This window comes from Spea bombifrons, chromosome 6, assembly GCF_027358695.1.
Source record: "Spea bombifrons isolate aSpeBom1 chromosome 6, aSpeBom1.2.pri, whole genome shotgun sequence".
Taxonomy (NCBI): domain Eukaryota; kingdom Metazoa; phylum Chordata; class Amphibia; order Anura; family Pelobatidae; genus Spea; species Spea bombifrons.
The window spans coordinates 18,817,013-18,887,500 of record NC_071092.1 but is presented as its reverse complement, the minus strand read 5'-3'; the positions used below and the strand labels follow the sequence as shown (position 1 = coordinate 18,887,500).

Sequence of the window (70,488 nt, the reverse complement as noted above, 5' to 3'; positions counted from 1 at the left end):
TACTGGGAGGCAGGGATATAAAGCCTGTTCATTAGGTCAGGTATGAATGGCATAGGCTTCAGGTGAGGGAGGCAGGATAATAAAGCCTATTGGTTAGGTCAGGTGTGGTAATGGCATAGGCTTCAGACGAGGGAGTCATAGATATAGCATAACCAAACACAGCTGAACATAAATACACAGAACATGGATTATATACATAGCCAGACAAGGCATACATGGTATGTAAGCCAGTCCATAGCCTGCCTGGCCAATGTGGCTATATTAGTAGTAGTAGTCCCTAATGGTCAGGAGATTCAGGCACCCCTCGGCAGGGAGTTGTTGCAGTTTGACCAAGCTGATTTTGGGGTTTACTTGACCAAATAAAGGAAGACACGGCAGACTTAAGGCCTCTAAAATTATATTGATATAGCGTGAGACGTTCCAACTCTGCTTGGATGTTCCCACTGAGGGAGGAAAAGTTAAGATGCTATAGATTTGTATCATTTTTTCGGCAAGGTGGAAGAACGGGCCCATTGTAATTGAATGTTGGGCATGTCCAGAGGTGCCACTCTGTTATGTAAGTATAGCGCTTTTGATTTATCATAATTAACCTTAAAACTGCTAAAATGACCAAAATAATCAATAATTTTTGTTATGATAAGCCAATCATGTTTAGGGTCAGAGAGGTATAAAAGCACATCATCTGCCAAAGCCATAACCTTCAGATTGATAGAGCCGACCACAATGCCCCTAACTGTCAGTAAGACTTCCCGTATACACATTAGGGGGTCTAATGCTATGTTAAAAATAATTTGTTAACGTCAGACGGAATGTGGGCCATTTCAAAGTCAGCCCTGCTTGTATGTGATACTTATAATAACCTAAACTCTAGTGCAATGTATCTCTCTGCTTGCACCCACACCCATTTCACCGATGGAGGAATTTGTGATTAAGCCCCAAAGAAAGCAATCATTACCAAGGGGACCTGGCGAGATGGCAGCCTAACTCCACAGCTGCAGAAGAGCCTGCAATTAATCCAAAGACATCAGTAAACGGACCTGAACTGTAGTCACAACACATAAGTGGGAGCATTGCACAAGGTATGGGGAACACAAGAAGGCTATTAGTGAGCACAGAGGTGTGGGGTGCCCAGCGGAGACGACTAGATGGGAGCAATCAGAGACGAATCGTGTCACCGTCTATTCCAGGTAGCCCAGGATGAATTGGTGAGCCGACCGCCAATATCTGCGGCATACCCATGTGGCGCAGACTCCCGGCCACAAACCACATATGCAGGTGCTAGGTCATCGGGGTGAGAGCAGTCGCCTGCGCAAATCCGGGTGAGAGAGATTAATGTCACCAGAGGAGTTCTAAGGCCCATGATTTCACATTACCCAGACACCACCTGGGTAACCGGGGAGCAGGGGTAGAAAGGATATGCATATCACAGCCAGCTGCACACTTGGTGGCCCAGTATATCGAATCAAAGCCTTTATGTTCAGATGCAAGTTTGCAATAAAACAACAGAAACAGCTGAAACAAATAAAATAACTGCCTGAGAGAACAAAAGCAAACACAGCCATCAACTACCCCCCTACAATTAGGACAAGAAATACCTGCATTTTCTCCTACCATACTCAGCATTTGTTGCCGACTGACTCCCTCTCTTGCAGAGTTAGAGAATGCAAATAACCTCAAAGACAGACAGGGAAAAACACCTATATGCTCACAAAGCAGAATCATGGTCCCTACAGAAGTGGAACAATCAAAATAAACCAGTTACCTACAACATGAGTGTATTTTACAGTGTGATTTCAACCCACTAAGGCAAATATCCCACCTGTAAAGCTTGTTCTACACCAGCAACTCTGCATCCTTCTACCTTCTCTTATTTATCCTATGGAATAATACTATGCCCAAAGCAACATGTTTGCTAAATCCCAAAGGCAGAAAACTAATAAAAAGACAAGTTTCAGAGGAAAGACACTTTTGCTGAAAAGGTAGTGGATCTGTTAACCTCCAAAAATCAATCCTAAACATGACAAAATGCAAAAATCGGTGAACTCAGTTCTGGATGAATTGAAAACACACTCTAATCGTCTGTAAGAGGAGGCGCAAATGGGCGCCTATGAAGCAGATATCGACAAACATCGTCAAACAATCCTGACACTTCAGGATAAAAATTACCTTTTGGAACAGAGGTTGGAGGACTTGGAGAACAGGAGCCGTATAAATAACCTCCACCTACTGGGACTTCCGGAATTAATCTCCGGCAATGTCAGGTCCTCACCTCTGTCCCGTGCCGCCTTATCATAGTTTCATTGGATATTGACCCTTCGCTTGCCTTATCGTGTCTGAACCTTCGCTGCCTGAACCGACCTCTGCTAACCCTGCCTTCGTCTACGTCTCATCCCTATCGGTACCTCGCTTTTGATTCACCCACGTCTCCAGCCTTGCATACTGGGCTCCGACTACTAAACCCGACAGGCAAACACCTCTGGGATGTTCTTCAAAACTGGCTTACTGGCCCACCAGGTAGGTCCACCACAAACAAAGGAGAATGCTAAGCCCAGAATGGTCATTTTCTGACACAGACAATCGGAAGCTGCACACAGAATATCAAAAGAAAGAGAAATCTCATACATCAACGCCACACACTTTTGTTGTTACAGGGCTATTCAACCTTTGTTACATCAAAATGCAGAAGTTCTGATCTATCTGCACAGCACTGTACAATAAAAAAAATAATACTGTCACGGTCCCGGGTCCCGGTTTGCAGAGGTCCGCCTGCGGTTCACAGAAGCCCAAGGTTAAGATCTCATGCTCCGTTTCTGGCAGGTGAGCATCTGCGTACATTCTCCAGGTTACCAAATCCGCTTCCCGATATTCCTCCACTGACGTACGGAGGGCCGATAGTCGGTGCAGGAAGCAGGAGGTCAGATCTGAGGATTCTGTGATGAGCAGAATAAAGGCTGTTCGTCGCCATAGGGTTGACTGATAATTGTATTCGAGAGAGACACTCACAAAAGGCTAAAAGATATGAATATAGTAATCTCTATTACTAATCCACAGTCCTCTTTAACTTATTTACTAGAGGAATTTGAAATATACAGTTTGGCTTCAAATTATAAGATGAATATAAATAAAACTTCAATATTAGAAGTTAAGATGGACAGTAGAGAAAAAGAACAAATACAAAGCAATTTCGACTTTGTCTGGGTAAAATCAGATTTTATTTATTTAGGTGTTTATATAACAAAAACAATGACAACAATTTTAGAAACCAATTTTATTTGTCTTTTGAAGCAAACTAACTCTTGGTTAAAAGAATGGAGGAATAAGGAATTTTCTTGGTGGGGCAGAATTAATATCTTAAATTCGTATATAGTTCCGAAATGGTCTTATTTGTTTTCAATGCTACCGCTGAATGTGTCTGAATCATGGTTAAGCCTAGTACAGAGGAGTTTTGAGTGTTTTGTTTGGAAGGCAAAGAAACCAAGATTGAAGGCTATTATAATGGCCCAAAAACCTAAATATGGCGGTCTGGGCCTTCCTTTAATTAAAAATATATTTTTGGCAAATATGAATGTACATATTTACAGATTACAACTAGAAGAATCTAGTAATGAAGGATGGTATGGCATAATATCAGAAGTTAGCAGTGGTAAGGAACTAGCAGCTATTATTTGGTACCCCTTAACCACAGAAAATATTGTAAACATAAGAAAACAAAATATGATATTGGGCCAATTACTTCCGATTTGGGAAACCATTAAGAAATCTTTAAACATATATAAAGGAGTTCCGACTTTCTCCAAACTTAAATCAGCAGAATATTATATTCCAAATATAAATTTGGATGATTGGAGAGATAAAGGTATAGAGTCTTTAGATCAAATTATAACTATAGCAGGTCCCAAAACATTTCCACAATTAGTACAAGAATTCAATTTGAATAGCTCCAATATCTTCAAATACCTGAGGATTAAAAACTTCTTAATGAAAGAGACAATAAAAGAAAATCAGGACACAATGTTATGAATTAAAAAAAAATTTTCAGGAAAAACCGTTGACAGTGTTATCTAAAAGTCGAGATTTAATTAATTCTGTTTCTATTCTTGTAGCAAGAAATATACCGACAATAGCTATTTGGGAAAGAGAATTAAATATAGAGATTGACTTGACTAATTGGCAAAAATCTCTATATGATGCTACTCTGTCTATTCATTCTTTATCTTTGGTAGAAACTCAGTTTAAAATCTTGAACAGGTGGTATTTGGTTCCCTCGAGGTTACATAAGATGTATTCCAACTGTTCCGACTTGTGTTGGCGATGTAGATTGGAAAAGGGGAGTTTTCTTCATATATGGTGGAATTGCCAGGGAGTGAAAGAAATTTGGTCTAGAATATTTGATCTTGTAAATATCTTAACACAAAAGACCATAAATAGATCTCCTGCATCTGCGTTACTACACCTAGGATGGCCGAACCATAGTGTGAAAGAAAAACAATTAATCATTCACTGCTTTATTGCCGTAAAAATATCGATTGCTAGATTATGGAAACAAGAAATTGATATTTGTTGGAACCTGGTGACCACACAATTGAAATTCCAAATAAAAATGGAAAAACAACTATATAAATCCTATTTCTACTCTACAAAGAAATCTAGTACATGGGGTTTTTGGTTAGAAAAACTGGAAAAAGCCTTGGAGTAATCAACCTAATGAGTTTCTTAGATAAGATGGTTTTTCTTCCTTCCTTCTTTCTATGAGCAATTAGAGCCTTGATAGTGTTGGCCGGATCACATTCTCGATAGATAACATAGATATATATATATCTAAAGATGGGAACACTTGTCCATATAACCCAAGTTTGCAGCTTAAATATTGTATTGTGTATTTTTTGTTTGTTTGTATTACTCAGATATCGATGTGTATATTTTGCATCTGTTATCTATAATAATACAGAGATTCTAATATAGATATATTTATTATGAGATGCATATGAATAATAATACGGGAAGATACTGATGTAATAATATTTGTTTGTCATATGTATGTTTGACATGTTTTATTTTTTTCTTTGTTTAACTTATTCATTTTGATATAAATAAAAAGAGAATTGCAAAAAAAAAAAAAAAGATATGAATATAGCTACTACCATCCGCTCCCCTCCAGCCCATCCCCCAGACCTTCTTCGCCTGTCTTGTCTCCAGAAGAACCTATGCAACTGGGTGCTACCAAACTGTCTTATACTTAGAAAACTCGTCGGCGGGCTGAAGGTTTATGTCTATATTGCGGAAAAAAAAGGTAATTTTGTTCGTACATGCCCTAACAAGCCGGGAAACTTCCACGACAAGTCCAGACCAGCCTTGCCTGGATGAGCATACTTCACCTCCTAATTTTAAAGACTGTTTTCATGTTCCCATTTCCCTGGAATGGGGTGGGATGAAGATTTCTTCATCAGCAATGATAGACTCTGGAGCTGCTGGTTCATTCATCGATAATCATTTTGCTCTCCTTCATAAAATTCCTATCATCAATATATTTCCTCCCATTGCCATTGATGGCCGACCTTTACAATCTTCGTTCATCACACAACAAACTTCTACTATATTACTCTCTGTTGGAATATTTCATCTAGAGTCCATGTCTTTCCACGTCATTTCAGTGTAAGAACTGGTCTGACAAGGCCCTTCTGGCCTTTGCCCACCTTAAAAGGGCTTTCGCGTCTGCTCCTGTATTAAGACATCTTGATGTCACCAAGCCTTTTGTCATTGAAGTGGATGCCTTTGAAATCGGTGTGGGGGCCATGCTCTCTCAAAGGAGAGAATTTAATGATAAACTCCATCCGTGTGCTTATTTCTCTAAGAAATTTTCTTCTGCAGAAATAAACTATAATGTGGGCAACCGTGAACTCTTGGGTATCGTTTTGGCCCTCCAAGAGTGGAGGCACCTTTTGGAAGGGGCAAGGAATCTCATAACCATCTTAACGGATCATAAAAATTTTGAATACCTTAGCCATGCCAAAAGGCTTAATCACAGGCAAGCCTAGATTACATTTTCTCATCTCCTACCGTCCCGGGTCTAAGAATATTAAGGCTGATGCCTTGTCTAGGCAGTTCGTGTCAGATACAGACGTTAAATCTGAGCCTGAACCTATTATTTCCTCATCTCAGATTATTGCGTCGGTTTCCACTCATGTATACTCACCAATGTACGCGCATATTCTTAAAGCTCAAATTAAGGTACCCATTCATAGTAAATGGCCTATGGATACTCTGTGTGTTCCGGCTTCAGAAAGACATAGAGTTCTGTCCTGGGCTCATATGGCCCTACCTGCTGGACAACCTAGTGCCCGGCGTACCTTGGGCATTTTGGGCAGACGGTTTTGGTGGCCTAATATGAAAGCTTCACATTCTAGACCCTCCGGTTTACTTCTGCCTTTACCTGTTCTCTTTTGTCCTTGGACACATCTGGTCATGGATTTTATCGTTGACCTCCCACCGTCCGAAGGCAATACTGTTAAATGGGTCATGGTGGATTGTTTCTCCAAAATGGCACATTTTGTTCCACTCCCTAAATTGCCTTCAGCTCCTGCTTTAGTTCCTATATTTGTCAACAACATTGTACGTTTACATGGCATTCCGATGCAAATAGTGTCACATAGGGGGGTACAATTTACGGCATTGTTCTGGAAAACCTTTTGTTCCTCGTTAGGGATATCCCTGGTTTATTCCTTGGCATATCATCCCCAGACCAATGTCATTAAAGAACGAATCAGACTTTAGAACAGTTTTTACGTTTATTTATAAATGAGTATCAGGACAATTGGACCCGGCTTTTACCCTGGGCCGAATTTGCTAGGAATAACACCATTCATGAATCATCGACAATTACTCCTTTTTTTGTAGTTATGGTTACCATCCCTGTTCTCTTCCCAACTCCTTTAGTGATTCTCAGGTTCCAGCGGTAGATTTTTATGTTAAACAATTACGGTCTGTATGGAACAAAGTTCACCACTCTATCCAAAGCAGGCCCTCAAATACAAACAGCATGACCCTTGCACTGCCCATACCCAGGAGGTTCCCCATTTCCCAAACCCGAAATAAAAGACAGACACCAGCAGGATTGGATTTAGAAAAGGCCAAGACATTTATTTAACAAATGTCTCGACATAACTTTATTTAACATCTTATAAATTATTGTAAAAAACACTTTAATAATAACTTCTGTATAAATACTATACAGTCTTCTGTACACCTGTGTACAAACAATCAGCTGAGGGTTCCCAACCTAAACAAAGACAATGGCACACTACCCCTTCCGCCGGATACCACAATCGTCCAAACGACCGCGGGTCGGATAGGGGAGCTCCACCTTAAGTTTTTGCTTAATCCTGTACAGGGAGGGCATTAACTCTAACCTCTAACCAAAACAACAACTCGCCACTCCCATTATCCTTCAAACTTCTCCAGGGAACTCCTCCGCCATCAGCAAAGAAAACGTATCCTGCAAAAAAAAAAAAGCAGAAAAAAGAGGGGAAGGGGGAAAGAAAAACACTGCCAACATGGAAACACACAGCCAAAAAACAAAAGGGGAGGGCGGGTGGGAAACTGCTCCTGTGGTGTTTAGTAATTGGCCCTGCTTAGAGGGGCTTTATAGCCCTGTCCCCTTCCCCCTACAGTCACGTTCCTTGTGACTTCCTCCCTCGTTCCCTGTGCATTCTCTCCTCGTGCTAACCCTTGCTGGGTTAACCCTTCCCTGCCCTAATACCATGTGCACCATCCTGTAGTGCTGGCAGGGTCATGTTCCCCTTACGCCTATGACTCCAGGGTTTCTTTCTAATTGTCGTCATTGTTTGGGTCCATCCTATATGACAAATGATCGGGTATGGTTATCCACCAGAAACATAAGTTCCCTCAATGAAACTTGCCCCTCGGTACATTGGTCCTTTTTGAATCCTGCAAAAAATTAATCGAGTTGCCTATGAACTTAGCCTTCCCTCCTCCCTCAAAATGCCTTGTGTCTTTCATGTTTCCTTGCTTAACCCCTTCAGGATCGGAATTTTGATACTAATGTGTCGCTAAAGGACCGGAGCCATTTTTGTGCTTTTGCTATGTCTTTCTTCAACTGTAATTTCTCTCATCAATTAGTGCACCCACACAAATCATGCATTGGTTTTTTTTCAGCACAAGTAGGGCTATCATTTGAAACCATATTAAGCTGGGTAGTACATTGTTTTGTTTGAAATAAACAGGAAAAAGTGGGGAAAAAATTAAAAAAACACAATTTTTTTATAGTTTTGTATACATACAAATTGGACAAACATTGAACCAATGGGAAAAAAATTATTCATTAAGCAGGGCATTACCTTTTTTTTTTTTAGAATACCGTATTTGCTCGATTATAAGACGACCCCTCAAAATCTGAATATTAATTTATGAAAAAAAGAAAAAGCCTGAATATAAGACGACCCTATAGGAAAAAAGTTTTACCAGTAAATGTTAATTCATGTAAACTACGTTTTTTTTTTTTTAATAAAAGCTATGATTGAGAAAAATATTTTGTTTTTATTTCCTTTTTTTTCAACATGCCCCCCCAGTTATGCACATCTGCCCCCTGGCTTGCCACTCTTCCCCAGAAATGCCTTATACCCCCTTTATGCCACTGTGCCCCATGATATGCCTTTTAAACCCTCTAAATGCCACTGTGCCCCATGATATGCCTTTTGACCCCCTATGTGCCACTCTGCCTCCAGAATTGCCTTATACCCCTATATGCCACTCTGGTAAGTTGGGGTGGGGGGGTTAGTCAGGAGGATCCAGGTCCCCTGCATCGCTGCGGGGATCTGGATCTTAGTCTCACTGATTATAAGACGACCCCGATTATAAGACGAGGGGTATTTTTCAGAGCATTTGCTCGGGGAAAAAACCTTGTCTTATAATCGAGCAAATACGGTATTTAAAACAATTCCACTCCAAGGACAACACTCCCTCTCTGGATCAAGACTCTTTTTCTGGATCAAGTACAAGTCCAGACCAGAAATGTCCCAATCTCAGAGGAATTAATCTCCACAGCTATAAAGCACTCTTTTATTAAGCTAAGCACTAGACTTTCTCTGAATCCTGCAAAATACCGAAAGACCACATAATGAAACCATTGACGGGGTAGGCAATGCTTTACTTCGGTTTGACTCTCTACCATAGATGTTTGGTTACCTTGGACAGTACTATCACACAGGCCGGGGCAGAGACCCACTACTCCTAGAATCCTTTAGTCTAATTTCGCTCCTCAACACAGATTATAGTGAATATATAGTGGAAGATACTGTCGGTAGAAAAATATACCGCCATTTATTATATCCCCCTCACAGCCTTTGTGGCCGGAAGGGATTATCTCACTAATATCTGCAATATAGTCGCCACCTTAATTAAAGCAGTGGATTTCCCCCTTAATCCTACCATGCTATTGAAGTTACATGTGGATAAAACATTTTATACGGGGGCTTGGTCTGTTCAAAACACTTGCAAAATAGTCAGTGGAGAAACATTCCTTAAATACATACGCTCAATCTACACATCACTGCAGGCAATCATTTCCACCAACAATTTTAACTCACCACACCTGTCTCTCTCCAAAGGTACTAGACAGGGGTGCCCTCTCTCACTACCCCTCTTTATTATAGTACTAGACCCCTTAATGAGACACCTGCACAACAACCATCAAATCACAGGTATCACAATGCATAACCCCTTAAGGACAATACTGTTTCTTACTCGTAGTATATTGTGGGACAATGGCTCTTAACATTTTTCAGTATTGCTGTTTAGCTGTGATTTTCTTCTTTCTCATTTTGTGCTCCCACATATATTATATAATGGGTTTTTTTTGAAAAACAGGGCTCTCATTAGATACCATTATTTTTATCATATCATCTAATTTACAAAAAAAAAAAATAATAAAATATGGTGATTTTTTTTGTTAAAAACTTACTTTTTCTCACCTTTTAAACAAAAAACGTTTATTTATCTGCAAAAACTAATGAAAAAACCTGCTAAATAGATTCTACTATTTGTCCTGAGTTTAGAAATACCCAATGTTTTTGTGTTTTTTTTCTGCACGTTATGGGGCAATAAGTACCAGTAGCCTTTTGATATTTCAAAACCATTTTTTCCTCCAAAGCTGGTCATTCTGCCCCATGTGCTATTTCGGGTATCTTTGAAGCCGGCCAATCAAATTTACCCCATCAAACCATATATTTTTAAAAACTAGACACCCCAAGGTATTTCAAATGCTGGTATTTTAACCATTTCCATGCATTAGTTCTACCATCAGCCTTTGTCAAACTTTATGGTAGTAAAAAAAGTTTTAGTTTTTTTACACGCATTGTACTCCAGGTATAAATTTACAGCTCCTGGTATATGTCACTGCCAAACAACACCCCAATATGTAACATAATTAGAGGACAGATCGAGAAGTAAAAACATAAGAATAAGAGGTATTCCTGAAGACATTACAAATACACAGTTAGAAGATTGTTTAACTGATCTCCTTTTAACTTTCATCAAAAAAGACCGTCTAGGGATATCACCTCTAGAAAGATTTCACAGACTGGCTTAACCTAAAGATTTAAAAAAACTCGGAGGTCCCAAGAGACACAATTGTTCGTTTCCACAACTTTTATATCAAAAACTTATTTATGTTTTATATGTACTTGAATTTTAAAAAAAATCTCTGCAAAAAGCACCATATAAAGACATAAAACTTCTCCTTCAAAACTTATTATCTTCTACCCAATGAAGACCTTAACATTTCTAGACCTTCCACAAGCGGAACATTTCATATCCTCATTAACACCTAAAAACCTGACGCAGGATGAAGCAGTCTGAGCAAAATACAGCGATTTGAGCTACTCTTTGACATCTTTGAAATGAACTCGCTTTATTTACAAATAACATCGATAGCGTGTTATATATATATATATATATATATATATATATATATATACACTATATATTATTATTATTTTTTATTTATTTTTGTTTTTGCACTCACACTTCACATTTTATACACTATTGATATATATCGATATATATATATATATATATATATATATATATAAAATCAATTTTCTTCTCAGACAGAATTCCCTAGTATTTAATTTCATCTCCATATATGGATTTATTCATCTTAAATCCCTCACAGGGACCACACCTACACTTGTTGATTTTTCTTTCTACATTTATTAACCAAATTTACATATTCACACTACATCAATCTTCATCACACACACGCCACATCCCACACTATCGATATACCATATTTGCTTGATTATAAGACGACCCCCCAAAATCTTAATATTAATTTAGGAAAAAAAGAAAAAGCCTGAATATAAGATGACCCTATAGGAAAAAAGTTTTACTAGTAAATGTTAATTCATGTAAACAATTTTGTTTAATAAAAGCTATGATTGAGAAAAATATTTTTTTGGTTTTTATTTCCTAACCTGCCCCCCAGTTATGCACATCTGCCCCCAGGCTTGCCACTGTGCCCCATGGTATGCCTTTTAACCCTCTAAATGCCACTGTGTCCCATAATATGCCTTTTAACCCTCTACATGCCACTGTGCCCCATGATATGCCTTTTAACCCTGTATTCGCCACTCTGCCTCCAGAAATGCCTTACACCCCTATATGCCACTCTGGTATTTAGGGGGTTAAAAGGCATATTATGGGGCAGAGTGGCATTAAGGGGGTTAAAAGGCATTTCATAGAGCACTCTGCCTACAGAAATGCCTTATGCCCCCCATTTAATACTCCCCCCCCAAAACTTACCGGTGCTTCTGACTCCCTGCTGTGTAGTCGGGGCAGTAGGTAGACGCCTAAGCGATTCGCGTAGGCAACTTCTGCTGCAGCCGGAAGGAGGTGCGGTTAGCAGCGGGGGTTGTCTGTGTCCATCGCGCATACACCCTCCGGCTGTACCGGTGTGGGAAACTTTCCTCTCTGACAGTCGGGGAAGGTCTACACGATGGACGCAGCCAACCCCTGCTGCTAACTGCACCTCCATCAGGCTGCAGCGGAAGTTGCCTACGCGAATTGCGTCTACCCTCTGCCCCGGCTACACACTAGGGAGTCAGAAGTGCCGGTAAGTTTGGGGGGGTGTCAAATGGGGGGCATAAGACAGGAGGATCCAGGTCCCCTGCAGCGCTGCAGGGGATCTGGATCTTAGTCTCATAGTCAGACCTCTATCATAAGACGAGGGGTATTTTTCAGAGCATTTGCTCTGAAAAAAACCTTGTCTTATATTCGAGCAAATACGGTATACATTAGAAATTATTATTTTTTGGGGGGACAGTGATTAATCACAAATATGGAAATTTTAATAATGTCTCACTAATATTTTATTTCATTCTCACTTACTGATTTACCATTTTAAATCCCTCACAGGGACAACACACTTACACTTGTAATTTTTTATTTTTATTTTTTTGTCTAATTGTTAGCACCTACGCATTATTCAGCCTTATACTCAGATGGGGCAAATAGTACATAAAATGTCTTCAGGTACAGGTTGTAAGTACGAATGGATTCGATATGTTGTTAATGTATGTTTGGACGGCAACAAGGGCTTTCGGGGTGGAAGTAATGAGATGGTAATCAATCTGACACTTAGATTGGCATCCATCAATTGCCAAGGACTAAACTTTCCCTATAAAAGAACTTTCCTATATGATATGCTGATTCGAGAAAAAATAGATATATGTTTCTCACAGGAAACACACTGGAAAAAGGGACTTCCGATTCATTGGAACTATAAGAGATATTCTATTGATTTTACGTCCAGCTTAGACCATAAAAAGAAAAGAGGAGTAGCAATTTTTATAAACGATAGAATAAAATTTGAAGAGTTATACTTCGAGAGTGATCACAAAGGTAGATATGGGATTCTTATATGTAAGCTAAATGACACGACTTACACATTGGTCAACATATATGCTCCAAATAAGTCTACAGTTACATTTTTAGAGAAACTTTTTGATAGGGTTCACAAAATTTCTAAGGGTTTCTTGGTGATAGGAGGAGACGTGAACTGTATACAAGGCGTTAAGCTGGATAAAAGCATGATGCAAGGACAATACCCTGATACTAAAACAAAATCTCTGGCCAAATCTTTTTCGCTGTGCCTCGCACGTAACATCTGGAGAACGAATAATCCATCTGTGAAAGACTTTACATTTTATTCTTTGGTACATCAATCTTCCGCCAGAATAGATAAATTTCTAGCAGATAGTAAATCAACAGAAATTCGTAATTCCGCCTCCATTGGAAACCGGATATGGCCGGACCATTCCCCAGTTTTTATAGAACTTAAAAACAAAGAGGAATCTAAAATAAGATCTAACTGGAGACTTAATGAATCTTTATTACTATCCCCAGTTTTCAAAAAACAACTCATTAATCTGGTGAAAAAGTTCATAGAAAATAATGACAATGGTGCAGTTTCCGAGGCGACTCTGTGGTGTGCTTTTAAATGCACCATGCGAGATTATATTATAAAACAAGGTTCAATTATTAAGAAAGAGAAAGGAATGATCTTCTCAGATCTCTATATTAAGTTGGCACAATTAGAAATCAGCAATAAGCTGAACCCTTCAACTCTGATATCTAGAGACTTAAGAACAATTCAATTTATGATTAAAGAAAAAATAATTGAGAAGTCCAATAGATGTTTGTTGAAGCTAAAACAAGTCTGGTAATAGAGCCAGCAAAAACTTAACAAATGAGATTAAAAACAGAACAAATAGAAATAGAATTAATAAAATAATTTTTAATGGTAACCCATATTTAACTTCTAATCAAATTAGCGAGGCTTTCAGACTATATTATAATTCATTATACAACTTGCCAGATACAACAAAAGGATAAATCTAAGATAAGTTATTTTTTGGACAGGCTGTATTTACCCAAACTTTCTATAGATAAACTGGTCGGTTTGAATACCCCTTTTCAGCTTCTCGAAATATTATATGAAATCTGCTGAAATTTAAAGTTCCTGGCCCAGATGGGTTTTCTGCCCCTTTTTATCAACTATTGGATCCAATTATAAGAGGCAGATTTATTAGTATCGCTTCTCATATAAAAAAACAGAGAGCCCAGGATGATGATAAAGACTCCCTGCTCTTACGTTTGTATGATCTAGAGACCCTGAATAAACAATGCCCCTCAGACCAACTTATTGCGGATATTGGCCGTGTTAGACTTCGGTTAGCCGAGATTCAAGTTGAACATACAGCCCAACTGAGGCTCCGTCTACGCCAATGCTTTTATTCTAAAGGGAACAAAGCCGATACTAAGTTGGCGAATAAACTTCGCCACTCCACGGCTCTAGCGCGCCCCCAATTTGTTTTATCACCAGATGGGACTCCACTTAAAAACCCCTCTCATATAGCTGATAGGTTTGCATCTTGCTACTCCTCCTTGTACCTCAACCCACGATAGAATCTATCAGGACATTTCTTGACTCTGTGTCTTTATCCATTCTCAAGGAAGAGATGACCTTACAATTAGAGGCCCCTTTACAATTAGATGAACTTCAATCCACAGTTAACCAACTGAAAAGAAATTCTACCCCTGGACTTGATGGCTTGACAAGCTATTACTACAAAACTTTTTTTTCGATTTTGGGCCCTCATTGTCACGGACTGGGTCCAAGCAGATGACTGGAAGGACCCAGCGCGCCCGATGGTTGTATGCAGGAGTCACGATGCCGTAGTGGAGTCTGGGCAGGGCCTGGTTGCAGGGTGACCACACTCACCCAGGTGATGAGCACCTAGGGTTGTGCAGCCAAACACCAGCGCCCAGATATGGCAGCGGATGAAGTGCAGAACAAAGCAATATATATCCTGCAGGCACCCTGGAGCAGGCATGAAGCATATCACATGAATCACGTGCAGGATGCAGCAGGCTGGGAGAATGGAAGCTAGGCAAAGGTTAATATAGCAGACACATAACAAGCAAGGGAAAGGGAGACCAGGCAAGAAACATGATATAAGATATACACGAGAAGTGGCTAGAAACATGACATGAATAGCGCAAGGTATAAACAGGCACAAGACAAGGAATAAACATAACCAGACAAGACATACATGTTACAGGGCACAACAAAGGACAGGGAAGAAGGCAAGGAACACGGGGGAAGGAGTGAGGAGCCGGAACCCTCGTTAATGTACACAAAACTCAAGCGATGTCTCTTAACTTACCCGATTAATGGTCTACCTCACTACACGATTCCTACGCTTTTGATTGGAGGAAAGATTATCTTCTATATTTGGGTATTAAGCTACCCCGCACCCTGGCTAAACTGAATGAGTCTAATATTTTTTAGAAACAAGCTTTAAATGATCTTCTACGGTGGCGCTCCTTTGATCTCTCTTGGCTTAGACGTATCTCATCTATTAAGATGATGATTCTGACGAAACTCCTATATACCTTTAGAGCAGTCCCGACCACCATTTCCCGTAAATTTTTAATACGCATACAGACAACTTTAAACAACTTTGTTAATATTAAAGGTAAATTGCGCATTTCTAAACAAGCATTTTACTCCCCTAAATTTAAGGGGGGCTGTGAGCCCCTGATGTTCTGACTTACTATAGAGCCACCATTCTTGCACAGTCGATCATGTTTAGTTACCGAGCGCTACCTCAATGGGTTAAGCAGGAAAATTCACATATTCACCTGTATTCTGTGGCTCAACTACTTTGGTTAAATCTGTATTATCGACCACGGCTACCAACACTTCCTCCCACTACACTTTGCACATTTCAGATCTGGAATCAATTGGCCAAACACAATCCCGCTCTCCTCCATATCACCAAAGACACACTGCTTAATTCTCTGGAAATTTTGGTTCTAGAGTTACAACTGCGCCGCTGGAATAAGGGTGTAACGATTATGGTGAGGTAGGACCCCAGATGGCAGAGTTAGCCAGGCCAAACAGGAACCAGAAAGTCAGAGAACCAACCGGGTCAGACAGGTAATCAGGATAAGCCAAATCAGAATCCAGAGACGAGGTCAACAAGCCGAATCAAATACCAGACGAACAGGAATCAGGAGCCAAATCAGGAGACAGGAACGAAGTCAGCAAGCCGGGTCAAACGAAGAAATAGTCACAGCAACTCGCACAGGAAAACCACAGAATACACCAACCAAGGGTGAACCAGAAGAGGAAGTCCAGGTTTAAATAGGGACAGGTGGAGGTGTGTCTTGCATTAAGGAGGTCACCCGAGGTTATAAGAACACGTTACGTATGTAACGTGTAATATTACTTTTTGTAATGTAACTGTGCTACCCAATAAAAGGGAGTGTGTTGGGTGGAGCCTTGCCCGGCGTTATTGAGGCCCTAGGGTTGAGGGCCCTCATTGTCACGGACTGGGTCCAACCCTCACCTAGGGTTGTGCAGCCAAACACCAGCGCCCAGATATGGCAGCGGATGAAGTGCAGAACAAAGCAATATATATCCTGCAGGCACCCTGGAGCAGGCATGAAGCATATCACATGAATCACGTGCAGGATGCAGCAGGCTGGGAGAATGGAAGCTAGGCAAAGGTTAATATAGCAGACACATAACAAGCAAGGGAAAGGGAGACCAGGCAAGAAACATGATATAAGATATACACGAGAAGTGGCTAGAAACATGACATGAATAGCGCAAGGTATAAACAGGCACAAGACAAGGAATAAACATAACCAGACAAGACATACATGTTACAGGGCACAACAAAGGACAGGGAAGAAGGCAAGGAACACGGGGGAAGGAGTGAGGAGCCGGAACCCTCGTTAATGTACACAAAACTCAAGCGATGTCTCTTAACTTACCCGATTAATGGTCTACCTCACTACACGATTCCTACGCTTTTGATTGGAGGAAAGATTATCTTCTATATTTGGGTATTAAGCTACCCCGCACCCTGGCTAAACTGAATGAGTCTAATATTTTTTCTATTTGGAAACAAGCTTTAAATGATCTTCTACGGTGGCGCTCCTTTGATCTCTCTTGGCTTAGACGTATCTCATCTATTAAGATGATGATTCTGACGAAACTCCTATATACCTTTAGAGCAGTCCCGACCACCATTTCCCGTAAATTTTTAATACGCATACAGACAACTTTAAACAACTTTGTTAATATTAAAGGTAAATTGCGCATTTCTAAACAAGCATTTTACTCCCCTAAATTTAAGGGGGGCTGTGAGCCCCTGATGTTCTGACTTACTATAGAGCCACCATTCTTGCACAGTCGATCATGTTTAGTTACCGAGCGCTACCTCAATGGGTTAAGCAGGAAAATTCACATATTCACCTGTATTCTGTGGCTCAACTACTTTGGTTAAATCTGTATTATCGACCACGGCTACCAACACTTCCTCCCACTACACTTTGCACATTTCAGATCTGGAATCAATTGGCCAAACACAATCCCGCTCTCCTCCATATCACCAAAGACACACTGCTTAATTCTCTGGAAATTTTGGTTCTAGAGTTACAACTGCGCCGCTGGAATAAGGGTGTAACGATTATGGTGAGGTAGGACCCCAGATGGCAGAGTTAGCCAGGCCAAACAGGAACCAGAAAGTCAGAGAACCAACCGGGTCAGACAGGTAATCAGGATAAGCCAAATCAGAATCCAGAGACGAGGTCAACAAGCCGAATCAAATACCAGACGAACAGGAATCAGGAGCCAAATCAGGAGACAGGAACGAAGTCAGCAAGCCGGGTCAAACGAAGAAATAGTCACAGCAACTCGCACAGGAAAACCACAGAATACACCAACCAAGGGTGAACCAGAAGAGGAAGTCCAGGTTTAAATAGGGACAGGTGGAGGTGTGTCTTGCATTAAGGAGGTCACCCGAGGTTATAAGAACACGTTACGTATGTAACGTGTAATATTACTTTTTGTAATGTAACTGTGCTACCCAATAAAAGGGAGTGTGTTGGGTGGAGCCTTGCCCGGCGTTATTGAGGGCGAACTCCGCAAGTGGGAGGAGGTCAGCCCAGTCGTTCTGGTTGTCGTTAACAAAAGCACGTAGATATTGTTCAAGGCGCTGATTAGAACGTTCCGCTGCCCCGTTGGTTTGGGGGTGATAAGCCGTGGAAAAGGACAGGGTGATACCTATGGCTTTACAGAAGGACCTCCAGAACGGGAGATGAACTGGACTCCACGGTCAGATACGATATCCTGGGGAATTCCGTGGAGTCTAACAACTTCTCATGAAGATGTCCGCGAGTTCTCTGGCCGAGGGAAGTTTAACTAGCGGAACAAAATGAACCATCCTAGAAAAGCGGTCCACGATGGTGAGTATGGTGGTGTAGCGGCGGGATAGAGGAAGTTCCACTATGAAGTCCATGGCAATATGGGTCCAGGGACGACAAGGCACCGGAAGGGGCCGTAGGTGACCAGCTGGAGGAGTCCTGGGGGTCTTGGTAGTGGCACATATGCGGCAGGATCTGAGGTAATCAGCCACGTCTTGTCTCCAGGAGGGCCACCAAAAACGGAGGCCTAGGGCCTGGCAGGTGCGTCGAAGACCAAGGTGGCCAGAAAACTTTGTGGAATGGTGTAACTGAAGTATCCTTTCACGGTACACAGGAGGCACAAACAGTTTGTCAGGTGGGGTATGGGCTGGAGCAGATGGTTGGCTGGCTTGAATGCGTTGTAGGAGGGGAGAAGCAACGGCTAGAGATACAGCGGAGATAATACGGTTAGCTGGGACGATGGGTTCCGGGTCTGGTTTCTCCTCTGTGGCTGTGCAGAACATACGGGATAAAGCGTCGGCCTTGGTATTTTTAGACCCCGAGCGATAGGAAATAACATAATTAAAACGGGATAAGAAGAGAGTCCATCGTGCTTGTCTGGGGGTTAAACGTTTGGCATCAGCAATATACTGGAGGTTCTTGTGGTCTGTGAGAATAGTAACAGGTATGCGGGAACCCTCTAGGAGATGACGCCACTCAGTAAGGGCGAGGATGACTGCCAGTAGTTCCCGGTTGCCGATGTCATAGTTCCTCTCCGCAGGAGAAAAGCGTTTGGAAAAGAACCCACAAGGATGTAGCGGCCCTTCGTATGTTTTCCGCTGAGATAGGACCGCTCCAGCGCCGATTTCTGAAGCGTCTACTTCTATAACGAAGGGTTGAGAGACATCAGGGTGAACGAGGACCGGAGCAGACACAAACAGATTCTTCAATTTCTGGAAGGCCTGAACAGCGGAGGCAGGCCAATTATGACAGTCAGACCCCTTTTTAGTGAGCGCAGTCATGGGAGCCACAACCTTAGAAAAGTCTCGGATAAATCGTCTATAATAGTTAGCAAAGCCGAGGAACCTCTGGAGGGCTTTCAGTCCTTGTGGTTGAGGCCATTGCAGAATGGCATGCAGCTTGTCAGGATCCATTTCGAACCCTGTATCGCTAATGACATAACCAAGGAAGGGTACGCGGGAAACTTCAAATACGCATTTCTCCAATTTAGCGTATAAACGGTTTTCACGAAGGCGTGCCAGGACCTTTTTAACGTGTATCCGATGTGAAATAGGGTCCGGCGAGTGGATAAGTATGTCATCAAGGTAGATGACAACGAATTGGTGAAGATAGTCCCGGAAACAGTCATTAACGAATTCCTGAAATACTGCTGGGGCGTTACAGAGCCCAAATGGCATTACTGTATACTCATAATATTTATAATAATAATTAAAAGCTGTCTTCCACTCATCGTTCTGACGGATACGAATGAGGTTGTAAGCACCACGTAAGTCCAATTTAGTGAACACCTTTGATCCCTTCAGGCGGTCGAACAACTCGGTAATGAGTGGCAAGGGGTATGTGTTTTTAATGGTGATTCGATTGAGGCCCCGATAGTCTATGCACGGGCGTAGAACGCCATCTTTTTTAGACACAAAAAAGAAGCCTGCACCGGCAGGAGAAGCGGAGCGGCGGATAAAGCCCTTTTGGAGGTTTTCTTGGACGTAGGCCTCCATGGCCTCAGTCTCGGCCGGGGATAACGGATACACTCTGCCCCTTGGGGGTACGGTGCCAGGAAGCAGGTCAATAGGGCAATCATAGGGACGGTGAGGGGGCAAGGAGTCAGCCTCTTTCTTATCAAACACGTCAACATATCCCTGGTATTGCGGAGGCAGGGTGGTGGTATCATAAGAGGCGATTTTCACTAAGCATGGTTGAGGGAACATGCAGGAGGAGCACCGCCAGGAAGTGATCTCACGGGTAGACCAATCGATGTCAGGGTTATGCAGCTGCAGCCAAGGGTAGCCCAAGACAATGGGGGCAGCCGGAGTAGTTATCACATGGAGCGTTATAGTCTCTGTATGGAGAACCCCAACTCTGAGACGAAGCGGGATAGTTTCGTGGGTCACCGCTGCAGGTTGAAGAGGTTGACCGTCAATGGCCTCCACGAAGATCGGGGAGGTTTTCTCCTGCAAGGGTATATTGTGGAGCCTGCAGAAGTCACGGTCAATAAAGTTTCCTGCAGCTCCAGAGTCTATAAGGGCTGGAGCCAGAATGGTGCTTTCCTCAATAGTGAGAGATGTAGGCACAAACATACGAGGCGCCCGGTCATGAGGAAAGGCAGCAGAAAGGCCTAGAGGAGGTACCCCAACCCTCCTTAGGCCTTGTAGTTTCCCTGCTTCACAGGGCAGGAACGCACATAATGTCCTTGTTTGCCACAGTACATACAGAGGTTCTGTTGGCGCCGCAGGGATCTCTCCTCCTCAGAGAGACGTGTGGAGCCGATCTGCATGGGCTCCTCAGGCGGAAGAGAAGCAGAGTCAAAAGAAGCCGTGGAGCAAAACGTACTGGAGCCCTCCTTTGGCGATCTCGCTGTACCTGCCGTTCCCGGAGGCGCAGATCAATGTGGCCAATGTAGGCGATGAGTTCTTCCAAATCCGTGGGCAGGTCCCGGGCAGCCACCTCATCTTTTAGGCGGTCAGATAGGCCATTAGTGAAGGCAGCAACCAAGGCGTCGTTGTTCCATGCCACTTCTGCAGCCAGGGTACGGAACTCAATGGCATAGTCAGATAAACTGCGTGTACCCTGACGCAGTGAAAAGAGACTTGACGAGGCAATATGGCCGCCACTCGGCCTATCAAACACTTGACGGAAAGTGGTTACAAAGTCAGTATAATCGTTGACCACTGGAGAATTGCGTTCCCAAAGAGGAGTTGCCCAGGCCAGAGCCCTGTCAGCGAGTAGGGAGATGACATACCCCACACGAGCTCTGTCAGAAGGAAACAAGTAGGGAGACATCTCAAAGTTAATGGAGCACTGATTGAGGAATCCACGACAGGTAGCAGGATCTCCTCCATATCTGGGAGGAGGTGGTAAACGGAGGGTATGAAGACCTGGGTCAGCAGGCGGTGGAACAGCAACAGGTGCAGCAGCAGACACAGGAGGAGGACCACGTGCTGGATCGGTCCTCGCCAGGAGTGTTTGCAAAGCCTGCGCAAACTGGTCCATGCGATGATCCAGACTTTCAATACGGGCTTCACAGGTAGACATCTTCTGGCCAATCTCCGCGGGGTCCATGGTGACCCTTGGTACTGTAACGATTATGGTGAGGTAGGACCCCAGATGGCAGAGTTAGCCAGGCCAAACAGGAACCAGAAAGTCAGAGAACCAACCGGGTCAGACAGGTAATCAGGATAAGCCAAATCAGAATCCAGAGACGAGGTCAACAAGCCGAATCAAATACCAGACGAACAGGAATCAGGAGCCAAATCAGGAGACAGGAACGAAGTCAGCAAGCCGGGTCAAACGAAGAAATAGTCACAGCAACTCGCACAGGAAAACCACAGAATACACCAACCAAGGGTGAACCAGAAGAGGAAGTCCAGGTTTAAATAGGGACAGGTGGAGGTGTGTCTTGCATTAAGGAGGTCACCCGAGGTTATAAGAACACGTTACGTATGTAACGTGTAATATTACTGTAATATGCTACCCGTTTGCCGCGTGGTCGGCCACGCGGTGAAGATGTCGACCTGTTAGCGGTGGTACTAGCTGCCCAGGAAGCCGGTCGAGGAGGCAGCGTCGCGGGACCGGCCACGGCGCGGGACCGGAGAGGCAGGTAAGTCCTTACAAAGGGTGGGTGATATTTTTCATAAGGGTTCACTTTGATCTTTTTCTGACATCAGTTCCACTTATGTGATATCTCCCTTTGAATTTTATAAATTTTTACAAATTAGACATTTATTACAATCTAAATCCTCAACATGTACAATTGATATTTTTTCAAACTACCCTATAGTTCAGATGTGTTCTAAAGCCTCCTCTTCTAAAGGTATGATTGCAATGTGTTATAATTCCCTTCTAACTCACTTTTGGGAAAACAAGCTTCCTCATATGTTAACACGGGAACGGGAACTGAACTCTTCATTTCCTCTCGAGATATGGCTAGACGCAATGCGAGGTTTATCACACTGTCTTCATCACATTGAGCTGCAAAAAAAAAGATAACCTGCAGATGGTATCTCACCTCGACGAGGCTATCCCATATGTTTTCAAGCTAAAGACACTATGCTTGATGTTTGGTGGTCATGTCCCCCCATTTCTCAGTTATGGGAAAAGGTGTTTCATCAGCTTGAAACCAATTTACATATTCACCTTCCTTTCACACCACAATTGGCTTTGCTTCATATGTTCCCTGATGACATTCCTTCTCCCGTTAGGAAGCTGGTAATGCATTTTTTCTTGGTTCTCAAGCTACTAATCGCCCGCAATTGGAGATCGGATACGCTTCCGAAACTAACATTTTCCACCACTTGGAACGGATACACGTCATAGAAAAACTATCTTTTCAAAATGATCAATTGCTCCACTTATGTAATAAAATTTGGACTCCCTGGTCCCAACTCCAGCTTTCTCCATTATGGCAAGGTTAACAAGTATCGAATTAGTGTGGGGTCGCGTCCGGTCCCTTCCCTTCCCTTCCACTCCTATTGTAGTGTTTTCATGGATTAAACCATAGATATGGGAAATATTGGTCGTTTGCTGTTATTGATGTAACCATTTGACTATTCTGATTCAATTTTTTTTGCTGTATGGTTTATGTTCCCCGTTAGTTGCTTTTTGTTATTCGGTATTCCAGGCATGCTACAGGGTAGGAATCATGGATTAGGAGAGGCTGTTGCTACCAACGTCATTGGCTACTCTTCGCCTATTCTGGGTCGCTTGGGCCCTCTTCTGACCGAACGCCTTTCCCTGTTTATTGTTCTGCTCTCAACGACATTGTATTGTTTTATACGCTTGTCACCTGTATGCCTGTATTTTGTATACCGTTATTGTATTGTTTTTACTAATTATACTGGTATGCTAACTCTCAAATGTAACACTGCATAGAAAAGACAAAAAAAAACAATAAAGAAACTATAAATTTTTAATTAAAAAAAAATAAAAAATTAGATCCAATTATTTCTCCTCTCATGTTGAGAATGTTTAGAGGGATTCTACTTAAGAAAGAATTTCCATCTGAAGTGTTACAAGCCATGATAATCCCTGTTCTCAAAATCGGGAAAGATCCAAGCAAAGTAACAAATTATCGCCCTCTCTCACTTATAAAACTTATAAACTTAGATATTTAAAATGTTTTCTACAATTTTAGCTGTGAGGTGAGGTGATGCGGGACTTAATACATCCAGATCAAACTGGATTTCTTATTGATAGGAACAGTGAACAGCGAAGATAACACACGCAGAATTCTAAATCTCATTTATGAATAACACGACACCAAAACTCCTCCTGGATGCTGAAAAAGCATTTGATCGGGTTAACTGTCCGTTCCTGGAAGAAACTTTAAAAACCTTTCGACTGAGCAGAAAATTTCTTGATAATACATTGGTATTGTATAAAAATCCACAAGCCAAAATATCAGGCCCAAATTTAGATTCTAATATTTTTAAGATTTATAATGGCCCAAGACAAGGCTGTCCACTCGCCCCCTTACTATATGTCCTCTCGATTGAACCTCTGACAGTTATAATTCGTCAATCTACCAAAATTAATGGAGTAATAACAGGCCCATATGAACATAAAAAGTCATTATACGCGGATGATATCCTTCTCACTTTAATATCGCCTGAGACATCGATTCCTGAAATTATAGAATTTATTAGAGAATATGGAGTATATTCTAATTACAAACTAAATATTGATAAATCTCAAATTATTGACTTTAATATGGACTCCTCACGAATGGAACACATCAATCTCAAAATCAGCTCTCCCTTGGGGGCGGAATTATATTGATTATCTAGGTATTAAAATCTTTCAGAATCATAAAGAAATCATTAATAATAATCACACACTTCTTTTTGACTGCCTTAAAACCCAATTAACCCAATTAGAAATAATTATAAATCTCCTGGTTGGGCAGAGTAACTACATGAAAAGCCTATGTTACTAACCTAAGTTAGTATATTTATTTAGAACTATTCCTCTCCCGGTGCCTTCAAAGATCTTAAGTCAATATAATAAATTATTTTTTTCATTCGTGTGGTCTGATAAGAAAGAATTTCTCACTCCACACTATTTAAAAGTCTCTCACAAGGCGGACTTAACTTCCCCCACATTCAAAATTTATGTCTAATTTGTATTGGGAGACTAAGCGTGATCAAGATTTACCCTGGTATAATTATGAGAGAAGGAAATGCCATAATTTAGATCCATCTCAATTCTATTGGCTTAATTCCAAAACAATAAAAGATTTACCAATTTCTAACCCCATGATTTTGAATAACATGTTCAGTTTCAAAAGATTTGACTCTAATGAAACATGGTCGCTCCAGACCCCTATAGAAACACTTCAATTACTAATTAAGGATATTGACTTAAGATCTTGGCACTCTTATGGGATCAAAATAAGCGATATGTGGTCTCCTTTAGAACTATACCCTTTTAAAGAACTACAAACTAAATTTTCCCTTCCAAACAAGGAATGCTTTTCTTACATAAGAATTTCAAACTTTATCAAATCTAAAATGTGGAGCCCACCGACTAGATTAGACAGACTCCTGGAGAGTCATCCTAAGGAAAATGTAATCTCTAGGTTCAGGAAAATACTTGAACAGGAGCTCACCTTAGAGAAATCTAACTACATTCTGAAATGGGAAACAGAGCTAGATATTTCCTATTCGTTTCAGGTTTGGAATGGTGTCTGGAACAAATTAAGGAAAGCTATTAATTGTATTAATCTCCATGAGCAATTTTACAAATTACTTCACAGATGGTATTATGTCCAATTAACCATACAGGAAATGTTTAGTACTACATCCAATAAATGTTGGAGATGTAATTCAGAAGTAGGATCTGCTGTCCATATCTGGTGGAAGTGCGATAAATTGTCCAACTTGAAAGCTGAAATAATGAAATTTAAAAAGATGTTTGGATTTGAATGGATCTTATCCCCTCATTCTTTTTTGTTCCACATAGATATAGACCTAAAAAAAAAATCTAATTTAGATTTAGCCATCAATATATTGGCAGCTACAAAAATCTGTATTGCCCATAACTGGAAATCAGAAAAAAACTCTGACCTGGCCTCAGATATTAGATCAAATTGATTACCAACATAAAATGGAGAAACATTTCTTCAGAATACATAACATCAAAAAACATGATACAATCTGGTTGCCTTGGAAAAACGTGACTCCTTGGCAATGATACCCTAGCTCCTCAAACCCCCCGATAGCCGATAACCCTATACAATCCGGGTCCTGATCAAACTGCCTTACCACGTATGAATGCATTTAGACTAGATATATATATCATCTTGCTGTTAATACTATATAACATACATGTTAAATGTGGAAGAATATTAATAGCATAATTCAGCATTGATGATATACGGATACTTGAGAGAATGTTGAACCCTACATTTTTGAAAATGAAGAATGTTTTTCCTTTTTATTGTATGAATTATGGCTGCTGATGTATGTAAGGGGGGAAAAAAGGAAAAGGAAGAAAGGGATGGAAATTTCCTAAAATAAAAGATAAAAAGAATAACACTGATTCTCTGCTGGCTGAGGTAAGCAGAGACAGTGCCCATGACTTAAATATCCTGGGAGCTGAGGCTATTGGCAAAACTTTCCTTCCCCAAAGGAGCTGCTAGCCGAAGGTACCGTAGATCTCTTCCTCTGATGGGAATGTGGAGGCAGGCATCTTGGAGATTGATGGTTGTCATATAGTCCCTAAATGAATGGATCTCTGTGGCAGATTTGAGAGTCTCCACGTGGAATCTCCCCCTGGAATAGCGTTTGTCCTGAAAGGACTGCCGAGATGCATAGCTGCCCCTATAAAGCGAAAAGTATTATTTTTGAAGCTTGGGGGAGCTCTTCTTTGTGGGAGCCAATTCTTGTCTTCTGTAGTAGACTCTGGTATGAGATCCAGGTCACAGCAAGGGAATGAAGCCTGTTTTTGAGGCACTATCAGCGGCTCAAGATTTAAGCCAAAGAGCCCTTCTGGAAACAGTCAAGAGAGCTGTGACCATTGCTAACTGACTCAATCACGGCATCTGTTTATGGCAATCTGCTCTGAACCTGGGATGGCGGCAAGGTCTTTCAGGGCCTGCTGAAGCCAGAGTCTAACTGCTCTTGAGGTGGAGGCAATGGCGGATTTAAGATTTGCGGCTGCTGCTTTAAATGCTCGTTCAGCAGTGCTCTCAGCTCTTTTATGCTTTGGGGTGCTTAAAATGCTTAGAATCCTCCACCGGAATAGCAGTGGTTTTGGTCTGGAATGGGAAGGTTTTTTTGTTTTTTTTTCCCCCACATGACCCCAGAACAGGTCAGCCCTAATGGAGGTAAATTATTTTTGCAGGTTCAAAGTTGATCTTACTGCAGCGATTAACTTCCCAGTTTCATCCATAAAAAGAAAAATGATTCTTCTGACCACACCCTGTCCATCCAAAGATTTCAGGTTCTGATGTTCATATTCAGATTCACCTTCCAAATCCATAATAGGTTCAGGAGCGGGTAGGACAAAAATGGGAGTCTGAGGAGGGAATCTGCTGCCTGCAGCAATTTACACAGGCTTTGTGTTTAACCTTCCTGAATGCTTTTCTATGAGGGCTCAGGAGGTCTTTTTTGCAGACGTTCTGTAACAAAATCCAGAATACACCAATTCACATAGGCAGAAAGAAAATGATAAATATGTCCTTAAAAGAACATACTGCTGATCTACAGCTTACCTGTAAGAAGCACAAAAAGGCTTGGGCACTTCATAAGGTATAGTACAAAACACCAGCTTCAGTACTCTCACCAAACAGCCAAGATCTTACCAGTGTGGGAGGTTTGTGGTATTTCTCAGTGTAGGGACCAGAAAATTCAACCCTGTGGGAGAGGTGAAGGGTTTTAATCGCGTAAGAAACCGGAAGTGTGCTTGGGTCTCATATTACCGCTTATCGATGCTGGAGAGGGATCACTGCTGCTCTGGAGCCCACTGGCCGAGCTACCGAGGTGATACTGGGGACAGAATTGCAGAGAAGAGCCCACCGCAGGCTTTTAGGCAAGTAGAATTATCCTTATGACAGGGCTAGCCTTGCATGAGATGCCAAATGCGAAGGAATGACCCGGAACAGGTCAGTGAAGAGGTTAGAACGGCAAACTGCCAGAGGACACGGAGAAACCCCGCCAGGGGCATCCATAGAAAAGATTAAAAGGGAAAATAGAGTCCCTGCATCCTTCCAGAGAAGGCAGGAAAACAGGGAAAGGGGAGGTTAAATTTTTATAGTTTCCTGTCATTCTAAAGAGGCAGAGCCATGTCTCTCCTTAAGTGCCACGTGGAATGGCAGCAAAAAAAAGCCTTACTTATTTGGGCTGCAGGAGGTTTAAGATACAGGGAAGTATTGGAGCTAAAAAGTCCCTGAAAATGCCAAGCAGAATTACAAAATCACACAGAACTGCTAGAAACAGCTACCTGGTTTTTAAATCTGGCGCTCCCAAAAAAACTTCCTGTCATGTCTATCGTAAACCGGAGCACTCACCGCAGAAGTTCTTCTCCTGGAGGAATGTACCTAGAAGCACCCTCAGGTATTCGATGATCCCAACAGTGAGGAGGCCCAGGGCTAGGTAGATAGTCTCTGGGAATAGCTGGGGAGATCCACACAAAGTAGGGATGACGGAGGTAAGGGTAGCGGGGAACCAGGAGGGACAGACGCAGGACGACGGGGGACAAAAGAATTGCGGGAGCGGGTGACATTACCCCCCTCTATGAAGGCCGAGAATTGCCAGGTTTATCAGGAAATTTCTAGTGAAAATTCTTTAAACGTCGAGAAGCGTGAACGTCCTTGACTGACACCCAAGATCTTTCTTCTGGACCGTTACCTTTCCAATGTACCAGATATTGAACTGTGTTTCGAAATCTACGCGAATCCAGAATCGACGGGACTGAGTCTTCAAGGTGTTTAATGAAGAATCAAGTTGAGTAGTAACAGCAGAAATGATTCGAGCAGGAGGGGTAATAGGTTCAGGAACTGGACTTTCCTCTGAGGTAGAAATAAACGGTCTGGATAGCGCATCGGCCTTAATATTTTTGGATTCTGAGATGATAAAATTAGACCTAGACAGGAACAGCGTCCATCGGGCTTGTCTAGAGTTTAGGCGTTTGGCTGTGCTGAGATATTCTAGGTTTTTGTGATCGGTGAGGATAGTAATGGGATTTCGAGCTCCCTCGAGTAGACGTCGCCATTCTTAAAGAGCCCAAAACTATTCCAAGCAATTCTTGATTACCAACGTCATAATTAGCTTCAGTAGAGGAATATTTTCTGGAAAAAAGGTAGCATGGATGCAGACGACTTCCTTGTGTTAGGACAGCACAGCCCCAACTCCGATCTCGGAGACATCAACCTCGATAATAAAGGGCTTAGTGACGTCAGGGTGTACCAACACAGGAGCGGAAGAAAATGTCTGTTTCATGAGCTTGAATCTTCTACCCCTGGGCTGAGAGAGCTTTGTCATACTCACGTCTACTGTGAACGGGAGCACTCACCACAGAAAATCTTCTCCTGGAGAAATGTACCTAGAAGCACCCCCATGTATTCGATGATCCCAACAGTGAGGAGGCCCTGGAGTAGGTAGATATAGTAAGGTAGATAGTCTCTGGGTATAACTGGGGAGATCCACACGAAATAGGGATGACTGAGATAATCGGTCAGGACACAATTTGCTAAATGAGGAATCACAAAAGTGCAGGAGAATGGCAGAGAGCAAAATCAAATGCCAGTCATACGAGCCAGGGGTCAGTCACAGGACAGGCAGTCAGCCAGAGAACGGGTCGAATCCAAAGCGGGTAGTCAAGCAGTCCAGGTCATACACGTGGAGGAACGAACACAGCCAAATCAAGGATCAAAGGGTAGTCAGGACAAGCTAAAAGTCAGATACACCATAAAAAAACTTCAGACCAGGATAAACTTCAAAAAGACCACACAAGGAAACAGGACTTTCGGATTTTTTAGTTTGGCGCCGGTGGCCACCACGCCCCCAATGCTGACGACACGCATGCCCCCCCCTCCCTGTCAGAACGCACCAGCTGCTGCTAAAACTAGCGGCAGTGGTGCGCACATCCAGCAGGGGGAGCATGACCGCCACGCCGAGCACCCAGCCGGCGCTTCCTCCGGGAGCGGGAGAGACGGATGCAGGACGACAGCAGAATTGTGGGAGCGGGTGGCACTTCCTCTATTCCAAGGCTCCAACGCGTTTGTCTGACATCTGAAGCAGCGTCCATATTTATTCCACTGCTGTTATCAGCAAGACCAGTAAGGTGAAGAGAGCTGCGGCAATGCCTTTAGAAAACCTCTCTCCATGCCACAGACGGAGTGGCAAGACGACTCAGTAGTCCCTCCAGGGACTGAAGGTAAGGCCATCACTCTCGTACTTCTCCAGCCGGTCAGTAAAACATGCCTGTACCCTTCCTAGGGTGCCAGTAAGACCCTCAGCACAAGAAATACCCTGGAAGTAAATTATGGCTTCAAAGATGTCCCGAATAGAATAGAATGGATGACCACATATCAAAATTCCAATTTGAAAACCTTAATTGTGCATGTCACAAATGTGGCCGTTTAGCTCCCAAACAACCTGACAAACCTATGCACTGCAAACCTATGCACTGCACCCAGTGGATGTTGCTGAACACATCTTAAGGTGGGAGGTGTGCATTTCTCAACTGGGAATTTTGACATCTGGTCATCCTTGAACATGGAACTTTATTTTGGTGTTGCTGGTTGCCTCAATATGGAGGTAACGCAGCAAAATAGTTTGAGCGCGGAAGCGACTGCTAATCCCTATCTGTGGTTGTTTAACCCCATGATGTGTCAAGCACGTTATTGGTCATTACCCATATGATTTTGCCTGACATGCCTGGCTCATCATTGGCGGGTAAGGGGGTGTAAACAATTTTCCAAATACCAAGCAGTGCTCATTCAATGCATTTCCCTATACACATTGTGGATTACAATTTCATTAAAAAGTTAATACACGTCTCATGATCTATTACTCACACAGCCGCGTTGGCTCCAACTGATGATAGTGTTGCACAGAACTTTTTCCTATATAGCACATCTAGGCAATCGTTCAATTAGCTTTTCTAATATGGATATTAGGTTTATTGGGCCATAGTTTTCTGGTTCAGAACATTATCATTTCTAAATACGTTGAACATGGCACTGAACAAGCACGTTACAAAACAAGTATCACCTTGCAAAGAAAATCTGTACACTGAAAACGAAACTACAAGCTACTGATTCACTGAACAAAAAAAAAAAAATATTCATAATTTACCTGACTTACAAATAGCCATAATTGGGTCAACCCATTATGAATAGTTTATTAAGGCACATTGTTCCTATGGAGTAAACAGTATACAAAATTACACCCATTCCCCAGATCAGGTAAATCTTGTTTTAAATCAAATACACTCAAAGTAAACACAGACAATGACATTTTGTTTCTAACCAAATACCCTTTTCGTATATTAAGATGCATTTTACCCTTTATGCACAAGTTAAAAATAGTCAGTGTTTACCGCCATCTGACCACAACTGTCTAACATTAAATAACTCCTTAAATGTAATGGATGGATATTAAAAAAGACTGTATGAGCAAAAAGATGTAATGAGCAACACATTCATGTTATATTAATATTTATAATTACACAAGTCCATATATTTTAATATTGAGTTTATATAACCCAGTTTTAAAATATATGAACTCATAATTACGAATGCTCATGGAAAGACATCCAAACACCTTTCTGTGAAAAGGTAAATGGATTTGGCTGAAAAAATTAAACACAGGGTCCCAAACCTTCTTGCATAATTTAATCCTAATGGATTATTGTGCCTTTGGCTACATTTTAAGTCCAACATTATACAAAAAATGCGTGCGTTCCTCTACACAACCATTAACATGGCAAATGGCCTTGTATGTTATTGTCCAGCATTCTCCTGCCCTGAAGTGGAAGCTTCGGGGTGCACATTGTCAGCAAGATTGTGTGCATGCTCTAGGAATAAGTCTTTCAAGACACTTAGTTCTTTGGTAAGTAACTTGATTTTAGCCTCGAGTCTTTCATTTTCCTCTTTTAACTGGTTGACTCTTTGTAGAGTGTCTTGAGCTTTCTGCTTGCTCTTTAAGCGACTTTTCTTTACAGCCATGTTGTTCCGCTCCCGACGCAGGCGATACTCTTCACTGCTACGATCCATTCGTTGCCCCTTCTTGCTGCTCTTGCTTGGAGGGACAGCCTTTCCTCCTCCTACTGGATTTAATGGCACAAGCTGTGGTGCAGCTGGACTCCCTGGACGGGCATCACTCATGCCCTCTGAAGTGGTGGAAGGGGAGTGGTTCATTTGGCCCAACCTTCACTGACAGAGTAGACCAGAAATATAGAATGCTCTACATAAAAATGTCCTAAAATAAAGCAGACAATGCATTAATACTGTTAGCATCACGTACTTCTAGCTTTACTATGTTAGTCACTAGACAAGCATACAGACTCCTTAAACTGATTATGGTGATCAACAGAAAGGCTTGTTATTAACCCCTTGGCTTTCCCACCTGGGTGCTAAGCTGGTTTTCGGCATTTTGGTACATCTCGCCTTTAAACACTTCTATACTATACAAACTATATTTTTTTCAGCATACCCAGCAGATTAAAAATATACCATTGTTATATGTGTATGTCTCATCAGATTTAAGAAATAAAGCAAAATATGTGAAAAAACTTTTTTTTTTTTTTTTTACTTTTGAAGCAAACAAATGCGTTCGTAAATTTTATTTTTCTAAACTCTATCATCAAAACCTGTGTTGCTAAATGTTTGTAAACAAAAAAATTTCGGTGCGCTAAGCTAGTCTCAGGCTCAAATAATACAAATGTATAATATGAGGCCTACTAAACAGTGTGAGCATGCTGCAAATACAGTGTGTTGGCTGTACAATGTATACAAAAAACAAAATACTGTCTGCGCTTCTCACCCTAATAAAGTTGGCAACAAATATATAAACATAATATAAATAAGAGGTTTTGGTTATATGAATTGGCCAAAGCATAATTAAGCTCACCCGCCACGTCAAGGCACACTCTCAATAGGGTGAGAACCTACTCTCACCTCCTACATAGTGGGCACACAAAGTAGTTTATACTGCTACCAAAACTTTATTAATGTGTTGGGGGAGGTGCAATTAAACCTCCTCCCATTTAACCCCTGGACAGCAAGCTAAATGTTTGCTAAATGTTTGTACAAGGTAACCAGTTTAACCCCTTCGCGACCTTTGCCGGTTCAGGACCGTCATGACAAGAAGGTCACTAAATGACCTTTGACGGTCCTGAACCGTCAAAAAGTTAAATAAGCTTAGAAAGTGATCAAGGATCACTTTCTTCGCTTAAACGGCCTTGCTGCAATGCCTCGATGTCGAGGCATTCAACAAGGCCGAGATCGGCATCGGGGGCCATGTCTGGCCCCTCCCCGGGGCGTCAACAGCCGCCATACATTGTATGACGGCGGACGCCCGTTTTAAAAGCGTTTAGTAGGCGATCAACGATCGCCTCCTAAACTTAAATGGTGTCGCTGGAATGCCTCGATCAGGAGGCATCCAGCGACACCAAACACTTACCTTAAGGTGGGCTGTGACCGCTCCGGAGAGCGGTCACAGCCGCAGCTGCCGGTGATCTTCGCCATCAAGTAAGATGGCCGCCGCTCTGTAAAAAAAACAAACAAGAAAAAGTTTGCTAGATGGTCTCCAGACCCTCTAGAGAACTGGCTCCACTTGCTGGTTGAATACAGGTACTGCATTCAACCATGCAAGTCAATGGAGCCCAGCTTTCTAATCACTATGTGATTAGTAAAATATTCAAAAAAAAAATGGAAAAAAAAAAAAATGTGCTAACATTTAAAAATAATTATGCAGTGATGTCACTAGATGAACCATCCAGTACCAGCAAAATGTGTAAAAAAATATATATAAAGTATTAAAAAAATAAAAAAAATAAAAAAATAAAGTTTATTATTTTGAGCAAGTGCTAAAATTTCTCAAAAATCTCAAAGAGTTAAAATAAAAGCACTTCAAATACCCAAGGGGTGTCTAATATATAAAAAAAATGGCTGATGGGGTAAATTGGAGTGGCCTAGCTCACAGATAGGGCATAGGTACAGACTGACCAAAATGGAGAAAAAAAGCACACTTCCCAAATGTGGCATTTTAAATCTGAAACAACCCGACAAACCCATGCATGTCGGGTATCACTGCACTCAGGAGATGTTCCTGAACACATATTGGGGGGTTGTTTGACAGTGACATATACCAGAACCTGTATATCTATAACTAAAGTACAATTTGTGTGAAAAAAATTACTATTACAAAGTTTGACAAAGTGTAGTTCTATAATTGGTGCATGGAAAGGGTTAAAATAACAGCATTCGGAATACCCTGGGGTGTCTAGTTTTCCAAAATATATGGTTTGAATGGGTTAAATTGAGTTAACCGGCTTCAAAGATATTCCAAAGAGGAGATGGAGGCAGAATGACCAAATGACCACCTGAATTACGCATGCCCCAAAAGTAGCCTTTTATCAGCCAAACAATCTGACAAACCCATGCATGTGGGGTATCGCTGTACTCAGGAGATGTTCCTGAACACACATTGGGGTGTTGTTTGATAGTGACATATACCAGAACCTGTATATCTATAACTAAAGTACAATTTGTGTGGAAAAAAAATAAAAAAAATTACTATTACAAAGTTTGACAAAGTGTAGTTGTATAATTGGTGCATGGAAAGGGTTAAAATAACAGCATTTGGAATACCCTGGGGTGTCTAGTTTTCAAAAATATATGGTTTGAATGGGTTAAATTGAGTTAACCGGCTTCAAAGATGTTCCAAAGAGGAGATGGAGGCAGACTGACCAGATCTGTTAAAAAAGATTTGGAAATCATAAAACGCTGCTTGTACTTATTGCCCTATAACGTACAAAAAACAGCAAAAAAACATAAAAACATTGGGTATCTCTAAACTCAGGACAAGTAGTAGAATCTATTTAGCTAGTTTTTTTACTTGCTTTTTTAAGTGAGTAAAAGATTTTTCAAATAAAAGTCATAAAATGTCTTTTTTTTCCAATTTTTCACCATGTTTTTTTTATTTTTTTTATAGTAAATAAGATGATACGATCAAAATAATGGTATCTGAAGAAAGCCCATCTTGTCCTGAAAAAAACAATATATAACTTATGTGGGTACACTAAATGGGTGAGGAGAAAATTACACCTGAACACAAGCACCACAAAAGTATTAAAACAGCCTCGGTCCCACAGGGTAGAAAACGAAAAATGAGCCCGGTCCTTAAGGGGTTAAAATAAGCCGAAATTGAGAACATTTCACTGTGTTTTCATACTGTTTTATTGCTGAAAAGTCAATTTGATAGACTATCACAAAAATCCATCTTCAAATTTGATGTATGGTTGCCGACAATTAAACAGCTCTAGAGGCCTGGGAAGTTAAGATAGGGCAACATAACTATATATTGTTAAAAACTACACCCCCAGCTGCATCCAATGAGGTACTATTTGTATTATCATAAAGCTGAAGTGTACAACAAATAAGTGAATATTGCACACAAAAAAAAGTAAACATCAACATTTACATTTGTGTCTTGCACACTCCAGTTTTAAGGTAGAAATACGTGTAACCCCTCGTAGGATGCGTTAAGGGGTGTACTTTCCAGAAACTGCAGGCATCACCCCTCAATTTTTAAAAACAGTTTTTTGTAAGATTTTCAAAGTTCAGTTAAACAGCTCTAGCCACATGGGAAGTACCGTATTTGCTCGATTATAAGATGACCCCCCAAAATCTAAATATTAATTTAGGAAAAAAACAAAAAGCCTGAATATAAGACTACCCTATAGGAAAAAAAGTTTTACTAGTAAATATTAATTCATGTAAACAAATTTTTCATATTTAATAAAAGCTATGATTGAGAAAAATATATATTTTTTTATTTCCTTTTATTTGCCAACCTGCCCCCCAGTTATGCACATCTGCCCCCAGAAATGCCTTATACCCCCTATTTGCCACTCTGCCCCATGATGTGCCTTTTAACCCTCTATATGCCACTCTGCCTCCAGAAATGTCTTATACCCTCCTATATGCCACTCTACCCCATGATATGCCTTTTAACCCCCTATATGCCAGAGTGGCATATAGGGGGTTAAAAGGCATTTCTGGAGATATATATATATATATATATATATATATATACATAAATAAATATATATACATATAAATATATATAAAAATATATATATATAAATATATATATATATAAATATAAATATATATATAAATATAAATATATATATATATATAAATATATATATATATAAATATATATAAATATAAATATATATATATATAAATATATATAAATATATTAGGGCTGCAACAACTAATCGATAAAATCGATAATCGATAATGAAATTCGTTGGCAACGAATTTCATTATCGATTAGTTGAATCGATTATTATCGATTATAAAATGAGGGTTTTTTCAGAGCAAACGCTCTGAAAAATCCCACTCATTATATAATCCGTTTAGTCTGACTCACCGTCTCACAGCAGCAGCTCCTACTTACTCCCCCTCCCTGTAATCACTGTGACAACTGGCCCCGCCCCTTCCTTCTCCAGGCCAGAACCACATGGCTGTGACACTCATCTAACTGTAAGTATATGTATATATATATATATATATATATATATATATATATATATATATATATATATATATGTGTAAATATATATATATATATATATATATATATATATATATATATATATATATGTGTAAATATATATATATATATAATGTGTATATATATATATATGTGTATATATGTATGTAATATATATATATATATATATATATATATATATATATATATATTTGGGCTACTGAAAGTTAGGGGAGGTGGGGGTTAATTTAGGGGCAGTTATGGTTAGTGGGGTGTTTAGGGTTAATTTAGGGGCAGTTATGTTAATAGGGTGTTTAGGGTTAATTTAGGGGCAGTTATGTTAATAGGGTGTTTAGGGTTAATTTAGGAGCAGCTGTGGTTAATGGGGTGTTTGGGGTTAATTTGAGGCAGTTGTGGTTAATGGTGTGTTTAGGGTTAATTTAGGGGATGCTGTGGTTGATGGGGTCTTTAGGGTTAATTTAGGGGATGCTGTGGTTAAGGGTTAATTTAGGGGCAGTTATGGTTAATGGGGAGTTTAGGGTTAATTTAGGGGAATCTAAATCCTGGGGGCAGTGAAGTGACATATCTGGGGGTATAAGGCATATACAGTATATAAGGCATATGTGGGGAGGGTAGTGTGGCATGTCTGGGGAGGACGGAGTGGTGTATCAGGGTGTATAAGGCATATCTGGGGGTAGAGTGGCATATCTGGGGGTAGAGAAGTGGCATGTCTGGGAGGCAGGGTGGCATGTCTGGGGAGGATGGAGTGGGGTATCAGGGGATATAAGGCGTATCAGGCACAGTGGCAGATGTGGGAGGCAGCGTGGAGTGGCAGATGTTGGAGGCAGCGTGGAGTGGCAGATGTGGGAGGCAGCGTGGCATATGTGGGAGGCATTGTGGAGTGGCAGATGTGGGAGGCAGCATGGCGTGGCATATGTGGGGAGGGCAGGGTGGCATGTCTGGGGAGGATGGAGTGGTGTTTCAGGGGGTATAAGGCGTATCAGGCACAGTGGCATGTGGGGGGTAGAGTGGAGTGGCAGATGTGGGAGGCAGCGTGGTGTGGCAGATGTGGGAGGCAGCGTGGCGTGGCAGATGTGGGAGGCAGCGTGGAGTGGCATATGTGGGAGGCAGCGTGGAGTGGCAGATGTGGGAGGCAGCGTGGAGTGGCAGATGTGGGAGGCAGCGTGGAGTGGTATATGTGGGAGGCAGCGTGGAGTGCTGTGGTAGGCAGCGTGGCATATGTGGGGGGGCAGCATGGCATGTCTGGGAGGCAGCGTAGCAAGCCTGGGCTCAAATGTGCATATATTGGGGGGCTGGTTGGGAAATAAAGACAAGAAATGTGTTATCAAAGTTTTTTTTATTCTGCTGTTTGTATTTAACATCATTTGTTTAGTAAATTATTTAAATAAATGAAAAATTTACATTCATTTTTTTTATCCGATTAATCGAAAAAATAATCGGCCAACTAATCGATTATTAAAATAATCGTTAGTTGCAGCCCTAAAATATATATATAAATATAAATATATATAAATATATATATAAATGTATATAATTAAATGTATATAATATGTATATAAATTCCAAAATTAGTTACCAGCACTCCTGGGACTTGGTTTCAATAAATCTCTCAAAACTCTGTTACAAGTCAACGTTTCAGTCTTTTATTTTCAGACTGAAACCTTGACTTGTAACACAGAGTTTTGAGAGATTTATTGAAACCAAGTCCCAGGAGTGCTGGTAACTAATTTTGGAATATATATATATATATAAGTAAATATAACTGCTAACAGCAATCAAACTCCTATCAAGCCAAGGCAGCCAGTACATGCTGGAACCTAGGGATGATAGGAGTTTGAGTACAGCCTCCCTATGCCATGCTACCCCCCCCTTACACATCCATGCTATCACACACACACACTCATTCACAAACATTTAAATACTCATTCATTCCATTAATCACACATACTTCACACATTAATCACAACCCCCCACCCCCTTACCTGAACTGCAGTTCTCTCACTCGCAGACTTCTGCAGGGGCCCGGCTGTGCGAGCAACTTCTCTGGCCCCGCCCCCAGAGGAAGGAGGGGGAGGCAGAATTATGTGACACTCTGCTAGCTTCCTGCTGCTAATAGAAGAGACGCTGCTCGGGACCAAAGCACCGGTAAGCAGCCTGGCCCCAGCAGACATTTTTTGAGGTCTAATTAGAAGACGACCTCGATTATAAGACGAGGGGTATTTTTCAGAGCATTTACTCTGAAAAAAACCTCGTCTTATAATCGAGCAAATACGGTAATGCTGGCTACCACAGTGATCGTTTTGCTAGAATAATAAAATTATTTTGTAAAGTGCAACTATTTTACTTTCAAAAAATGTATTTTGGGGGTCTCTCTGCACTTTTGATCTTTAGTTATGTGCCCTACATTTATGTATTTGCGCTGAAAAAAAACCTTTATAAATAGATAAAAATCGATTCGACTAATCGATAATGAAAATCGTTGTCATTGATTTTCATTATCGATTAGTTGTTTCAGCCCTAATCACGAGTTTACCAGCCATTGCGACCCAGCTGCCATGAGCAGCTTCAGGGACTTTAGTGATGGTATCTTCAATCCACACAGACTTAAAACTATCCCCCTGTTGCATGATGGCGCAATAGGAATGATCCGATCAGTATAAGCAATTTGATTATATATATATATATATATATATATATATATATATATATATATATATATATATATATATATATATATATATATATATATATATATATATATCTTTCCCTCCCATCAGTGACAGCCGCGAGGGGTCATCCAAAAAAAAACCACACACGTTATTCAACATTTTAACCTGCTGACAACCAAAGGATGTTCCCTGCCTTCATGTAATCCGATGCGATGCCGACCATGGACAGCATGGAACGTCCTTAGTAAATATCTTTGGCGCAACTTGTCAATTATTGCAGTTGCCTTGATGCAGAGGCAGTCCCAGCAATAGCCAATGTGTGCACTTCTCACCTTGTGATCGCTGTGATGATCTGCAAGGTTCCCAGGCCTTCCGGCTGCAAATACCGTATATCCCGGCGTATAAGACAACTTTTTAACCTGTGAAAATCTTCTCAAAAGTCAGGGGTCGTCTTATACGCCGGGTACTAAAGCTTACTGAGCCGGACTGGAGAATCACGAATCTCTAGGGGAGGGGAGAGCAGAGAAGCCACCTCCCCTGGGCTGGTCTTCAGGGCCGCGGCGAGGTGGGTGCAAGATAGTGATCTCCCCAACTAGCCCTCATCAGCGGGCGCCTGATGAGCAGGGCGGGTTGGGGAGATCACGACCTCCCTCTAACTAGCCCAACATTAGGGAGCTGGAGGTCTGGCAGGGTTAGGATACAGATCCCCTGCAGCGGTGCAGGGGACCTGCATCCTACTCTCCGATATGCTCAGACAGCCTCCCCTGCCGGCACTTTCCAGGGGGAGTGCCGGCACGAGGGGGGAGTGCCAGCACGAGGGGCTGTCTAAGCGCGTTGCGCAGACATTCACCGGCAATGCGCATAAACCCCCGCTGCCGGCACGTCTGCTCGGTGTGCTTTAACAAGCTCCCTTGTCGGTAATTCCCACGGGGGTGGGGGATTCCCGGCAAGGGAGATTGTTAAAGCACATCGTGCAGACGTGCCAGCAGCGGAGGTTGTTTACGCTCGCTGGTGAACGTCTGCGCGGTAAGCTTTAACAATCTTCCTTACAAGTGCAGAATGGTATACAACTTCCAGTGCCGGAAGTGCAGGCACCGGAAGTTGTATACCGTTCTGCGTAGAATAGATGTCCTCTGCCGGCCCCGGGAGTCTGCACTGGTAATTCTAGGGGAGGGGGGCATATCTCGGGAGGCGGGGACAAAGAGTGGCAGCATATCTCGGGGGGGGGACACACAGAGTGGCAGCGTATCTCGGTGGGGGACACAGAGTGGCAGCGTATCTCGGTGGGGGACACAGAGTGGCAGCGTATCTCGGTGGGGGACACACACAGAGTGGCAGCGTGTGTAAAGGCAGGGGTGTGTGGTGAGGGCAGTGTATAAATGTGTATGTATGGACAGGCGTATGTTAGTACGTGTAGATATATATAAATGTGTGTGTGTGTAAGGGCAGTGTATGTATGTATATGTCTGTGTATGGGCATATGTGTGTTTATAAGCTGGTGTGTACGTGTATATGTGTGTAAAGGAAGGGGTGTGTGAGGGCAGTGTATGTCTATACATGTGTGTGTGGACAGGCATATGTTAGGGAGAGCTGACCTACCCAATCCAAGCAGGCTTTGTATGCAACAACCAGGCAATCACCAGTAAGGTACATCGCTTGCCGTGATTGGCTGGTTGTTGTATACTGGGTAGAGGGGTAGTCTTATACGGCGAGTATAGCCCAAACTCTATATTTTAACTGGAAAGTTTGGGGTCGTCTTATACGCCGGAATATACGGTATGTTGGGTTTCACCGAACATGGCCCTGTGCATTACGGCCAAACATCTCCACTTTGGTCTTGTCTGTCCAAAGGACATTATTACAGAAGTCTTGTGGTTTGTTCAGATGCAACTTTGTAAATCTAAGCTGTGCTGCCAAACAAATCATACTGGTTCAGTATTTTTCTAATTTTGCTGCCCATGAACTTTAACGTTTTTTTTTTTACCCATATATCAAGATGATAGTTTAGTGTAAACATGCATCCTAATTATTTATAAGCGGCTTTACATAAAAATGTCACTTTTATAGAATTTGGGCTGCCCAATATTAGAAAATACTATCCTGTCATGTTGGTGGAGGAAATTAGCTGTCCTGTATGTGCGTAAATGGTTTTAAGTTCCTGCACTATAAACAAAAAAAACAAACAAAAAAAAAATATCACTTCTACTACACTGTCCTATTCTTAATGAAGCCAAAAAAAAAAAAGTCGGAAAGTCGCTTTGAACGTAGCATAATGACATAGGCGGGGGTTGAAGGACTTGAGGGCGGTGAAGCTGATTGAGAGAAAGAGGGGGACACAGTAGAGAGAGGCTGCCAGGCTGACAGACTGATTGCTTCTGAGGTTTGGGAGACATCAATGCAAGGATACGGAGGCCATAGAAAAAAAAAGATAAAGGCGAGAAATATTACTACTATGATAAATAACTATGCTGCTGCACATTATATGAAATATGTACTATACTCATTACATATACTGAACTCTGTCTTCTTTCGCCAATACATGCTACAATCTTTGGCTATAATATTAAAGTTGGTTTGACTTTAAGGGATATTTTAAAAGAAAGAGATGGAACAAGGGTAAGAGAAAAGAGAAGGGGGAAGAAAAAAAAAAAAAAAAACTATCGAGACCACTCTCTATCTACACAACTTATACTCTTTATAAGCACAATGCCTCAAAAACCTACGCAAGCCTCTAAAACTATATGTTTGCTGGTCATGTGAGAAAGTCACTAACTATGGAACATGGTCCTAGGATTTTGTTTAAGAAAGTAGACAATATTTTTATACCTGCGACTTCAACTTCAATCCTTCTACACACTTGCTGGCCTCCTTTAAAACAGCCTCAGCCCTAGTGATTCATAGTCTTCTTGCCACAAAGAAAATAGCTAGAGAGTGGAAACAATATAAAGAATTTATACGGCCCTATTTTATAAACCAGTTATGTTATCAGATTAAAATAGATCACTTAAGAAAATCCAAATGTGGGAAACATGCCAGAGAATAATAGAGACTGAAAACAGCACATATAGGTCAGATTAATAAATAGACTTGTAATTAAGACATTCCCCTCCTTAATATCATGAACTGTTGACCTGAAATTCCATATATTAGAAATAACCCTCGTCTTATAATAGGGGTCATCTTATAAATCAGACCTCAAATAGGTCTGACTATGAGACTAAGATCCTGATCCCCCGCAGTGCTGCAGGGGACCTGGATCCTCCTGACTTCCCCCCACCACTTACCGGTGCTTCTGAGTCCCTGGTGTGTAGCCAGGGCAGCATGTATACATCTACGCGATTCGCGTAGACAACTTCCGCTTCAGCCAAAAGGAGGTGCGGTTAGCAGCGGGGTTTGTCTGCGTCCATCGCGCAGACCTTCCCCGGGTGTCAGAGAGGAGAGTTCCGCGCACTGGTGCGGGGAATTCTCTCTGACAGTCAGGGGTGTATGCGCAATGGACGCACACAATCCCCGCTGCTAACGCACCTCCTTCCGGCTGCAGCGGAAGTTGCCTACGCGAATTGCGTAGACGTCTACCCGCTGCCCACACAACACCCAGAGTCAGGAGCACCGGTAAGTTTTTTTTTTGGGGGGGGGGGGTGTTAAATGGGGGGCATAAGGCATTTCTGTAGGCAGAGTGCTCTATGAAATGCCTATTAACCCCCTTAATGCCCCTCTGCCTCCAGAAATGCCTTATATCTCCTCTATATGCCACTCTGCCATTTCTGGAGGCAGAGTGGCACATAGGAGGTCAAAATACACATCATGGGGCACAGTAGCATATAGAGGGTTAAAAGGCATATCAGTGGCATATAGGGGGTATAAGGCATTTCTGGGGCAGAGTTGCAAGCCTGGGGGCAGATGTGCATAACTGGGGGGCAGGTTGGAAAATAAAGGGAAATAAAAACAAAAATATTTTTCTCAATCATCATTCTCAATCTCCGATGAGGCACAGACAGTGTGATCTCTATGCACGTCTGTGAGGACCCGCAAAGAGATCACAGTGTGATCGGTGCAGGGGGGTCGCGGGGAGGGGAGTGAGGAACCAATGTCCCCCCTCCCATCCCGAAACAGAGAAGGAGAAAAAAAAACCCAAAAACGGTTATTCATTTAAAAAAAATCATTAAAATAATAATAAAAAAATGAATAAAGTGAGCTAGGAGAGGTCATTGTGACATCACTGACATTAATAACATGTTCAGGAGGTCCCTAAGAGGACCTCTAACCATTATAATTTATATATATATATATATAAATTACATTCCCATTGTCCTAGCATAAAATCCACCCAGTATAACTCTCCTGCCCCCGTTCACAACCCTCAAACCCGTTAAGCCATAAGCATAAAAAATGTACACTTATAGTAAGTTCCCTGCTGCTGGGAAAGTATGGAAAATCTACCGTATATTCCGGCGTATAAGACGACTTTTTAACCCCAAAAAATCTTCTTAAAAGTGGGGGGTCGTCTTATACGCCGGGTACTTACCAAGCCGGAGGTTCCCACGAAGCCACCAATCTCTCTAATCACTACGCGCCGGCTATTGAGGCCGAGCGCAGGGATGCCGTCATGTCCCGGCGCCCGGCATCAATTGCCGGCGCGTAGTGATGAGGGAGCAGGGAAGCCCGAGGTCTGGCACTTGAGACCTCGGCTTCCCTGCTCTCTAATCACTAGGCGCCGGCTATTGATGCCGAGCGCAGGGATGACGTCATGTCATACACACACACACACACACACACACACACACACACACTGGTGTGTGTGTATATATATATACATATATATACATATATATATATATATATATACATATACACATATATATATATATATATATATACATATACACATATATATATATACATATATATATACATATACATGTGTGTGTAAAGGCAGGGGTGTGTGGTGAGGGCAGTGTATAAATGTGTATGTATGGACAGGCATATGTGTAGATATATATATAGATATATATATTATATATGTGTGTGTGTGTGTGTGTGTGTGTGTGTAAGGACAGTGCATGTATGTATAAGTCAGCAAATCAACCAGCAAATCACCGGTAAGGTACATCGCTTGCCGTGATTGGCTGGTTGTTGTACGCTGGGTAGAGGGGTAGTCTTTATACGGAGAGTATAGTCCAAACTCTATATTTGGACTGTAAAAGTTGGGGGTCGTCTTATACGCCCAGTCGTCTTATACGCCGGAATATACGGTATATAAATTAGGTATTTCTGAAATCAGGACACCTGAATTGACACACTTGGAGGGGATTTCCATCAGTTTACCGAATTTTGTGAGGATACAGAGGGAAAATGTAAATAAAATGGTGTTTTCTTCTAATTTTTGCTAGTTTTTACTAAATTTCTGATTCTAAATTTTCAGCTAATCATCCAACTATGGTATCAAAAGAAAGCTCTATGTCTCCTTGAAAAAACAATATATAGTTTACATGGATACACTATTCACAGGAAAAGAGAATAATCGCTAAACCGACATAGCGCAAAAATGGCAAAATTGCTCTGGGACTTGAGGTACCAAAAACCCCTGGGATTGCAGGGGTTAAAATACCTGGATGTTAAAAACAATTCATTTCTTGTTTTTATTTCCCAACCTACCCATGCACTGAGCCCGGACTTGCCAAGCTTCCTCCCAGATGCCACATAGCCCTGATATGCTATAGCGCACTCAGATTTACAGCCTCGTTCACATCACACACAATACTTTTATAAATAAATAAATACAGGATTAATCTTCACTGCCCCCAGGATTTTGATTCCCCTTAGTTTGCCCCCCCCCTTTTCCTCTAACTGCACCTCAAGTAAACCTTATTAAATAAAATTAACCCTCAGTCCTCAGCATTAAATTAACCCCATCAACCACAACTGCCCCTAAGTTAACCCTGAAGACCCCATCAACCATATCTGTCCCTAAATTAACCCTAACAACCCCATCAACCACAGCTTCCCCTAAGCACCCCATTAACCACAGCTGCCCCCAAACACCCCATTAACCACAGCTGCCCCTAAATTAACCCTAAACACCCCATTAATTATAACTGCCTCTAAATTAACCCTAAACACCCCCATTAACCATTACTGCCCCTAAATTAACCCCCACCTCCCCTAACTTTCAGCAGCCCAAATATTTTTTTTACTCAGATGAGTGGCACAGCCATGTGGACCCTATAAGGAAAGGGGCAGGGCCAATCTGCCCGACTGCAGGGAGGGACTGGAAGAAGGAAATGGGCAGGGCCAATTGTCAGTGACTGCAGGGAGGAACTGTAAGTAGTAACCGCTGATGTGAGTCACACTGAATAAAAGGGATTATAAAACGAGGGGTATTTTTCCAGAGCATTTGCTCTGAAAAAACCCTCATTTTATAATCGCTAAAAATCGATTCAACTAATTGATAATGAAATTCGTTGGCAACGATTTTCATTATCGATTTTATCGATTAGTTGTTGCAGCCCTAAACTTTACCCCAAACCTGTTCACCCCACAATCCCAGAACTTTTTGCTGCCACCACCAAGTACTATTTAAAAATAAGGCGCCTAATTTAGTTAAAAAACAGCACCAAATTGTAAGAAATGCTAACATGATAACGACAGCAATCCCCGGAAGATAGGATCACAAAGACAGAACTGATTAATTTAATTTGACAAAAATAGTCACAGTGCTTTACAAAAATAAATGGTAAAAGACATACGGAAGTACATACAAAACAGTATAAAATTAAACAGGGATAAAACACAGTAAACTTACATAAAACAATGTGGCAATTTCTTGATGTTACTGTGGCTTCTCAAAATATAAAGAAGTTTTAATATAAAAAAGTCCCACGTTGCCATGTACGTTAACTGGGGGGTAATCGTGCCCACCATGTTATTAGAAGCGTACCAAACACCCCCTACCTACCAGATAGCTAGGTGACCTATTGTTATTTCTCAGGTCTTGTTAAATTCCCTCCTGCCAAGTTTGATGTCAATCTGAAGGTGCCCTTCAGATTGACATCAAACTTGACAGGAAGGAATTCAATCTGAAGGTGCCCTTCAGATTGACATCAAACTTGGCAGGAGGGAATTTAACAGGACCTGAGAAATAACAATAGGTCACCTAGCTATCTGGTAGGTGTGCCACAGCCAATACAGAAAAAAATCTTCATGTCATTCTACTATGGAAACTTATCTATCTTTCTCAAATCATAACTCTGAAGATGTCAGGTGCTAAGTCCCCCCCGGTTAGAACTTTTTTCTGCATACATCTGTTTAACTGATTTCTCAGCTCTTAATTGACAGCTGACTTGAGGAGAATTTTCCACATTGGGACAAGATATGAAATCTTGAGTACAAAAAGCAAATTACATTTTCATACTATTTTACCACATAAAACTACAAAGATGCACTAATTAAATATTATTTAAAAACTAAATTTTTGAGTATATTTTTACTGAATGAGCACATATTAGAATATTTTTTTTTTATAAGCCAGGGCTCGACAAATCCCAGGCGCCAGGTCGCCATGGCGACTCAGAATTTTGTCCTGGCGCCTAGGAGTTTGTCAGCCTCTTACGTCCACAAAAAAATCCCCCCGCGTCAGCACGCGGGGGCGCTGCTGCTGCTGTCTGCCCAGGAGTCTGGGCAGACAGCACAGCCACTCAGAGCCCGCCCCCAAGCCTGAGATCACTTCCACGGAGTGATCCTGTAGGCTGAAACCGCGATTGCAGGAAAACCTGCAATAGCGTTTTCAGCTGCCACAGGCAGCTTCAGGAAAGGGGGTTGAGTGTTGATTGGGTCCCCACACAAGTGTGGGGACCTGACACAACATCCCCCTGCTGCCTGATTGCTCCATGAGAGCGACAGGGCAGCGTTAACCCCTTAAATGCCACGATCGCAGCATTTAGGGGTAAATTCCCGTTTTGTACTGGGCTCTGCCTGGAAGCCCAGCAACAGCAAGATCGAGCCCCCCACAAGCCCTTTGATGACTGCTGTAGGCGATAGCGGCATTTAGGGGTTAATTCACATTTTGTAAGGGGCTCTGCTGCTGGTGGTCTGCCTGGAAGCCCAGGCAGACCAGCAACAGCAAAAACGAGCCCCCACAAGCCCTTTGATGATTCCTGTAGGCATGGAAGCCTATAGGAGTCATCAGAGACTCCCCCCTGCAATGGCTGGTCTAGAGGCAGCTTCAGGGACAGGGGGAGAGGGTTCCAACACCCCCCTGCTGCCTGATCGCTCCAAGAGAGCGACAGTGCAGCGTTAACCCCTTCAATTCCACAATTGTGTATAACACATTCGTGACATTGCAGGAGTTAACATTTGTCCCCACAAGCTTGTGGGGACTAAATATCAGTCAATGCTGTGCTCCAATGGAACATCAGCATTGAAAGCGTTATATATATATTTTTATTTTTTTATAAAAAAAAAAAAAAAAAAAACAACAACAAAAAACAGCACCGACTTGAAAGTCCAGGGTGCTTCCAGGTCAAATGCTGAGTTTAGTAAGTGGGCTGATTATGATCAGATCACTCCTGACCAACTGTTTAAAAAAAAAAATCCTGGCTCCTAACTTTTTTAGCTGTGTAAAAATACACAGAAGTGGTATATACAATTATGTATCTTTCAAATGGCATTACAGTAAAATACATTACACAATCTTAGGGCTGCAACTATTTTCATAATCGATTAGTTGGCCGATTATTTTTTCGATCAATCAATTAAATCGGATAAAAAATAAATGTAAATTTTGCGTTTATTTAAAATAGTTTAATGAACAACCTGGCCCCCCCGTTACGCACATTTGAGCCCACGCTTGGCACCCTGCCCCCCCTAGATATGCCTTATACCCCCAGATATGCCACTCTGCAGAGTGGCAAACTCCATACATCATCATATACACACACACACATGCTAATGCCATACTGTAACACAAACACCATACACGCTAGCATCACACTCTTAAAAATAAAGCCAGTACGCAGAGGAGGAAATTCCATGGGAGTTTTACTCCCATAGCAACCAATGCACAGTTTTCTCTTGTGACTTATTGTTTAAGCTCCAAACCAACAGTAAGACACAGCAGGTCTAATTGTGCTCTCTTACATGTGTAAGGACTTAAGGCTGGGAAGGCCATGGGGACTCGAGGTATACTGGGTGCCTCCTGGTTAGGTCTACAGGTGCATGCTTTTGTTGGTATGTGCGCCAAGTATCAGTTTAGACCCTTCATGCACTTTATTTTTACCCATCACTGCTCTAGCTTAAGGCTAGACAGAGTTACATTTATAAAACCAGTCATAGACTGGCAATTGGTACTACACATTTTTTCGCATGCTCAATAGCATATTTTTAAGGGTTTTTTTTATTTTATTTCATTTTTGCAAAGTGGAGTCATGTCCCTTGTTGTGAGGTGGGTTATTCTTTCTGGCTTCCACCTCTCCTTGAAAATTTCAGTGGGCCCTAAAGGAGTCCATGCTCCCCCCCTTAATTTTCAACTAGGTAGAAATGGGGACATTTAGCCCCTTCCGTAAGAGGAAGACTGGGGACCCGGCTTACACTGTGGTCCTATTGCTTTGGATCACCAAAAAGCACAAGATACCCCAGCCTTCTGAAAAACAGCAAAAAAGTAAAACAAATAGCTGCATGTTATTATTTATGGTTTTATATAGCACCATGAAATTCTGTAGCGCTGTATAATGGGAGTGAAACATTCTGGCAAATCCAACCCTATTTGATGCTCAAAAGCTACTTATACACCGTATTTGCTCGATTATAAGACGACCCCCCAAAATCTGAATATTAATTTAGGAAAAAAAGAAAAAGCCTGAATATAAGACGACCCTATAGGAAAAAAGTTTTACCAGTAAATGTTAAAAAATGTAATAGTTTACATGAATTAATAAGAGCTATGATTAAGAAAAATATTTTTTTTGTTTTTATTTCCTTGTATTTTCCAACCTGCCCCCCAGTTACGCACATCTGCCCCCAGGCTTGCCACTCCAATATGGCACTGTGGCCAATGATATGCCTTTTAACCCTCTATATGCCACTGTGCCCCATGATATGCATTTAAACTAGGGCGGAAACAACTAATCGATAATAAGCGATAATGAAAATCGTTGGCAACGATTTTCATTATCGATTAATCGAATAGATTTTTATCGATTATAAAAAGAGGTTTGTTTCAGAGCAAATGCTCTGAAAACGTCCTCTCCTTATATAATCCGACCTCAAACAGAGATCGGATTATAACACTAGAATCCAGTTCCCCCGCAACGCTGCAGGGGACCTGGATTCTCCTCACTGTCGGCCGGTCTCTCACTTCCGTCTCTCTCCCCCCTCCCATACATCACTCTGCCTCTCTACCCGGCTCCATTACTGACAGGCACTTTCCCTGCAGCTTCATAGAAGCCTCAGTGTAAGTGAAGGTGAGCAACGGAGTCTGTCTGTGCTGACAGAGAATCATCCTCTCTGTCAGCCGGTGAGGGTCTGCATCGCACAGACAGACTCAGTTACTCACCTTCACTTACGCTGAGGCTTCTATATAGCTGCAGTGAAAGTGCCTGTCAGTAACGGAGCGGGGTAGAGAGGCAGAGTGATGTATGGGAGGGGGGGAGGAGTCAGAGGGGTGTATGGGAGCCACCCTCCCATACACCACTCTGCCTCCTCCCCCTCCCATACGCCACTCTGCCTCTCTACCCGGCTCCCTGGTGTCTTGTCAGCAACGGAGGTTCACAGGAGGCAGAGCGGAGTATGGGAGGGGGGAGGAGGCAAAGTGATGGATGGGAGGGGGAGGAGCCAAAGTGATGGATGGGAGGGGGAGGAGGCAAAGTGGAGTATGGGAGGAGCTAGTGTGGTGTATGGGAGGGGGAGGAGCCAAAGTGATGTATGGGAAGGGGAGGAGGCAGAGTGGTATATGGGAGGGGGAAGAGGCAAAGTGATGTATGGGAGGGGGAGGAGGCAGAGTGGTATATGGGAGGGGGAGGAGCCAGAGTGGTGTATGGGAGGGGGAGGAGCCAAAGTGATGTATGGGAAGGGGAGGAGGCAGAGTGGTATATGGGAGGGGGAGGAGCCAGAGAGGTGTGTGGGTGAGTTATAGTGGTGTATGGGGGGTATTATGAATTTCAGGGCATATAGGGGTATAAGGCATATCGATATTAGGCATTTCAGGGGGTAAAAGGTATATCAGGGGGCTCAGTTGTATATCACTGTCATATGAGTATAAGGCATTTCAGGGGCACAGTGGAATCTGGCATATAAGAGGTATATATGGGGGCAGAGTGGCAAGCTGGGGGTCAGATGTGCATAACTGGGGGCAGTTTGGTAAATAAAAAAAAATTTAAACAAGGCTTTTTTTCTCAGTTTTTATTAAATATGAAAAATAGTTAACATATGAATTAATATTTACTAATAACTTTGTATTAAAACCTAGTTTGAGAAACACTGTTTGGATTCTTGTAGCTTTTATTATTATGTCAGTAAAATAAGAAGGTGAATAGAGAGAGGCCATTGCAATAAAGAGATGAAAGTGTAAATTGTACGTTTTTTTATTGCAATTTTTCTTCAATTTAAAATAATGTAATTTTTTATCCGATTAATCGAAAAAATAATCGGCCAACTAAACGATTATTAAAATAATCGTTAGTTGCAGCCCTAATTTAAACCCCCTATGTGCCACTCTGCCTCCAGAAATGCCTTATACCCCTATATGCCACTCTGGCATTAAGGGGGTTAAAAGGCATTTCATAGAGCACTCTGCCTCCAGAAATGCCCTATGCCCCCATTTAACACCCCCCCACACACACACTTACCGGTGCTTCCAATTTCCTGCTGTATATCGGGACAGCAGTCTTCCTTCTGCCTCCCCCCCATTTAACACTCCCCCCCCCACCCCACACACACTTACCGGTGCTTCCAATTTCCTGCTGTATACCGGGGCAGCAGTCTTCCTTCTGTCTCCCCCCCATTTAACACTCCCCCCCCACCCCACACACACTTACCGGTGCTTCCAATTTCCTGTTCTATACCGGGGCAGCGGGATGACGTCCACGCGATCCGCGTAGAAAACATACGCTGCAGCCGGAAGGAGGTGTGGCTAGCAGCGGGGGTTGCCTGCGTCCATCGCGAAGACCTTCCCCGCACCGGCGCCGGTGGACGTCAACCTGCTGCCCCGGTATACAGCAGGAAATTGGAAGCACTGGTAAGTGTGTGTGGGGTGGGGTGGGGGAGTGTTAAATGGGAGGGAGACAGAAGGATCCAGGTCCCCTGCAGCGGTGCTGGGGATCTGGATCTTAGTCTCATAGTCAGACCTCTATTTGAGGACTGATTATAAAACGACCCCGATTAGAAGACGAGGGGTATTTTTCAGAGCATTTGCATAATCGAGCAAATACGGTAATAAAGGAGTCCATATAACAAGTAAGGAATGATATTGGAGTTACCTTGTATATATTTATATTCTATTTAGAAAATGGAAATTTTTTACTCACCGTAAATTCCTTTTTCCTTAATACAGTGGCAGTACGACTGGGTAGTGTTCTCTCCTGTGGACAAGATGCTTAAAAGAATAGAAAGGGTTAAGTCACGGAGAACTCCTCCTACTTACCCATAAAACCCGGCTTCCCCTGAACAGCCCCAGTAAGTAACAAGAACACAAAACGGCTTGCAAAAATAATATATCAGGAATAAAGGGAGGGAAATCCGTACTGCCACTGTATTAAGGAAAAAGGAATTTACGGTGAGTAAAAAATTTCCATTTTTCCTGTCATACAGTGGCAGTACGACTGGGATGTAACAAGATCCCGTAAAAGGGGAGGGCAATAAATTCCTCAGGAAACAACAGCTTGGAGCACCTTATGCCCAAAATCCGCTGCTGAGGATGAGAAGGCGTCTAGCCGGTAGCGAGGAACGAATGCATTGAAAGACGACCACGTAGCTGCTCTGCAAATATCCTCTGTGAAGCGGAAGCCTTCTAAGCCCAAAAGGCAGACACGGCCCTGGTTGAGTGGGCCGTGATCGGAGATAACAAAGCTAGGTCAGAGACATGGTAGCCCATGTGAATAGTTTCCGTGATCCATCTTGACAAGGAAGCCTTAGTGGCAGCCTTACCCGCCGAACGACCATACCAAGAAACGAAAAGCTGGCCGGTGGAACGGATGGAGGAAGTCCTAGCAATATATAACTCTAGAGCTTTCTAACATCCAACATATGCCACTTAGCTTCATCCGTAGAGGAAGGAGACAGACAAAATGATGGAAGCACCAAGGGCTGATTAATAAGGGACTTTGACAAAACCTTCGGAAGAAAGGAGGGCTGTAGGTGGAGAACAACTTATCCTGATGGAAGATGGTAAACTTGTACGAGGATGAAAGGGCTTTGATTTCACCTACACGTTTGGCTGACGTAATCGCCACAAAGAACACAGTCGTTAAAGAGAGGAGTTTCAACGACACTTGTTCCATAGTTTCAAACGGAGCAGAGCAAAGGGCGTTAAGAACTACGGTAAGATCCCAGGAGGGTAAGTGAGTCCTTCTCTGAGGACGTTGAATTGTAATGGCCTTAAAAAACCGTCTAACCAGTACATGAGAAGCCAGGTCTTCAAGAAAAAAATGATAGATAGAGCCGATACCTGACCATTTAGAGTCAAGACACTAAGGCCTGTAGAAAAAACACCTTTTAAAAACATCAAAAATGGAGCTGATGGAAGGAGGAAAAACCGAAACATCCCTAGCAGGAATTTCTTCCAGACCCGAAAATAAATTTTTGAAGTAGAGCCCCTGACAGATCGTAACAGCAAGTCAGAAAGATCCTCCGTAACACCCTGGCCACGAAGAATCATCCTTGAAGTAGCCAGGCCGTCAACTTGAACATCTGGAGATGATCTGGAGGAAGATTGCCGCCGTCCAACAATTGACCCGAGGGAGGCAGTTCCCAATACATTAGACTCAGTTGACTAAGAAGGGAGAACCAACTGCGGTTCTGCCAGTAAGGGATAACAGCTAATACCCGAGCCCTGTCCGAACGAATCTTCAGGGAATTAATGCGACAGGCGGAAACGCGTATCCCAGATGGAAGTTCCACTTGATGGACAGACCGTCCAGGAAGTCGGGCAAATCCTGCCTGTTGATTGAGGCAAAAATCGGTACCTTCCTGTTTCGCCTGGAGGCCATCAAATCTATATCCGGAAGGCCAAATCTTGAAACCATGGAGGTGAAGGTTCTTTCGGTCAAGGACCACTCTGCTTGAGACCATCTTAGGCTGCTTAGATCATCTGCAATGAAATTATCGCAGCCTCTTTTGTGGGTGCCGAAAAGTCTTCCAGATGAAGCTGGGCCCAACTCATTATGGGCGAACAAAGGAACTTGCAGGCTCCTTACTCGTGTACCCCCACATATGTTTCCATATGCGACTGATGTAGAGTTGTCTGACTGAATCTTCACAGAACGACCTTCCAATCGGGGCCTGAAGGCTACTTGTGCTTTAAGAACCGCTTCAGTTCCCGTAGATGGACGAACGAAGCAAATCTTCCGGAGACCAGATTCCTTGCCTGAAGTGATAACTTAAATGGGCGCCCCAACCGATACCGGAAGCATCCATGGTAAGAGTTATCCAATTCCGAGGACGAAAAGAAAGGCCTTCTGAAAGATGAGAAGAGGTCCTCCACCCGGAAAGTTGGGATAAGACCTGACTCGAGATAGTTATGTCGCGGTCTAGGTCCTCCTCTCGCCTGGACCAACCCTGAAGAATATCCCACTGAAGGGGGACGTAGTTGAGATCTTGCCCACCTGACTGCTGGGATGGAGGCTGTCAGTAGGCCTAAGACGCTCATGGCCTTCCTGATAAAGCAAGTCGGATGCAATTGAAGCGATCTGACCTCTCATGATTTTCCTGATCTTTTCGGAAGGCAGAAATAGACGTTGGGAAATCGAATCCACCTCTAGGCCTAGGAATTGGATCCTGGTGGAAGGTCTGAGGTTGGATTTGCTGTGGTTGATAATCAAGCCGTGCACTTCCAGCAATCGCATTGTGGTGACTAAATCCGCCCGGAGCTCCCTTGAAGATTCGGCCTTGATGAGCCAGTCGTCCAGGTAAGGAACGATGGAAATCCCTTTTTCTCTTAGAGAAGCCGTCAAGGGACACAAAATCTTTGTGAAGATCCCTGGGGCCGACGACAGACCGAACGGAAGGGCCTTGAACTGGAAATGAATTTTTCCTTTATACGGGTTGCAAACTTGAGAAACTTTCTGGAATGCTCCGCAATTGGGACGTGAAGGTAAGCGTCCTTCAGGTCCAAAGTAGCCATGACGTCTCCCTTCTGAAGAAGGTGGGTGACTGAAGAAATTTCTCCATACGAAAATGGCGATACTGGATGCAGCTGTTGACTCTTTTAGATCCAAAACGGGTCGAAAGGATCCGTCCGCCTTTGGGACTAGAAACAGTCTGGAAAAGACTCCTTGGAAGCGTTGAGAAATCTGAACTCTCTCTATAAACCCTTTTGATAGGAGAGATAGGCTCGCCGAATGTAGAGCTACATTTTTCACCGAGGAAGGATATGAAGAGATCAGGAACTGAATTCTGGGAAGGGAGAAGAGACCGATCCTATACCCCTCTGAAACGATTTTCCGAATCCAACTGTTGTGGGAGAACAACTTTATCCTGATACCAAGGGCTGATTAATAGGGCCACGACGTCTCCTATAGTCTGTTGCCAATTATGCTTGAACTGCTGCAGCCTTCTTCCCACTTCGTCAGAACTTTCTTTTCTCTTATTTTTTGGGACGGTCCTAGAACTTTCTCTCTCCGTAGAAATTCCGAAAATTCTGCGATTTGGAAGACGTCTGGAAAGGCCTGGTTGTCTTGTACGGATATCTCCTATTCCATCTAGGACGTCTATCCTGAGGAAGAGCCCTCTTGGTCTCCGACATTTGTTTGATTAAATCTTCCAATGGTGCTCCGAACAATTTACTCCCCTCAAAAGGTAAGTCACATAGAGATGCTTTGGAGGCTGAATCCGCCGTCCAGGATCTCAACCATAAGGCTCTACGAGCCACAGACGGTAACCTCATATTCTTAGCTGATTTCAGAATCTTGATCATCCGGAAAACAGTCTTCCAGGGCCTGTATCCAACAACTCTGTGCTCTAGACACTGCTGTACTGGCCACTGCCGCTCAGCAGCAAGAAGTCTCGACTCTTCTATCCATTGAGTCCTTCAGACCTGAACGAGGTAGAGGAGTACGAAGATTGCAAAATTACTCCTGGTGAGAGATCTGATCTGGGGGAAGACCGGGATCTCCTGCGTTTACGGGCAGATTTACCCGGAACCCTCGACTGAGCCGCAGAGACCTGGATGCTAGGTTTTCCTGAAACCATCCCAGGAAGGATTGCAAGTCCTTTTGTTTGTCTTAGTGAGTTGCTCTGCCCAGCAGGCATTACACATCTTTTTTCTGCATCCATCTGGCAGAGGAGTAGCACACTCAGAGCAAGCCACATGCTTTGATTTAAAAGTGTACTTCTAGGAATGGGAGCAGATTTCTTGTCTTTATATCCAGGTGAAACCGGACTAGACATCTGGTTAAAGACAAAATACAAGCGTAAATAAAAAATATATAATTTTTTTTTTTTTTTTTTTTTTTTTTATATCTTCTGGAGGAAGAGAATATTGAAGGAAAAGATAAAATAATCTTACCTCCAAATCCTCAGAACCGTGTGGGGGGGCTGGTGACACGGTATCCTGTGCTGAGAAATGCCCATGCAGACAGACAGGAACGAAAAACAACCTTTATAGGTTTGAATTTGGCGCCCTCCAGAAGATCCGATTTGCGCATGCTCAGTAGCGCGGTCGGATCTTCGGTGGAACGCAACGCCACCCGGGCGTGTGTTCCACCTATTGCGCATGCTCCTCTTCCAGCCGCGAAGAAAAGAAACTCCAACACAACCCTCCGTAACGTCCATCGCTACGGAGGGGACCTCGCTCTGCTCACCACCCGGGGAGCAATCGGAGGCTGCAAACCCCCAGGCAACAACCCGTGTGCCTCACCAGACTTCTGATCTTCGGGGAAAATTCCCCAGCACAGCATCAAGTCCGTCCCTGTACGGGACAAGAAGAAAACTGGGGCTGTTCAGGGGAAGCCGGGTTTTATGGGTAAGTAGGAGGAGTTCTCCGTGACTTAACCCTTTCTATTCTTTTAAGCATCTTGTCCACAGGAGAGAACACTACCCAGTCGTACTGCCACTGTATGACAGGAAAAAAAATGATCTTGATATGTAAAAGTAATGCAATCTTATAGGCTACAAATCTTTTCGTTTTTCTTTGGCCTATTTTTCTAAACTCAACTTTTTGGACAAAGAAAGAACTCAACTGCTTCTCCATTTTCCAGATTTTCATAGTTCCACTCCTCTCAACAAAGGAGAGTACAAATGGAGACACATGTAAGATATTAACAGTCTATACATCAATGAAGATTATCACTGCAAAGGATAGGGTCCAAAAGAATCCTGAACCTAATTCCAAGGAAGACTTCAGGGAAGAACACATACTAAAAAAGAAGGGAACCTCCTCAGGCTATAGCTGTGTAACCCAAACATCTAGGGCCAGGTGATTCGCTAATCCTAGATAATTGAACGATGCAAACAAAAGTGGAGTACTGAATGCTAGAATGCTAAACATGGATCTAGACATCTTCAAGTTTAAAAAAAAAAAAAAAAAAAAAAGGAAACTTTTTCTTTTTTTCTGTCATATTAAGACTCCAAAGTGCCAATCTTATAGGAAGGAAATCAGGGAAACTGCACCAGCATCTTCTCCAGGAAAAATCTCTATTCTAAGAATACTGGTGGTTGCTAGAAAGGTAAATAACTACAATCTCGCCCAGCCAGCACTGAAGACTGTCCACACTTCCTACTGTTGCCATGAACTCTCCCTGCTTCTCTCCCTCATCACTACACCTGCAGCAGCACTAAACCCCTGCCCACCGCATTCTCCTCTTCAATCCCCTCACCCTTTTCACCACACCTGGACAAAAAAATAAAAAAAACAAAAGCTAAAAATGGATCTTAAGAAAAAGACAAACATTTTTCAATGCCAAACCCCTGGACTAGCCCAGCACAGGCACTGGATAACACTGTGTAATAAATTACACAGTGTTATCCAGTGCCTGTGCTGGGCTAATCCAGGGGTTTGGCATTGAAAAATGTTAACCTAGCCAGGTATTTTTTTACAGCTTGCCCTCTTGAGCCACACAGACTGACCCATATCTTTTATATATCAGAACCAAAAGTTCATTCAGGTTCAGTCTCAGTTATAACTCCCCATAATATGGAATTGAGGATAATGGCCTTATATGCTTGATTTTTGTCATCTCTAGGACTCAATGGAATCTGTATATATCCTCCTCTCTGGCAGCAGGTTGAGGTCTGTGCGATGTGCTTCTATGTCGGAGCACCGGCGTCACATGACCTTCTGGTGCTCATTCATAGAACCCCCACAGAAGTGCCGGCTGCAGCAGCGGAGGTTGACCTCCACCGGCTGCCACCACTACACACCAAGGAATCTGAAGCACGGGGAGAAGTCTAAGGAAGCACGGGGAGAAGTCTAAGGAAGCACGGGGAGAAGTCTAAGGAAGCACGGGGAGAAGTCTAAGGAAGCACTGGTAAGTTGGGGGCGGGTAAGAGTGGCATACGGGGGGGGATGTAAGGGCTTTTCTGGGGGCAGAGTGGCATATAGGGGGTTACAAAGAATATCAGGGAGGCAGAGTGGCATATAAGGGGTTAAAAGGAATACCAGGGAAGCAGAGTGGCATATAGGGGGTTGAAAGGAATATCAGGGAGGCAGAATGGCATATAGGGGTATAAGGCATATCTGGGGGGCAGAGTGGCATATAGGGGGTATAAGGCATATCTGGGGGGGCAGAGTGGCATATAGGTGGTATAAGGCATATCTGGCAGCAAAGTGGCATATCAGGGAGGCAGGTTGGCAAATAAAAAATACCTTTTTACCCCCCTAAATTAATATTGGGGGGGGTCGCCTTATAATCGTGTACACACACACACTAAGGGCTAGTGACACTGGAGAGGAGGAACATCCGACTTGGGGATACAATTGACTTTTTGGGAAATCTACATAATCACTCCTGAATATTTCTGTCTGATACTTTCAATGGCTTTTCTTTGTAACAATGCTAAATCCCATCAAACCTAACAAGGGCATTGGGGTTCCTGCAGGTGACTTATATGGGAGGTTTTATATGATTAGGTTTTTCTGGGATTCTCATCGTTTATTTTCACAAACTACATTGTGTACTCTTAAGTATTACGTCTAAATCTTTGTTCACACAAAATGACATTGGTCGGCTTCAAAGATGTGCTAAATAACACATGGGGCAGGCTGACCAGAAAAAAAATGCACATCTCCCAAATGTGGCCCTTTAGGCCCCAAACAACCCGACGACCCTATGCATCACTGTACCCAGGACATGTTGGTGGGGTGTTCGACACTGACATATACAAAGAGCTGTAAATTCATACCTGAAGTGCAGTTTGTGCAAAAGAAACTACTACTGCAACGTTTCACAAAGGCTGGTAGTAGTACACTGAAATAATTAATTTAAGAAAACATCAAACATATATGGTTCAATCTGGGTAAATTGAACTGACACAAATATTGACTTATATTAAATTAGAAAGAAGAAAACTACAGCTTAACATGAGCACCACGGAAAAGGGGTGAATGTTGTACTGGGTGTTACCGAAGCATCCATAAGCTATAGCCAGCTCAAAACATACCGTATTTCCTCATGTATAAGACACACCTTTTTTCGAAAAATTTGGGGTCTAAAAACTAGGTGCGTCTTATACAGTGGTTGTAGATTGTAGTTACTACTTCCCAGTCCCTCTCTGCAGTCACACTGACAATTGACCCCGCCCCTTTTCATATAGCATCCACATGGTTTAGCAATTCATCTAATATGAATATTTGGGCCGCTGAAAGTTAGGGGAAGTGGGGGTTAATTTATGGGCAGTTATGGTTGATGGAGTCTTTAGGGTTAATTTAGGGGCAGTTGATGGATGAGGATGATGAGGATGAGTTTTATGATAATTTTTTTTTCAAATTTCGGGCCCCAAAATTAAGGTGCATCTTATACATGGGGAAATACTGTAGCTTGGAGTGGTATTTGTGGAGTGTTTGTGCTTAAGTGAAAGACAGAAGGGTTGGTGTCAGTGACCCTTGCACACCCACACCCTATGTGTGCGCATCTCTTCTAGAACAAGGAAGCTGAATGACCTAAACACCCTAGACAATGAGGTTGACATCCCCAGCTTGATGCAGTAATTAAAATGAGTTGCATCTCAATAGAAAGGTTTCCTACTGAAATTTTCAGAAAAAAAAAAAGAAATGAACAACATAGAACTGACGGCAGATAAGAACTTTCAAGTACTGCTATGGGAGCAGCTATGGCACCATCATATGCCAATGCCTTTATGTACAGTTATGATTATAAGACGACCCCCCCCCAAATCTGAATATTAATTTAGGAAAAAAAGAAAAAGCGAATATAAGACTACCAGTAAATGTTAATTCATGTAAACTTTTTTTTTTTTAATAAAAGCTATGATTGAGAAAAATATTTTGTTTTTATTTCATTTTATTTTCCAACTTGCCCCCCCCCAGTTATGCACATCAGCAGCCAGGCTTGCCACTCTGCCCCAGAAATGCCCAATACCCCTATATGCCACTGTGCCCCATGATATGCCTTTAAACCCCCTATGTGCCACTGTGCCCCCAGAAATGCCTTATACCCCTATATGCCACTCTGGCATTTAGGGGGTTAAAAGGCATATTATGGGGCATAGTGGCATATAGGGAGGCAGATGGCATATAGAGGGTTAAAAGGCATTTCTGGAGGCAGAGTGGCATTAAGGGGGTTAAAAGGCATTTCATAGAGCACTCTGCCTACAGAAATGCCTTATGGCCCCCATTTAACACCCCCCCAAAACAAAAACAACTTACCGGTGCTCCTGACTCCTACACGATTCACGTAGGCAACTTCAGCTGCAGCCGGAATGAGGAGCGGTTAGCAGCGGGGGTTGTCTGCGTCCATCACGCATACACCCCCCGACTGTCTGAGAGAATTCCCGCACCGGTGCGCAGAACTCTGATCTCTGACTGCCGGGGAAGGTCCGCGCGAAGGACGGAGACAATCCTCGCTGCTAACCGCACCTCCTTCCGGCTGCAGCGGAAGTTGTCAACGCAAATCGCGTAGATGTCCAGGAGGATCCAGGTCCCCTGCAGAGCTGCGGGGGATCTGGATCTTAGTCGCATAGTCAGACCTATTTGAGGTCTGATTATAAGACGACCCCGATTATAAGACTAGGGGTATTTTTCCACAGCATTTTCTCTGGAAAAAACCTTGTCTTATAATCGAGCAAATACGGTATTTTGGATGCATACCGACCTCAAATCAAATACTATACACGTTTTGTTGATTATATTTTCTTAATTTGGTAAGACACCGAGGAACAGCTTCAACACATGGTGGATACCCTCAATAGCTATGACACCAATGTCAAGCTTTTGCTTACACATCATAGTCATTTTATTCCTTTTTTAGATGTAAGCATATACAGAGACACCGATAACAGCTTGGGGGTATACCCTGTAAAGAAAAGATACTGACCAAAATTCCTTGCTTTTACCATACAGTCACCATCCACTGCACCTTATACGAGCTTTACCTATTTCCCAGTACCTTAGAGTACTAACTAAAATATAACAACATCACCAACAGGGAACGACAGCAAGATTTAAAGCTAGAGGGTATAAACAAGATTTGATTTGTGCCTTTTGAACAAGGCACAAATCAAAGCAATGGAAGTGTGGAACAGAAAAAAAGGCACATGCCGCTGTGGATTAAGTTATGTGGGTAAAACAGATCCAACACTTCGTGACCGCATCAGAGGTTCTACAATCATTACAGCATTCAGGGATTCTAAATCGGACAAACCAGTTACTTAACATCTTTTACAGCACGCACATCGCCTGCCATGCTTACTCTTTATTGTAATTGATCATGTACCACCATTGCCCCGCGGAGGTTACCGTTCCAACAAATCACTCAAACAAGAGACTTATTGGATACAGCGCTTAGGTAAGGTCTCAATGAATACATTTCTTTTTCTATGTTTCTCTAATATTGAAGTTTTTTATTACAATAAGTTACCTAATTTTGGATATAATAGTTTCTTGCTGTGAGTATGTATTCTGTAGCATTACAGTCACATATAGTGTCTGGTGGAATTACATCTGTTTTTTTTACATGTGAATACATTTTTAGTATAATTTACACAGGCATTTCCTATGGACAGTGTTTATTGTTCAGCCTCTTTTATGATATTGTATCATGTATCTTGAAACACTCGTTTAGCTTAGAACTATATTGTCACTTCGGGTCATGTATGAGCACTATTATGTGGATTATTCATACACCACATATATGTTCTATTCTGTTTTATAGATTTATTTTTCTCATCACATACACACCATGTAACATAGCTTTCACGCACAAACTATTAGTTTAGTCAGTCCTCTTATTATTTAGCTCATACCACTCTGGCACTCAAATCCAGTTATCCACTACACCTTTTTTCCTTTGAAGCACATTTGTTTTTGCTGTTTTCTCAGCACATTTGGTCACCCCATGTCAGTTTTGATTAGAGCACACCCTCATTACAGCTGGTTACCATGAACACATTACACCATAAACCGGCTACACAACCATGTCCTACACAGGTTAGTACTCTTAACTTAATTTATTCAGCTATAAATTTGCCACAGATTGCATCACTGATTGTTCTTGAGAAAGGCTCATTGAGAGCCGAAACACGTTGGACCTTCACCAAGTTAATAAAAAGAAGACCCCCTGAGCACATCAACTTTATTTGCATATATATTTGCTTTATTTACACACACACACACACACATATATATATATATATATATATATATATATATATATATATATATATATATATATATATATATATATATATATATATATATATATATATATATATATATATATATATATATATATACACACATATATACATATATATATACATACACATACATACATATGCAGCCAGGCACCCGCAGTTTGCCGATTTTCGGCCAGCGATATATTGGGTCCGTAACACCAACGCACCCTGGTGAAGAATGAAAAACCATGGAATTTACTGGGTTGATGTATTCACTAGTTTATAGAGACCAAACTCTACAACAAAGGCAATCTGCTTATAACATTTAGCTAGTAGATGGGATGTTAGTGTTTAGCTCAGTTTTCTGTCAGCCTGACCAAACAATAAATAAATGGGGAAAATTGATTTACATACCACAACCGAACAGCACTCAAGTACATTCCTGTGTGCTGCATTAACAAATCACACGCGGTACAAAGATCGATTAACAAACCACCAATAACCTGCCTGCAACTTATAATCCTCTAGAAAACACATAACTTTGTTACTAAAACTAGGTTTCCTGGTTTGATCTACATTATTATTCCCATTATAAACTTAACCCGCACAACTTTTAAAGTTATCATATAGGAAGCCATTACAGTATAGTTACCCATAGTAACTTAGTTTTAATTTGTATACGGAAGTAATACCTGCTGCACTAGGAAGCACAATAGACAAACAAGCGTGTAACCCACAAACAGCATTTTTAAAGCTTAGACGCACGTCTCCATCTCCTATAAAATCTCGCGACAACGTGAAATTAGTGGCTACAGAGGGTTCAAAATAAAATACGTGATTTTACCCGTCTGGGCACTTTATACCCAGTAAGCACGTTGGGACACTTTTTTTCAAACTGTTCTGCTTACGCAAAAAATATTTCTCAAGCGACAGAGTCGATTCGGAACACGATAGTGATATAAATCACGTTAGCCCACACAGGACCAAATAAGTTAATGGTCTTCTGATGGTTGGCAAAACTCTAATAACCTTCAATCAGTTCACGGACAGTCTTTAGACTAAGGTTCCATAAAAATATATGCTTTTGGTTCTTATCGCTTCCAGTACTAATTCCAACATTAGTAATGTACCTTTACCTGGAATAATGTGTTTCGTGCTACCGGGGTGGTAGTTTTCTTCACCCTCCCCCCCAAGAAGCAGTCTACTTATCAGACGCCCAACAAACAGACGGCTCTGAAGGGTGGCAAAAAATAAATAAAACGAATTTCGCTTGTTGTGAAATCACCTCAGGACCTCCCTTTGAAACAGGATGATGCAATATGTTGAATGACAGCTACCCTATCCAATCAGTGGCAACGCGCGTCATGCCATTTAAAAAAAAAAAAAAAAACTTTATTGGCCAGTTAGTGTTTTAGACACAAAAAAATTAATACAGTGGGATATACTCTGATATGTTTCGTAGCCAACACACACCATATGTTAATTTTTATATATTTTGGTTACTATTCAGTTTTATATTTTATCTTTATATTTCAACAGCTAATTACTCAATACAGTACAATGGCCATACCTGAGAAGGAAATCTACCTGGAGTTGTAATTTGTGAGACAGGTTTACCAATATAGACCTCCCTTAACTAGATCAGACAGCTGTAAAAATCAGTGGTGCTTCATTGCAGCTCCCACCATTTGTGTGTGGATCACTATATAGTATAGAAGTTATGCTTTACCATAAGCTGTGGCTCACTATATAATATAGTGATGGGAGTCATGCTGTACCACCACCTGTGTCTGGATATATAGTGTTATGGGTTATAATGTGTCTGTGTCTGGCTTTATGCTCATAGGAGTTGTGCTGCACCACTGTCTGTCTCTGCATAGTTATGTTATGGGAGTTGTAGATAGCTACCATATGGATATGGGGCGTGTCAAGACCCCGCAACCCAGAGGATACGGGTCTTGACCCGTAGAAGCGGTGCTTCACTCGGCAATCTCACATATATGACACATTGCCTCAAGAGAAAAACCATCCTTTAGGCAGCTTAACATGTTGATCATAGCTAGCCTGTGTTGACGTGTAAAAACATTTCATATGATTAGTGACCCGTGTACATTTTCTCTGTTCACACACTCGTCACAGGGTTCCTTAGACATTTCCAATATTCTTTGAGTGCATCTATCTATTTTAGTAGGGCCACACGTAATATTACAACAAATGACCCCTCTAGCAACTTGTCCTGTTTTAATCTTCATTAGATTTTTCCATTTGAGATCATAAGTGGTCAGACAATTGCTGCAATAATCACAAGGGGATAAGGAAAATTTGCCATGTTGTTCCATATTGATTGTATCATTACTGTTCGAAATATTTGTGAAATAATAATATAGCGTTTGTTAAGATGCTGGAATAGCAACGAGACATGTTCGTAATGGATGTCGGGCTTCTACCATATTTGATAGACAAAGATGAGATACATTGAGTACCTCCTTCGCAAGATATGTCCACATATTAGTTTCTAGCAATAACATGTCATTTTTACATGGTTCAAACAGATCCCGCTTGGCCCTAGCCAGAACCATTCCAGCAGGATTCTTCAACGTGGTTTCTGAGTACAGTAAACTGGTGGTGAAAACACAGTAAATCCATTGAACTCCAAAAATAGTTAAACATACGGAATTTATCCCCAGGTGCTCTGACTCTCTTGCAATGGCTGGCGTGTATCAGCTCAATTTTCGCTCCAGCAAAACCGATGAAGTGGTTGTTAACAGCACCTGGTAGGGACCATCAAATCTGGGTTCAAGGCTTTTTCTCGTGTTTCTTTACTACAAACCAATCTCCAGGTTGCAATTTATAAGTAGAATCATTTACATCTGGGTCTGGAATAGAACCGAACACGTGTTTATGTACAGAATCACATCAAGTCTTTTATGTAATGCTTGAACGTAGGCTGTCATACTACCATGCTGCATAGCCTACAGCTGAGGAAAATACAGTCCTATTCTCGGCACACTGGCAAACATAATCTCAAATGGAGACATTCCTGTGCTCTTTTGAGGACTATACCTGATGGAAAATAAAGCTAGTGGCAAGCATTCTGTCCAGGGGTTCCCTGCCTCTGCCATTGCTTTCTGAATCTTATTCTTAAGTGTTCCGTTTAATCTCTCTACCTTCCCACTACACTGGGGATGGTAAGGGGTATGGAAGGCCTGTTCTACCCCTAATTGTGTCAGAATCTGTTGCATTATTTCTCCTGTAAAATGTGTGCCTCTATCACTTTCAATCATTTTGGGTAAACCAAATCTACATACCAGTTCCTTCAAAAGTTTACTTGCCGTAGCCTTTGCTGTTGCCTTCGCCACCGGATATGCTTCAGGCCAACCTGAAAAGACATCTACACACACCAACACATACTCATATATCCAAGACTTGGGTAACTGAATATAGCCAATCTGCAATCGTTGAAGCAGGGGTTAATACAGGGTTAAGAACACATCGGAGCAGCAGCAGCAGCAGATGCATTCGCGCCGTGAAGGTACGTGTGTGCTGGTCTGGCATCAACAAATGAATTGCAGAACTGCAGAATGCACATCATTCGTTGATGGCAGGCGAGCCCCCGGCCGAAACGACCAATAGAGTTGCACACACGTACCTTCGTGGTGCTATCCGAGGTGTACACAATACACATTGCCCGAAACTGTGGGCCAAGTTCCTCCGAGCAGTTGTCTTGTCTGAGACCTAGACAAATGCTCCAAGGAACTTGGCCTTCTTTATTTATCATACACAGTCACACATTCATAGATGTTTAATAAAATAATAGGGATTATTTTACATTTTTAAATAAATTTTAGACCACTTTTAAATACATGCCTAACATTTGCTACCTATTTACAATGGCATACTTTGCAACAACCCAACTTTTACTGGACAGGACTGGAAAAAAGCAGGACTGTCCACGAAAATGTTGGGTGTGTTGGCAGTTATGCGAATGGAAAAATGTGGGACAAGAACTAAAAAATAGCTTAGGGTTAATGTACGGTTATGTTTAAGAGTATTAGTAGTTAAAGATGTATTGGGGGGGCGTGGTTTGCTCGCTGCCAAGATGGACGCTTAAGTCCGGAGCTCTGAGGCACCTGGCCGTTAATCTGCTTCGGTCTTACACTTCACATCCACCATGGGCAAGCAAAATAGAGCCCAAGCTACTCCCAAAGCGTCTGGCTCATCAGACAAGGCGCCACTCACCTCTGTACGCTCCTATTTTCCTGCCGCTTGTGACCGGGACTCGAGGGACTCCTTCCACTGGCCGCCATCTTCTTCTCCAAGCGTGGCGAGCGATGCTGCTGAGGAGTCGGCGCTCGATGAGAGACCGACGCGTCCAGGCTTCGGGAGCAGTACTTGGCACGCAAAAATCGACTCGCTGCCTACGAAAGACGACATAACGGCAATTATAGAACGCGCGACACAAGGTATACGTGCCAGTCTTACGGACATTCTAACCGAAATCTGCCATATTGGCGACCGCGTGGCTTCTTTGGAGGAAGACCAACCTCGCATACATAACACTGTGGACTCCCTGACGGCCCAGCATAGGAATCAAGCTGCACTACTTCAACAACTCTCGAGGAAACTCGAGGATCTTGACAACAGGGGCCGTAGGAACAACCTTCAGGTTCATGGCATACCGGAATCGGTCCTACACTCGGAGCTGCCGGCGACACTACAGGTGATTTTTAACAATAGATCTTTTCTCAATAGATCTCAATAGATCCCCGGATGCAGTTCTCCATCTCGACAGGGCCCATAGGGCGCTGCGTCAAAAGCCACCTGATTCCATGCCTCCCCGTGATGTCGTCTGTTGTCTGCAAAACTACCCCCTTAAGGAGGATATACTGCGGGCCTGTAGGAGACAATCCTCCATTACCTGGGATTCTCATCCCATAGAGATATATCAGGACTTGTTGCCTGTCACTCTACAGTCTCGCCGTATGCTTCAACCTGTAACCTGGGCTCGACGAGAGGCTAATATTCCCTATCAATGGGGATTTCCCTTCGCTCTTATAGTACGTCGAGGAGCGGACTCTTACGTTATCAGGCAAGCGGAGGATGTGAACAGCTTCACAGAAGCCCTGGGTCTTCCTCGCTGCCATGTGCTCTATTGGGAACCCACCTTTCACCCTCCAGAGAATGGTCGCCTAGACCGCAACGAAGGAAGCGTCAGAGGAGACACGAGGACGCCACAGCTTGAGGTCCGGTTCTTCTCGAGGTGACCGTCCCATTGGGCCTTGAGCTGTCCTTATCGGCGTTGACTATCCGCTTATACCGCTAGAAAATTCTTCTTCACCTTGGAGGTGGTAAGAATGTCCTGGACTTGCCTTTTTCATTATGCCTGTTCGTATGGGCCTATCTCGCCGATGTTTTCCCCTGTTTTCTATTTTGTGTATTACCTTAATGGCGAATTTTGTTTATGTTCTCGTAACTATCATGGTGTGGGGGGTCTCGGTTTTATGCATATGTTCCTGATTGCACATTATCATGCCTCTCTCCCTGCCATTGTTTTGCGAGTGGATGCTATATCATTAGGCCAGACGCACGGCTTGGCTCGTTGCTGGATATTTGACCTGTCTATTTTTACAGTGTCATTCTACCCTGACTGCCTGTAACACCTCCCCAGAGTCGACTTACTCCACTTCTACGGGAGTGGACGTATGGTTCACCGACCCTCCATGGGTCAATGGGCTCATTACTCGATGCCGAGGCATCTCGGGTCCTCAGTTTTGCCCTGTTGGGACATCTGGGATTCGGTTAGTTCCTGTTTTCTTATTGTTCTTGGTTTTGTTTATGTTTTTGTTTTCCTTTATTTGTTTACTCGGATTTGTCATCAGTCTTCGACTTCATTTGTCTAACCATGGCCCCTGGTAATATTAAAATCACCTCCTTGAATGTTCGGGGGTTGAATAAACCACAACAACGGTCTAAATTGTTGCATGTCTTACATTCTAGTAAAACCCACATAGCGTTCGTGCAAGAGACACATTTTCGAATGTCGCAGGAGTTTCGGCTCACTAATAAGCAGTTTGTTCACTGCTTCTTTTCTAGTTCCCCTGATTCCAAGACTAAAGGAGTCGCCATCCTCCTCCACAAGTCACTACCCTTTTGCTTATTAGACGTTTGCAGCGATGTAGAGGGCAGAGCTTTGTTCGTTAAATGCGTTTTGGGCAATACTAAAGTGACGCTTAGTAATATTTACACGCGGAATAGGGGTCAGCATAGATTTTTGTGCCGTACGTTATCACGCCTGGGTGAATTTCAGGAAGGGCTTACGGTATTTGGAGGGGATATGAATATGGTCTTAGATCCTCTTAGGGATACCTCATCCCGCTCCTCCCACCTATCTTTTTCCAACATTAATAAGGTTAAACATTTTAACCAATTAGTAGATGTTTGGCGGGCACAGCACCCTAATGTTAACGACTATACCTATTATTTGTCTGTTCACGATAGATATTCTAGAATTGACGCCCTGTTCCTCTCCCACCACCACCTTCTTCACCTTCATTCTACTAGTATAGGTGTACAAACTCTCAGTGACCATGCACCAGTACATCTTATCCTTCAGCTGACACCCCCGTCACCTCAACCCTGGTGTTGGAAATTAAATGATAATCTGTTGAGTGAGCCCTCTCATCTAACGGACATATCGCAACATATTCACAACTATTTCCAGGAAAACACCATGGAGGATTTACCCTTTGCGACAGAATGACCTGTCATACAAGGCCCCAAGGTAGTCAGAGATGGCTCCAGCCTGGCTGCCAAACAGGCAGGAACTCCATTGTTTAATTAATCCCATCAATAGGATTGCTGATTGGGGATTAAAGGTTGGGTAGAATACATGTATCTGTTAATTTATGTTAAATTCTGTGGCTATATGAGTCTATGTTTTACTACAATAAACTGTTCATTCCTGCTGTACTCAGTTCAAGGTAGTTGTGTCTACTTATTGGGTACACATAGCAGGGTTCCAAGGTGCGCATGCTGACTGGTGCTGGAAGTGATTCCGGGGACAACAGGAGGATACATGTGGGTGATCTCTGGGAGTTACTACAGCTCTCTTGGTGAACCCGTTACATTGGTGGCAAGCGGCGGGATTGCCTCCTAGTCTGAGGGACACTTCCTTTGCACCTGGATCTATCTCCAGGAAAGAGAATGGAAGTCAGCTACGCAGAGCTGATCAAGAGAAATTGTACCCGCCTGAAGCTCTGGAGGGAGGTTCTCCACTTGGAAATTAAGGGGAAAAGCCTCCGAACCTTTGAGGAAAGGTTTTGGCTCCAGCGGAAGTTGCGGATGCCGTTCTTGGGGAAGCAGCCCAAAGAGGAATGGGTGGCTGAGCTGGAGGTGCTGGTCCAGACAGAGCTGAGGTTGGACGATGGATATCGGGCTCTGCGGTGGTACGCAGCACAGATGTGCCTGGGGCTGGAGGATAAAGGTCCCACAGAGGGCTATGGCTTCGGCGGCCCGGGATTATTATTGGAAATTATAGAAAAGGATCCCGACTTCGGTAGTGCATCGGAGTGTCGGGAGGAAGACATCCAGGAGCGAAGGGAGGAGGATATCCCATACGTGCCTAAGCTGTGGGCTGACCTGGTCATACAAGAATGGGAACTGGAACAGGCATATCAAGAGTTATTTGACCATGTGCAACAGTATGCCCCAGTGACCATGGATTTCATTGATTTTACTGCGTGGTCACCTGAGGATGTTGACCCAGAAGAGGTGGATGGGACTGAGTCACAGGGATACTGGACAGCTAACCCAGATCCGATAGCGGAATTATGTGACTGTACACCACAACCGGATCCAGAGATTGTGGATTTAATTGATTTTATATCTGAGGATGTTGGTCCAGGAGGGCTTGCAATTGACTTCCCTTCCCAGAGAAAGGAAGAAAGTTTTTTGGGTGTAGTAGATGGCACTGCGGTCTCCACAAGCACGCACCCAGCAGAAGAGCTGCCATCGGGGAAGAGTACCGCTGGCCTCTGCCTGCTTCTTTCCCTGTTTCTCGAGCCTGACCACAGCAACCTTGTAGGGTCCAGTCAGGCAGCCCCAGAGACTGTGGTAGTTGATGGGACTGCGGTCTCCACAGCTGGGTCCCCGGAATGTTGGGCAGTTGGCCCAGATCCACACTCCCCAGCAGAAGCGCTGGCAACAGGGCAGAGTGATGCTGGTCTCTGGCCACCCCTCCCCCTTGTTCCGGAGTCTGACCATGACTCTCCCGCAATGCCCACTCAGACCACCGCAGCCGAAATACTGGCAACAGGAGAGAGGCAGGACGGCCCCTCTCTACCAGCACTGGAGGTGCCCGCAAACCCTATAGAAGAGCTTTCTCCAGGTCAGAGTGCAGCTGGCCTCTGCCCTCCCTCATCAGACGTCCCTCCACTAGAGGAAGGTACAAAACCAGCACTGGGGGACACGTATCCCATACAGGTGGATGAGACTGTGGTTGCCACCTGTGGTCCACATAATTGCTGGGCAGCTGGCTTGGATCCCCAACCCTTGATTGAAGG

At 42.6% G+C, this 70,488-nt stretch overlaps 1 protein-coding gene across 1 annotated transcript; it reads right to left on the bottom strand.

Annotated features, from left to right (window-relative positions):
- Nucleotides 1-30,827: 30,827 nt before the first annotated feature.
- CEBPG (CCAAT enhancer binding protein gamma) lies at nt 30,828-63,216 on the bottom strand. Its single transcript, XM_053469104.1, has 2 exons — nt 63,064-63,216; nt 30,828-31,931 (listed from the first exon to the last, which is right to left on the bottom strand). Exon 2 carries the CDS (start codon nt 31,868-31,870, stop codon nt 31,454-31,456), a length of 417 nt encoding a protein of 138 aa, XP_053325079.1. The 5' UTR covers nt 31,871-31,931; nt 63,064-63,216; the 3' UTR covers nt 30,828-31,453.
- Nucleotides 63,217-70,488: the final 7,272 nt, after the last annotated feature.

What these genes read in the sequence shown, in the direction of transcription:
- CEBPG (XM_053469104.1), bottom strand. Translation starts at nt 31,870, where the DNA reads ATGAACCACTCCCCTTCCACCACTTCAGAGGGCATGAGTGATGCCCGT.